At 41.3% G+C, this 72,089-nt stretch overlaps 3 protein-coding genes across 4 annotated transcripts; 1 reads left to right on the top strand and 2 right to left on the bottom strand.

The window, feature by feature from the left end:
- Positions 1-341: 341 nt before the first annotated feature.
- On the bottom strand, positions 342-5,529 carry LOC141569692 (putative protein SSX6). The gene is made up of 6 exons (XM_074323929.1): positions 5,425-5,529; positions 4,822-4,936; positions 4,376-4,474; positions 2,796-2,845; positions 1,121-1,259; positions 342-442 (listed from the first exon to the last, which is right to left on the bottom strand). The coding sequence occupies exons 1-6, from the start codon at positions 5,491-5,493 to the stop codon at positions 342-344; spliced, it is 573 nt and encodes a 190-aa protein (XP_074180030.1). The 5' UTR covers positions 5,494-5,529.
- Positions 5,530-17,243: 11,714 nt separating this feature from the next.
- Positions 17,244-19,676, bottom strand: LOC109439037 (sperm acrosome-associated protein 5). The gene is made up of 4 exons (XM_019719232.2): positions 19,532-19,676; positions 18,941-19,099; positions 17,443-17,521; positions 17,244-17,343 (listed from the first exon to the last, which is right to left on the bottom strand). The coding sequence occupies exons 1-4, from the start codon at positions 19,674-19,676 to the stop codon at positions 17,244-17,246; spliced, it is 483 nt and encodes a 160-aa protein (XP_019574791.2).
- A 10,419-nt stretch (positions 19,677-30,095) lies between these two features.
- On the top strand, positions 30,096-56,665 carry ZNF182 (zinc finger protein 182). Of its 2 annotated transcripts, none has more exons than XM_019719230.2 (5): positions 30,096-30,790; positions 31,751-31,809; positions 38,555-38,681; positions 38,992-39,087; positions 53,533-56,649. In XM_019719230.2, the coding sequence occupies exons 2-5, from the start codon at positions 31,795-31,797 to the stop codon at positions 55,158-55,160; spliced, it is 1,866 nt and encodes a 621-aa protein (XP_019574789.2). In that variant the 5' UTR covers positions 30,096-30,790; positions 31,751-31,794; the 3' UTR covers positions 55,161-56,649. The 2 variants fall into 2 exon arrangements, with proteins under 2 accessions (XP_019574789.2, XP_019574790.2); XM_019719231.2 differs by having other exon boundaries at positions 30,460-30,790; positions 38,995-39,087; positions 53,536-56,665.
- Positions 56,666-72,089: the final 15,424 nt, after the last annotated feature.

Genomic DNA, 72,089 nt, shown 5'->3' with positions numbered 1-72,089 from the left:
CCATCAATCCCAGGCTCCCATCGAGACCATGAGGGCCGTGAACTCTCTGATTCCACCCTACCTCACGATCTTATGAGTCCCCAGGTTAGAGGAGAGTGTGGCCTACACATCGGATGCTGACAGGGGGTGTGGGACACCTGGGCATCCTGTGTGGGGAAAAGCCCTGTATATACAGGGTAAGGAGTGGAAAGCGGGGAAGTATCATCATTTAACCTCATTGCTGCTCCCCTGAGGTCCCAAAAATGAATGGTTTGGGGAGGAAGTGACAGTCCGGGTTCCAGTTCTATGAGGACAGTGTGTTTCCCAAGGCTGTGGCTTGGACTGAAGTGTCACTTACGGATTCAGTCATCTTCCTCGGGGTCACTGATCTCTTCATATATAATTCGGCTCTTTCTTTCCCGCAGCCTGTGTGCCCAGACACTAGACTTCACTTTGCTGGGTCCTGTGGTAGAAAAGATTTGGTGTGTGGGGGATGGGTGTTTTGGGGAGTGCTGGGCTCTGTTTTGTCAGATGAGATGCGTCCTCTAAGCCAAGTGCCCACGGGCCTTCTACGTGGTCTGTTGTCCACATCCGCTGGCTCAGACAGGCTGAGATGTTAGATTCGCACAAGTACACACCAAATGTCACTTGGACTTTTAGCTTCTGGCTCCTCCCACTGCCAGGATGAGACTCCCACACTCCTTCCTTACCAGCACATTCACGCAGACCTTGTATTTTCAGCACATATTTTTAGGGGCATATTGTGTGCCAAACATTGAGCTGAGGGCCGGGGGTAGAACTCTGAGTCAGAGATGGTCCCAGGTTATTACAGAGGGCATTTGCTGAGGACCTTTCATAAACCTGGTTTCGTAGATTTCGTTAAATGGCTCAAAGATTTCGTGAACTATGATTCCTTCCATTTTACGGATTAGAAATCGGGAGCTCAGAGAATTGAGAAGACTTGCCCATGACAAAGGCTTTCTATGGATGACAGCTTAGCCTGTGACTTTGGAAGTCATGTTTTAATGTCTTATCTGGAGCCGAGTGAGCTCCTACGCGCAGTCTGGACCCAGGCTCATCCTGGATCCATCCCCCACTGCAGGCCAGACGGCAGAGTTGTTTCCAGATGTTTCCCTCTTACCTGACATCTTCTCAGTCTCCTGACCAGACACACTCGCTTCTCCTGGGGTACACAGCTTTTTCGGGGCCGGCTCCGAGGCAGGCGTTACTGGTGGTGGCATCGTATCGTTTTCTTCCCTTGCCGGCTCCATGGGCACCTCCTTTTCATGTAAAAATCACATACGAGCAGTGTCAATGGCAGTTGTCTAGTGCTTTAAGCTTACAAACTGTCTTCACGTGCGGTACCTTAATGCACGATCACAGCGACCCTGGGAGATCACGACAGAACCTGTACCTCAGTTGTGAGGAACATGGGAGGCTGGAAGGAAAAGGAACGGCCTAAGGGAAGGGTGTTTGTTGGACTGGAACACTTGTGTTCAGGCTCTTTCCAGACCGAACTCTCGCAAACAGCACAAGCCCCCATGGTAGTGGGAGCGCCGTGTATGACAGCTGTGGGGTGAAATAGCATTCTGAGAATCTGACATCTCAGGGTCTGTGAAAGCAAGGAGGGAGTGTATGAAATGTAAGCCATTGCATATAAGAGAGTAGACTGCTGCTGGGAGAATAAGTGTTAAAGTGTACAGAGGGACAAAACACTGCTGGAAAATGGTGTGCGGAGCACGAATATGGGGAGAAAGAGGAAAGGTTCGTTCACAGACATTAATGCAGACATTAAGAAGGTATGCTTGCTGGGACATAATACCCTACCCTGGCAAGATCATTTAATGAGAAAATAAAGGCGTGGTTCCGCGTCAGTTCTCGTGTTTCAGGCTGTGTCTTGACCGACAATCATTACGTTACCTTTATTCTGCTCCCTCGTTTAGGAAACAGTGAACAATACACAGAAAACAGGCCAAGTGCAAGTACTTTCTGAGCTTTTGAACCCTTTAAAAGTGGCAATGTCAAAAGGAGTACTTTCTCCTCAATGGTCTCTACACTGACAATCCAACTCCCAGATCCGTTCCCTCTCAACAAGTACAATCTGCAATTGTGGAATCACTTATTCAATCCACATTGAGGCAGCTCTCAGGGGACCCTGGCCTGATGTGATGCTTCAGAGATGCCTGAAGGCCAGGGTGGGTGAGCTCACAGTATTGAGGGTCCTAGTGCCCAAGTCATTCCCAGGCCCCTTTAGAGTGGCCCTGTGACAGAGCACAGGGGACGGTACTTCCTCTTGCAGAGGAGCCTGTAAAGGGAAGCATCAGCAGCATCTCCAGGGTAAAGCCCCAGGAAGACGACCTGAACTTAAATAGCATATGAAGCCTTCACGAGCTTGGAAATGGTTTGTTTTGGGGCTTTGGTTCAGATTACTACCACTGCCCCTTAGGTCTCAGGCAAATTATTTAACAGCTCTGTAGTGTGACATCGTTATTATTATTATTATTATTATTAATATTCCCATTATTATTTGTCTACAACAGCAGTAACAATGTCTCAGAGGTGTCATAAGGTTGAAATGAATTAATGCATGTGAATTGTGCCAAGTAATATGTGGCATAACTACGAGGTCACAAGAAGTATCAGCTATCACAATTGTTAATTATCAAGCTACTGATGCCACATGTGGCGTGATAATCGAGACACCAGTAAGGGAGGCAGTGAGGTGCAGGCCAACGTCGATTTTCTCCCACTCTTATCATGTTCACGTCCACGGAGGGCCAAAACCTTGTGGTCCTTCTCATTTGGGAGACACTCGCCTTCTCGTGTTCTGTCCACTTCACATCGGAAGCTGCCTGAGGATTTTCATCTAAAAGAAGGTGATAAAGCAGAATTGTCCTGTGTTGCCAACTATTACGCAACGTACAGAATCTCCAGTATCAGGGAATTCTGCAGCAGACCGGATGGATCCACTATGTGTCAAGGGGTTATTTGGAACCGGGCCTCTGAATTATCTGTAATAACGGCGTATGCGTTTATTTATGGCAGAAATCCCTAACTTCCGTCCGACGGTTTATAAAATGTGAACTAAACCACACCACTGCTTTGTCCTAGTTCGTTACGTATTTGTTACATGTTCCCCTAAAGCATTAAGTGGATTGCTTGGGAATGTGAACTCCATCCACTTTAAGACGTATGGCAACTAGAAATCACCATAGATTAAACTGGGTGAAATTTATAGCCTTGCAGTTATACCTCAATGAAGCTGTTAAGTGTGTGATGAACCAGGAGTGATTTCATCACGGGGTTTGGGAAGGTTTCAGGTATAAGAACACTCATGGAGTGTCAAAAGCTTTGCAGATAGTCAAGCTCTTGAGTCTGGACTCCCGGACAGTAATTTGCGGAGCTTGTGGAATCTGGCCTGTTGAATTCTGGAGTCGTAGTTTTACTGGAGACAGTACAAACGTTCTGCTCCTGCCTTCAAACAACTGTGCTGTCAGAGCGGAAGACCACTGAACACATCCCATCCCCTTTGTAGTGAGTAAACACCCTGTTCACATGGGCAACGATTGCTAGAATCCGTCCTATTTTTCACTCCACTTTGCTTAAGCTCAATGAGAAATGAACAGATAAGATGTGTGTGGGGTTGTGCTTTCCAACCCTGTCCTAAGGTGAACACTTGGAATCAGGATCAATTAAAGGTGAGTAGACTATTCGGGTTTGGTAACACAGGGAAACTGCTCAAAGTCATTACTGAATGCCTTAATCCCCTTGTCTTTAAGATACTTCTTTGACTCTTATGCGCTATTATGAAATTGACTCTGGGAAGAGTTAGTGGATTTACCCTTCGATGACATTTTTCTTCGCTGTCTTGTGTTGCATCAACAGTGTGTAGAAAAAAAATTATAGCTGTTTAATATTAAGAAATCTTTAACAGGCACAGAAAATTGCAGGGAATAATATTGGAAAAACATGTGCCGTGCCACCACATCCAACCAAATCTCAGTATTATCCCAAATCTGGTTGAGATCACTCTGAGATCTTTACCTGACATGTGATAGAACATTGTGAAAAGGTCACAGGTGAAGTTGTCTGTGCATCACTCACCGATCCCTGCCCTCCCCACTTCTTCACTCCTGAATTTCCTGACTTTTCTTCTCTTTCAGATTTTTATACGTTTGCCATTGACTTATTATCCACGAAGTATACATAGTCTTAATTTGCATGTTACATGTTTTACATGAATGGTCTCTAACCATACTGAACCTTCCCCATGCAATTTTGTTCACTCAGCCTTGGTTCTTTCTCAGGAAGACGTTCTGAGAATCCTTCCTGAGCAGCTGGGCCCTGAAGCAGTCAGGCTTCAGGAAACCCTTCCCAGGCCCTTCCGCTCACTCACCCTGATTCCCGGGACTCTGATCTTCATCAGAATCACTCTCAGGAGCATTTGTAGTCTGATTCGTGGGACGCATGAAATGTGGGAGGGTGGTATTGAGACCTAGAAGAAGCAAAATATATGTTCTTTAGGAGAAAAGGTGACAGGAAGAGAGGATGCTGACAGGCAGCAGTGACAGTAAAACTCCTCAGTCGGTGGGATGCGAATAAGGGACAGACAGAAAGAAGTGTGCAGGATTCAGGTCTGAGTATCACCATGGACACTTCCCACCCTCGGCCCAGTACAGGATAGAAAAGCGCAGGAGGCCCAGCAGCTGCCCTGGCGTTTCTCCCCGCACAAAAGGAGAGCAGGGGACACTCGCTGCAGCCTTAGAAGAAGCCCGGCATGCACGCAGAAAGAGCATTGGTCATGTGTTGCCAGGCCTGTCTGGTCCCAGAACTTTCTGTTACCTAGACGAGTCATTGTGTCGTAGTTTCTCTTCATGTACACATAGGTTCTTTTCTGTGAGTGTCCCAGCTTTGCCCATTCTTTCTTAGAAAAGTATTTGGAAATATCATCGAAGGCCTAGCAAGCAAGCAAGCAAGCAAGCAAGTAAACAAACAGACAATTATTTGCAAAATAGGCAGCAGGTCAGGTAAAACGCTTGACATTGAGCACGACCTTCTCCTCCAGGGCAGGACCTGTGTGTTGGATCTGTGAACTGGAGACAGGAATTCCTCCTGGTCGATGGCATGGCTAACTGAGAGAGCAAGGGTAACTAACGTGCCTTAGCCTCTCCCCTGGCATGCAGGGGTGCTTCATTGCCGGTGGAGGGCTTTCCTCTCACCTTCCGGAAGGGACCCAGAGTCAGCACATGTAGTGCAAGTCACAGACCGTGTTGTCTCCAGGGATGGTGTGCGAGTTGTCAGACTGGTGGGAAGTCCCCGAGGCCCTGGAGCTCCCGCCGAAAGCCTGCTCCTTAACCCCACTGCCTGGGACCTCACCTTGGCAGAAAACTCATCAGCCTGCACTGTCCCGTGGACCACTCCGCTCTCCCCCCCACATCACCTCACCTTATATTTCTTGTGTGATTTCTGGGCATCCTCCCTGTGGCTCTTTGCAAAGGAGCTGCGTCTGTCCATGGTGCTGGGAACGGTGCGATGTCTCAGGGACACAGCCCGAGTCTCTCAGTCCCGAGGCCAAGGATCCTGTGTGTCAGAAGGCAGGGGAGAAAGCGCTGAGCAATGGCCACGCTCAGACTGTCAACGGGAATCAAGGTTCTGCTTTTCCCCATCCTTGGCTTATCTTTCCACGAGGAAGGACGTGGGGGATGTCAGATGAGAACTGAGGGGCCGCAAGTCTCAGACCCAAGTATGGATTAGGATGGCAGGTTTACGGGGGCCGTGATCATAGCAGCCTCGCGTCTTTGCAATGTGTTGGTTCCTGTTCTTTGTACACGTTCTGCTGGGCTTTGGCTTATCCGGAAGGACAGACGTGAAAACACTTGTAGGGGATGCAGGCCCGTGAGAATGTGATTTTGTGAAGGGGGATGTTTTGAGTCCAGAAGGCGGGGGGAGCAAAGTCCCAGAGTTCATACGCTCTGCATTTTCCGGCAGGGGTCCTGGGGTTCTATTCTGCCGAACAGAAATGAGGGTCAGTAATATGAGTGGATGTAGAGGCTATTTCTTGGTTATTTGAAAATTATGAGAGTGAAAAAGAGGGGAATCTCTGAGGCTGCATGTCCAGGCCTGAACCTAGCTGAGAATGGTTTGCTGAGTGCAGCAAACCAGTGCTCCCAAGCTGAGGCCATAGGGAGTCTCTCAGTAGAGGATATTTCGGGGTTTCAGATGGCACAAATGTTGCCACTCTATGCCCATGGAGGCAATAAAGGGATCGCGGAGTAGACGTGGCATTTCTGCTGGAGGAATATTAGGGGTGTCCAGCTGATTTGGAATTTCTCAGGCTGAGGTCGAGCAAGTAGGGAGTCTTGGAGCCTGACGATATTTTAGATTTACGTCTGCCGAAAGAGATTACCCGAAGGCTTTCCATCGTCCCTCAAGCCTATGGATCTGAAGAACTATCAGGAGGCACAGCCGAGACTCTACCGCTTGAGTAACAATCGCCAGAGGCTCCCAGCTCTTCCGCCTGCCACCCCACCTTCACCTGTCCCGGGTGACCCTCAGAGAAGAAAAACCTACCTCAGAAGTGAGGCGTCTGTGAGGGGTCGGTCCCGCAGAGATGAATACCGCTATTCAGTTACCCAGGATCCTTCGACCACGCGGAACAGTTAGTGAAGTGGATTTGGCCCACTGCAAGTCAGGATAGCACAGGGGACTTTGAGGCAGGAGTGGGGTGCGTCACCACCCAGGCTCCAGAGCCAGGAACGCCTTCCCAGTGGGTGGAGACAACGATTTGCCCGCTCACTCCAAGCAAAGTTTTCCTCCGCCACAACTGGCCACTCCCATTGTACGAGTTCCCTCAGCACGCATGCTCACAGGTTCCCTTTTCGTTCGCTTGTGTTCCCACCGTGTGCTGTGTGTTTCGTGTTTAGTTTAATAGGTGGAATATGCGCTGGACGCCATCTCCTATGCTTCCGATCTGTCTCCTACTTCCTCAGTTGGAGGTCTTTCCTGGGAAGTCCTAGAACCTCTGTGGTTACTTCAAAATTTTAAGCTGTGTTTTTATTCCTTCACCCCTTAGTCTAAGGCCCTCGTTACTGTGTCTGGGATAAATCCATTCACCCCAGAGGCGTAGTGCAGCTAAGTAGACGGTGGCAATTGCCTCCTCGTGAGCATGACTGTTATGATACAAGTGATAACAAATATCTCAGGTTAATACCTGTGAAAAGTAAAGCCACATAACATGGAAAATGTTGAAATGGCTTGCTTGTGTTGGCCTACAGTGGGAGAGGTGGAGCATATATGGTTGTTTCCTTTGCCACTGTCTTCCAATAACTTTTTCCCCCATTACAGGAGTATAATCTCCTGTCGTGAATTGTGGGATGCGTTCTTTCTCTGCACACCACTGACTGGAAAGGCAGCTGTGATTCTATTTTATTCAAAGACATAATGTTTTTAATAATTAGTACCTGTTTAGTACAATACTGTGCCTAAATCTGCCAGATGCCCGCAAAACGACAATATCCATAACCGGATGCATTGGTTGGCTCACCTTTGCAAAACCTCCCATTTATTCCCTTAACAATGATTTTAATTAATAACATCTGTAGTCATCGATCGACTTTTCAATCTTGCATGTGTGTTTCTCAGGGAGGAGGAATTCTCACACAGGCTGAGTAACTATGCGTCTAGGCCTTGGATGTGGCCACCTCAGAGAAAAGAACAGTCTGTGATGTGTTCTTGACGTATCACAAGTGTCCTTTAGACTTCCACAGGGATTACCGGTTAATTCTGCAGGGTCCACTACCTACCCTATCGGAAGTTACGTCTCTTAATGTACATCAAAAGGATTCTTTCATTGATATTACGTCCATTTGCAATCAGTTATAATGAACTGAGGAAACATTGTTTTACAAAAAATTTCTAGGAGCCCCCGGATGGCTCAGTTGCTTAGAATGGGAGCCCTGAACAAGAGGGTTGCTGGTTCGATTCCCACATGGGCAAGTATATTGAAGGACAACAACTTGCAGGTGATGGGCCCCGGAGAAACACACTGTTCCCCGATATTCCCCATTTAAATTTTTTTTTAATTTGTGAAAATCTTTGTTTATTTATTTATTTTTTAATATTTTATTGGGGAAGGGGAACAGGACTTTATTGGGGAACAGTTTGTACTTCCAGGACTTTTTTCCCAAGTCAAGTTTGTTGTCTTTTCAATCTTAGTTGTGGAGGGTGCCGTTCAGCTTCAAGTTGTTGTCCTTTCAGTCTTAGTTGTGGAGGGCGTATCTCAGCTCCAGGTCCAGTTGCTTTTGCTAGTTGCAGGGGGCACAGCCCACCATCCCTTGCGGGAGTCGAACCGGCAACATTGTGTTTGAGAGGACACCCTCCCACCATTTAAGCCATCTGGGAGCTCAGTGGCAGCTCTGCTCAAGGTGTTCCCCTTGGAAAGCTATGCACTGATGCCAGTACCTAGTCCATCCTTCAAAGCAATTTTGGAACTCTTCTGGAATGGCCATCAGAGCTGTCCTCGTATTACCCTTGATGTCCTGAATGTCATCCAAATGTCTTCCTTTCACTATTTCCTTTATCTTTGGGTAAAGAAAGAAGTCATTGGGGGCCAGATCAGGTGAGTAGGGAGGATGTTCTAATACAGTTATTTGTTTAGTGGCTAAAAACTCCCTCACAGACAGGGCCATGTGAGCTGGTGCATTGTCCTGCTGCAAGAGTAATGAATTGTTGGCGAAAAGTTCAGGTCATCTAACTTTTTCATGCAGCCTTTTCAGCACTTCCAAATAGTAAACTTAGTTCACTGTTTGTCCAGTTGGTACAAATTCATAATGAATAATCCCTATGACATCCAAAAAGGTTAGCAACATCATTTGTTTTTAAATATTTTATTGGGGAAGGGGAACAGGACTTTATTGGGGAACAGTGTGTACTTCCAGGTCTTTTTCCAAGTCAAGTTGTTGTCCTTTCAGTCTTAGTTGTGGAGGGCGCAGCGCAGCTCCAGGTCCACTTGCCGTTGTTAGTAGCAGGGGGCACAGCCCATCCCTTGCGGGAGTCGAACCGGCAACCTTGTGGTTGAGAGCCCATTGACCCATATGGGAATCGATCTGGCAGCCTTTGGCATTTGGAGCACAGAGTTCCAACTGCCTGAGTCCCCGGGCCGGCCGTAGCAACATCATTTTGATTCTTGATTTGGACTGATGGAACTGTTTTGGTCACAGAGAATTGGCTGACTTCCATTGTGCACTTTGATGCTTAGTTTCAAGGTCAGATTGGTACACCCATGTTTCATCACCAGTGATAACAAAGCCCAAAATATCGTCTTGCCTCTACAAAGGGTCTTGGCAAACTTCGACTCTCCTTTGCTTTTGTTTGTTGGTGAGCTCCTTTGGGACCATTTTTGCACATATCTTTCTCATGCCAAGATTTTCAGTTAAGATTTTCCTGTTTGTCTATCGATGTTTACTTGGTCTGCTATGTTTCTCACAGTCAGCCAACAATTTGGGGACACAATTAGAAGAATTTTTGCAATGTTTCCATCAGTTCTGCTCCTTACTGGCTGCCCTGACCTCTCTTCATCAGTGACACATTCTCTTCCCTCAGAAAAACATTTAATCCATTTGTGCACTGCTGTTTTGTACATGGCATTATCCCCATAAACTTGGACTAACTAGCCTCTCCGATTTCACTTCCACTCTTGCCAAGTTTAACAAGAAATTTAATGTTTGTTTGTTGCTCTAATTCAATCTCAGACATTCTCATGATGGCACTCAAAAACACGCAACAAAAATAATGAACACCACTCAGCAAGACACTGCCACATGTGGATGTGAACACAGCTGTGAGACACTGATATACCAAGATTATGAAACCTTACTGAGCTGTTTATACAGTGCTGCCAATCTAAGCGCACGATGGCAAGTTCGCGAACTTAATTGTCAGGTCTCTTAATTGGTTTGTGTGTTGTCTGTGGCTGTTTTCAATCCGCAATGGCAAAGCTGAGTAGTTGCAGCCGAGAAAATAGTCTACACAAGTCTAAAATATTTCCCATCTGGCCCGTTACGGAAAAAGTTTGTCAACTCCTAATCTAGACCACTCATTCATTTCTTCCTCACCGATTGAGTTTTCTTTCTTTTTTTATTAGCTATAACATAAAATGCACAAATATTAAGTATACAACTCAATGAATTTTTATATATGTAGTCCTTATTATTTGAAACAGATGCTAAACATCATTGTATCCACAAATACTCCACTTTATATTTGTAAATGATGAGGACTTAAAGATCAATACTGTTATTCAAGGTGAAATAATATCTTCAGATCATCAGATTCCTTAATATCATCAACTATCTAGTCAGGGTGAAAACTTTAATGACTATCTCAAAGAATTTTTTGTGTCTTCAAATTAAGATCCAGACAAGGTCCATACTTTAGACTTCGTTACCGTATCTCTTGAGCTTCTTAATCATCTATAGTGTTACTATTAATGGTCGCCTGCCTTTCTGTTCTTTTAGAGGTTTCATAACTTTTTTTAATCAGTCTTCAGTGATTGGGCATTTAGGCTATTTTCAGTATTACGGTGTTAAAGACAAAGTTATGAAGAAGCTTCTTGCAGTTAAATCTCTGCACACATTTGTGATTATTACCTTAAGACAAAGTTCTATAATTAAAATTACTGGTCAAAAGAGAAACACAAGATACCAATGAATTAACAAGCAACACATTTCATATCCAGCTATTAAGGAGTGGTTAACTCAGCTTTGTCTCTGAAGACTCTTCTGTACTCCACCCCCTCGCTAATTGCTTCCCACAGAGAAATCGAAAATGATCGAATCCCAGGTAAGTTCTTTATTTCCCACTTGGTTTTTCCACAACAAAATGGGAAAGGGCATTTACTTGAAAATAAGAAGAGAAATTTAGAAAGAGAAGAAGATAAAGATGCAGGTAAAGTTGCTGTGAAGATACACAGGTCATCTGGCCTTACTTCATATAAACTTAGCTAAACATTTTATCTGTGAGCTTCCTGGAAGCCACAGTGAAAAGGGAAAGACATGATCAGTTAGATTATTTGAATTTTTTTAAATTCAAGTTTATTGGGGTGACAATTGTCAGCGAAATTATATAGATTTCAGGTGTACAATTCTGTATTACATCATATATAAATCCCATTGTGTGTTCACCACCCAGAGTAAGTTCTCCTTCCATCACCATATATTTGATCCCCTTTACCCTCGTCTACCAACCCCCCTACCCCTTACTCTCTGGTAAGATTATTTGAATTCTCCATCAAAGGAAATCAGTTCATCAGTCCAGCTTCTCAGCAAGTCAAGATTTCTGGGACTTTAGCCTAAGAAACTTTATTGTTGAGTTTTCTTAAAGGCCAGTGCTTTTCAGCAAAGTGTGGTATCATCAAGAGTTGTTCCAAAGAGGCTGTTTTTAGTTAAAATTTTTCTGACAGGTAAAGGGGGTCAAATATATGTTGATGGAAAGAGAACTGACTCTGGATGGTGAGCACACAAAGTGATACAGGGTCTGACAATTAAGTTCGCGAACTCGCCACCATGTGCTTACATTGGCAGCACTGTACAAACAGCTCGGTAAGGTTTCATAATCTTGGTATATCAGTGTCTCACAGCTGTATTCACATCCACGTGTGGCAGTGTCTTGCTGAGTGGTGTTCGTTGTTGTGTGTTTCTGTGTGCCGTCATGAGAATGCCTGAGCTTGAATTAGAGCAACGAACAAACATTAAATTTCTTGCTAAGCTTGGCAAGAGTGGAAGTGAAATCAGGGACATGTTAGTCCAAGTTTATGGGGATAATGCCATGAACAAAACAGCAGTGCACAAATGGATTAAATATTTTTCTGAGGGAAGAGAATGTGTCACTGATGAAGAGAGGACAGAGTGGCCAGTAAGGAGCAGAACTGATGAAAACATTGCAAAAATTCTTTGAATTGTGTGTCAAAATCATCGGCTGATTGTGAGAAGCATAGCAGACCAAGTAAACATCGATAGAGAAACAGTTAGGAAAACCTTAACTGAAAATCTTGGCCTGAGAAGGGTGTGTGCAAAAATGGTCCCAAAGGAGCTCACCAACAAACAAAAGCGAAGGAGAGTCAAAGTTTGCCAAGACCTTTTGTAGAGGGAAGACGATATTTTGAGCTGTGTTATCAATAGCGATGAAACATGGTTGTACCAATAAGACACTGAAACAAAGCATCAAAGTGCACAGTGGAAGTCAGCCAATTCTCCATGACCAAAAATATTCCATCAGTCCAAATCAAGAATCAAAATGATGTTGCTAACATTTTTGGATATCAGAGGGATTATTCATTATGACTTTGTACCAACTGGATAAACAGTGAATCAAGTTTACCATTTGGAAGTGCTGAAAAGGCTGCATGAAAAAGTTAAACAGTGGAATTGTAACAGCTGTATGTGATGTCAGAGGGGTAGTAGATTGGGGTAGGGGTGTTATCACTTTGTGAGAGATATAAATGATAAATGTCTAACTATTACATTGTTTTGTACATCTGAAACTAATAAAACAAACAAACAAAAATTTGGCTCAAATAAACTCCTATAGAAATTCTCAAAAAAAAAAAAATGTTAGACAAGAACAAACTGAACTTTTCACCAACAAATCATGGCTCTTGCATCACGACAATGCACCAGCTCACATGGCCCTGTCTGTGAGGGAGTTTTTAGCCAGTAAACAAATAATTGTACTGGAACATCCTCCCTACTCACCTGATCTGGCCCCCAGTGACTTCTTTCTTTACCTGAAGATAAAGGAAATATTCAAAGGGAAACATTTGGATGACATTCAGGACATTAAGGGTAATATGAGGACAGCTCTGATGGCCATTCCAGAAAGAGTTCCAAAATTTCTTTAAAGGGTGGACTAGGCACTGGCGTCGGTGAATAGCTTCCCAAGGGGAGTACTTCAAAGGCGACTGTAGTGATACTCAGCAATGAGGTATGTGGCACTTTTTCTAGGATGAGTTCATGAATTTTATTATCCTGCTTCATATAGCCATTTGGTCTCCATGGGTAATGACGGCTCCCATGAGTAATTCACAGCGTATCAAACTGAATAACTTTGCATCTCTAAAGTGTTTCAATATTTTGACCTCAAGTTTCAGGGACTAAAGATTTTTAATCCCTTTTAGACTGAACAAGTTCTTTGTACTTTCATCTCCCATGTGAAATTTATGCTTATTACAATGTACCTCCCTAATTCCTTTGAGGCCCTGAAGCCCACATAGATGTGCCCATGTCTCGTATCGTTTCCCTTTACAGGGGATCGTGTTACTAAACCATATGTGATTGCCTCTTTGGAGAAGAGAGGACTTTGGATCATAGAGAAATCCCAAATTTGAGTAGTACAGGTAAATAAGAAATAAACACATGGGAGATGTAAGAGTAAGATCCCAGTGGGTCACTAAAGGCTGGATATGCTTGAAAGCTCTGAAGTAGCTTCCTAAAGGATATAAACTTTTTTTTGCTAACTCCAAATTGTTAGTTTTTTGAGTTACTGTCTGATGGTAATCTTGGAATGAGATGGTGAGGAATTAGACTACCACCTAGCCTGTCTTTCTGCTTATTCTCTTGGCCTGCTCAGTTATCTTTAGCTCTCCTGAAAGTCTCCTTGTAGTCTATTTAAGTCCCCTCTCTCCAAATCCTGGATCTACTACCTTTTCAAAATCGTTTTTACCTGCTCATGGCTTCCTAACCCTATAATCACCTTCTCCCTTTAATTTTAAGGTATTTTTCTTAAACAATAAAAGTCACTTATATTTATTACTTTTCTGTTCCAATTTCTATTAGAGAAATTTGTGTTTTTTTTTCCCCTCAAGCTCAGAGTGTGGGAGAAACATGCACTTCAGATTTCTTTCTGACTGGTATCTAGACTTAAAAGTCAACCCCACCAGAGGTCTGCTTATGACAAAGGTGTATTCATGGGGCATTATGGCTTCTTCTTCTTTCTAGAAGTCTGGTAAGTTGAGGACCATCTGGAGAGGCATCAGGAAAACCAAAACAGACACCTGAGGCAAGTTATATCCATTAACGAGAAGAATTGGGACTAAGAAGAGAGGTTATGAATGTAATGGATTTATACATCCACTTCCTCAGAATACATGGGTGGTTTCTTCATTTCTCTCTCTCTCTCTCTCTCTCTCTCTCTCTCTCTCTCTCTCTCTCTCTCGATATATATATATATATATAAAATCTCACATGGAAAAAGTTTTAAAGATAATTTAGGCTTATTGAGTCCTAATAGAAGTTTTGCAGCTCAAAAATGTTATGAAGGTAATGAATGTGGGAAATTATTAATTCATCACAGGTATAAGAAAAAGAATAGAATGAAACCCCATGACTATAATGTGGGTGAGAAAAGTCATAATCATAACCCATCCTTTGTTCAGCATGACACAACTCAAGCTGGAGAGAAAAACCTATGAATTTCCTGAGTGTAGAAAAGCTTTCAGCAAGAATTCACTCCTTACTACTCATCAGATCACTCAAGCAGGAGAGGAACCCTATGAATGTGCAGAATGAAGAAAAGCCCTCCACAAGAAGACACACGTCAGTGGAATTTAGAGAACACACACAAAAGACAACCCTTTTCAATGTAATAAATGTGGAAAATCCTTCAGAGAAAAATCAATACTGTATATACATCAAAGAAATCATATAGGTGAAAAATCGTATGAATGCAGTGAGGATGGCACAACCTTCCGAGAAAAGACAAAGCTCATTATACATCAGAGAACTCACACAGGAGAGAAACCCTATGAATGTTCTTAATGTGGGAAAGTGGGAAAATGTTCAATCAAAAGACACACCTCCATGTACACCAGAAAACACACAGAGTTGAGAAATGAATGCAATGAATGTGGCATATCCCTCAGAGAGAAATCAACACTGCATAGACATCAAAGAACTCATACAGGAGAGAAACTTTATGTGTGCTCAGACTGTGGAAGAGCCTTCACCCTTAAGCTGAGTCTCAGTGCTCATCAAAGAATTCATACAGGAGAAAAAAACGGATGGATGTACTGCATGTGGAAGTCTTCTCCTGGAAGCCATATCTCATGTTATTATACATCAGGGAGCTCATACAGGAGAAAGAGCCTATGAATGCAATGAGTGTTATAAAGCTTTTTTCCAGAAACCATATCTCATTATACATCAAAGAACTCATATAGGAGAGAAATCCTATAAATGTTCCTTTAGTGGTTATCTTTAAATCTGTAACTTTATATCCATTGGTAAACTCTTTTCTTGTAGATGGCACTTATTCCCCATCATGAGAGATGTCAAAACAGCTATTCTTAATAGTAGATTTTATTATCTTTTTCTCTAAGAGTTTTGTATTTATACTGGAATATTTCTCTAATCATTTCCATGGACTTATGTTTATTGAAATAAACTGAGTTTCTCTTGATACCTGTGCCCAGATTTACAGTGAGGTTTGGCTTTTAGCTGAAGGCTTCAAAAGATTGCAGACTTGAGGAACCTCTCTGATGTAAAACAGTCATTCAGTATATGCCCATGATAGCAAGTACAGAGGCAAAGTTTTTTACACCAGGACCTTGGCTCTTATAAATATACTATAAATGTTATAATTAGAAAGGAGACATAATCAGAACAATGTAAAAAAAACAACATAAGGCATCAAATCCAGGTTATAGAAGTAGCAACAGGTGATGATATCAGTATTTCTGCCCCAGTCTGTTCTATGGTCAAGATTTTGACTGTGCTTCTAGGTGTGGACCTTCCCCCTTTTTGAGCTTGATCATACAATCTTCCCAGAAATACCTGATAGTATTTTAAGAAATCTGCTTGTTACTTAAACTCAGCAGAATTTATTTCTGCTGCTTTTGATGAATAACTATTACATTCAGAAACTGGTACCCAGAGTGATGGCACCCTTTATGGACCCTCAGAGAAATATGAAATTTGGTTATCTAGGCTTTTTGGGGCTGAAGACAACGGAAATCTAGTTGGCATGAAGGAAGAGGGCTTGGGCATTCCTTGACACGCAGTGGCAGCCAGCTGCTTTAATGACCATGTGTGCTTACCTTGGATGCACATTGAAAAAAGGCTTTGGGTAGTTAAGTATCCACCCCCAACCCAAGACTACAGAGGACATGAGGTACTGCTCCCTCATGGGGGTGGCTGCGTCCAATGGAGCTGGTGGCACAAAGAGAAAGAGTGGCAAGTTCAAATTCCTAAGTTCTTTCTTTCCTTAAGACACAGGTGGAAACCTAGGCATTCTGTAAAAAGAAATTATCTTGTACATCCATTGAATCCCTGACATTAATTCCCAGGGTCATTTTAAATTTAGGACACTGATCGTGAAAGGGAGAGTAGGGGGCTGAGAGTTAGAATGGTAATATGTGGGAGAATGTGAGTACTTTAAACTTTTAATTCCCACAGAGATTCCTTAAGAGACTCTATCTGTCTTAATCAAAGACGTTGTAGTAACCTGAACTGAGAGTGCTACTTTTTAAGGGAAGCCAATTTTCTTTCTCTTTCTTTTGCTTTTTTTCAAAGATTTTATTGGGGAAGGGGAACAGGACTTTATTGGGGAACAGTGTGTACTTCCGGGACTTTTTTCCAAGTCAAGTTGTTGTCCTTTCAATCTTAGTTGTGGAGGGTGCTGTTCAGCTTCACATTGTTGTCCTTTCAATCTTAGTTGCTCAGCTGGAGTTGTTCAGCTCCAGGTCCAGTTGCCGTTGTTAGTTGCAGGGGCGCAGCCCACCATCCCTTGTGGGAGTCGAACCGGCAACCTTGTGGTTGAGAGGACATGCTCCAACCAACTGAGCCATCTGGGAGCTCAGTGGAAGCTCAGCTCAAGGTGCCGTGTTCAATCCCAGCTGCAGGGGGTGGAGCCCATCATCCCCTGTGGGAGTTGAACCGCCAACCCTGTGGTTGAGAGCCCATCGGCCCATGTGGGAATCGAACCAGCAGCCCTTGGCGTTAGGAGCACGGAGCTCCAACCACCCGAGCCACTGGGCCAGCCCTCAACATATGCTCTTAATCACTACACTATCCTCCACATCCCTTACCACCCTTGGTGATCTGGTGCCCCGATTAGAGCTTTGAATATATGGAGGAAGTGCCTGAATGGAGTACCTCCAGGCATTGGAAAAATGAAGAGGGTCAGGCATCAGAGGTCTCTTGCATTGTTTATAGGTATCATCCTTTATTAAATTCCACAAAAAGGAAAACAAAATTTCTCTCTGGGAATTTGAGTCATGGAGTCATTCTTTCTATGTCAGGTTTCGCATGCATCTTACACCCCTTGAGCCATTCAGATAAATCGTGGCCACGACAATGCCGGGTCCAAGAATTCCTGGGAAACAGAGGGAGGGAGGATGAAGTGGACAGGCTGATAGGATGGTAGTGCCACTATCCTGGCTGCCCAGGGTCGAAGCCATCCCCATGAACTTACCAGGCATTCATACCATTCCGTGAGGACACCACCTGTTTGGCACACATGATGTCATCCAGAATGTGGCGGTTGAGAAGGTCTGTGGGGAAGAGAGGGATATAGTGATCTGGTGTATTGGGGACAGGGTGCCAGTGTATGGAAGGAATAGGGGTTCTGGGTTCCTTGGGGACATGAATATTATCAACAACTACATTAGTTGATTCTGGATGACCTTGATTTCCTTCTCAGCTGGTTCCTTCAACTGCCATGTTGGTTGGTTCTGTATAACCTTACTCATGTTGACTGATCCTGGATGACCTTGACTGTTATGTTGGCTGGTTATAAATAACCTCAATCACCATATTGACTGGTCCTGGACAACCTGAAACTCCATGTTGGCTAGTTCTGGATGACTTTAACTGTCATTTTATGTAGTTATGAATGATCTCAACTGCAATGGTGGCTGGTCTGACATCACCTCAACCACCATGTTGGCTGGTTGGGAAGCTATTCAACTGAAAGGTTGGTTAATCCTGGTGATTTTAAACACTTTGTCATCAGGTCCTGGATAATCTCAGCTCCAATTTTGACTGGTTATGATATGAATGATCTCAATCTCCATGTTGGTTAGTCCTGTTCAACCTCAGCCACCATGGTGCCTGGTTCTAGATTATCTCAACTATCATGGTGGCTGGAGCAGGATGGGCTTAACTGTCATTCTGACTAGTTAATGATCTCAACCTCCATGTTGATCTTTCCTGGACAACCTCAATTGTCAATTGCCATTTTGACTGGTTATAAATAATTTCAAACTCCATGTTGACTGTTCCTCAAACTTTCATTTTAGATAATTCTGGACTACTTCAACTTCCATGTTGACTCAAAGTGAACAACCTTAACTTTCATTTTAGCTAGTATTGAAAAACCTTAACATTCATGTTACCCTGTCCTAGACAACCTCAACCTCTACCTTGGCCAGTCCTGGACAACCTCAACCTTCAAGCTGGCCAATCCTAGGTGACCTCTCTGTCACTGTGTCAGGACTTGGACAACCTCAAAGACCATTTTGGCCAACCTTGAACAACTTCTATTGCTATTCAATTTTGTTCTCAACAATACCACACTTGTCTGGAAAGTTCTCTCTTTTCTGCACAGAGGTACGTTGTTTCTGTTCTTACAGCCAGACATCTGCTTCTTTCTTTAGGACCTGAATAACCTCAACCCCAAATTCAGGACAATCTCTTCCCCCATTACACATGGGGCTCCGTTTCCTGTTTCCTGGAGACTTCAGCCTCCATTCCGGGTGAGATTTGGGAGCTCTGAGCCTTCCTGACCTAGACATTTCAGTACAATCTGGGTAAGGATACAAGGTGGTGTTTCTAACAGTCCAGGCAACTCTACTTCTTTCCCTATCGTTTTTTTGCTTGTTACTAGAGATTATGGCTTAAACAACCTTGCCCTCTGTGGATTGGGAAGTGGGGCCAGGCAGGGCTTCAGGGTATCCCCATTGCTGCCTCACCACGACACTCCATGTGACAGAGGTTCTGGGTGGGTGTAACACCATTGTCACACCACCAGGCGGAGTTCAGCTGGAAAAGGCCATATTCACTGCTGCCATCAGGATTGTGGTCCACGAAGGAGGTGTCAAAGCCACTCTCATAGTGTGCCACGCACAGCCCTGTGGTGGGGGGGGGGGGGAGGAAGCGGTAGAAGGTAAGCATGGGTCCTGGAAATAAAGGAGGGGAGGAGGGTGGGGACAGTGATGGTTATCATCTCAGTTGTGGGGGTGATGATCTTGGTTTGGTGGTGGTGTTGATGTTGGTGATTTTGGTGAGATGTCAGTGATGGCAGTGGTGATGGTATTCATGGTGATAATAGCAGTGATGACATTGATGGTAGTGATGGTGTTGATGGTAGAGATGAGGGCAATGGTTGTGAAGGCAATGATGGTGATGACATTAGGTTAGTGAAATGACTCATCATAGTCAGGGGATGACCAAGAGGATTATGCCCTGGCCTGGGGAGGTGATAAATGACAAGGAGGGGCCTGGGTCTGAGTGTGGTGGGTGGCTCGGAGTGTGAGCAGGACATGGGGCAATGGGAGTCTCACAGTCTCCAATGCTGTAGCCCAGGAAGCCATTGAGGCCCGCCTCCTCCAGCTTCATTGCCAGGTTGCAGCGTCCATAGATCTTGGTATCCACAGTGGCAACCATCAGCAGGGTCAGGATCACCATCACCGTGCCCCAGGCTTGCATCATGACATCTACCACAAGCACTCCTAGACTGTCTCCTTGCTCCAGCCTCACCATGCACTGTTCTGAACTAGGGTATTCTGGAACTCTGGGCTCTATGAGCAAACATCTAAGTGATAGATTCCAGAACACAGAAGCCAGAGGGCTGGGTACCTCAGCATATTCCCCAGTGCCAGCTCTGTTACACACACATAAGGGAAAAAGAAAGATAGTGACATATACACAGGGATGGAAGGAGATAAAAACAGGGAGAAACCAAGATGTCAGAAAGAGATGCAGAGAGGGGCTGTGGACACACAGAGGACAGACAGGACTCACACTTGGCCCGCATTCTCCTACATTCTTTAATACTATCCCATTATACTCCTGTTAATCATGCTCTGGCACTTAGTTACCTCAATTTCCACTCCCTCTACCCCTCATCACCTCCATTGCCCCCACTCTGCTGAGTAGTCAGCTCTGCTGACTAGTGCCTACTACCACCTCAGATTCCTCATGCTTTGCAAAATATGACCACCACGCCCTCACCCTCTGCCACCCCCTGCCCCTTACCTCCATTTACTCATCCTCAGCACCTCCTTCACCTCTCTTAATTTACTGTGCCCTGTTCCACCCTGATTTACTGGAATCTGCCTCATATTACCCCCATTCAATCACACTCTGCCCCTCGTTACATATTGTATATTATATATTACATATATATACACACTCTACTGCTTTTTCTCCTCCGTTCTCATTCTACCTTTTATTCACTTACACTGCCTCTCATCCATTCATATTCATTCACACTGGGCCTCATATTACTGCAATTCCCTAGCCCTCTACTTACCGTTACCCAAAGTCTCTCACATCATATTCCTTCTTCACCTCTATTCCCTCTCACTCAGACTCATTTGCTACTTTCACCTCTACTTCCTGACACTGCATCAGATGACTCCCATGCCCTCTCACATAGCCCACCCTTCAGCTTTGTTCATTGACTCTGGACTTCATTCTCTCCCTTATCCTCTCTTTCTGCTCCTTCACCTCTATTCTCTAATGCAGCCCGCGTATTACCTCCATTTCCTGGACCGGTGCCCCACATTACTCCCAAACACTAGCTCAAGTTACCCAGGTATACTCACTCCATGCTTGGTCATCTCCATTCTTTCTCAAATTTCTCTTAATTGCCTCCATTTACTCTCTCTTTGTCTCTCATTGTCTCATTCATTTAAATTCACTCCTAATGTGACCCCCATTTCCACTTATCACTCCCATTCTGCTCCTGATTCACATCTAATTGCTCCCATTCTGCCCCACAGTACCCCCATTCAGTCACACTCTACCTCAAATTCAATATTTTTTGCTCACATTGGGCCCCATTTCCCGCACCTGACTCACCTTGGGCCATGTGACTGGACCTTCATCCCCTCTCCCTTTGCCTCACAATACCAGTTACTCACCTTCCTCTGCTCTTTCCTTCCATCCCCTCTCACCCTGCCCAGCATTACCTCCAATCGTGCACACACTTCAGCTCATTCACCTGGGCTGATTCACACTGGGACCCCTGCACATCCCTGGAACACGGCCTTGCATTATCACTGTCTAATCCTAGCCTGCCCTCACTCACCTCTCATCACTCTCCTCCCTCATAGCATTCCCACTCAAACCCGACCCGATTCATGTATTCACATTCTACCATGTATTCATCTCCCTTCCCTCTTATTCTGTCCCTTGTGCACCCCATTCTTCCCTCTATGCCCCACATTACCTCCATTCCTTCCTACTTTACCCCAAAACCTACCTCTTTACTGATACTGTGCCTCATAAACCATCATTCACTCACACTGTAATCCTTAGTACTCATATCAACTCTAATGTGTTATCAATTTCATTCACCGCCTTTCATTACCCCATTCACTCACAGTCTGCTCCCACTTTCACTCTGTCACTTAGACTGTGTCTCATTTTCCTATCATTTTCTCAGTCTCATCCATAATTTCCAATTAAAGCAAAACCTAAGGCATAGTTACTCCCTCATTCTGCCCCATGCTACTTACATTCACTCCACTCTACTACTCATTCACTTCCATTCCATAGCCCTTTGTCTCTCCAAATTCATCCCCAACTTGTCCTTCATTCACCATTATTCACCTCCCCATTTACTGACACTCACATCAGCCACGACAGAACAGTCTGATGTATCGTTCAGGATTTGGTTTAGCTGCACATATCAACCATACCACAAAAACCCATGGCTTCAAGAGGATGGAAGGGGACTCCTCTCTTGGAGGCAGGTAATTCAGGGTGAGCATGGCAGCTCCAAGGTTACTAGACAACTGGCTCCGTCTGTGCTGTTGCTCTGCCAAACTCACGTGCTACCTCATGATCCAAAATGACTGCTCATAATTGGCAACACTTTCGTAGTTCTGATAAAAATGTATCTTAAGAGCAATTGTTATGATGACTTACCAGCGAGGTTGGGGATGTCTGGGTGGGAGTATCACACGTGCAGACTCTGGTGGGACCAGCTACCTGTCAGCTTTCCACACCACTTTACCTAGCTATCTGCTGCTTAAGCCACTGTATGAGGAGGTCTCACCTGTAGGGACCAATGGTAGAGGATGCCCAAGACAGACAGTGGGGATCTGTGGGGACAGAGTCAGGAGTGCGGTTTCCAGGCTCTCGGCCACACATAGAAAGGTGCTGGCTCAGGTAGTAAATGGCCATCAACTGTGATTGGACGGCCACCGGCTGTGGCTAGTTGGCTGTCAGCTGTAACCAGTGAGCCGTTAGCCACTAATATAACTGCCGTGGCTACGCTAGCAGAAAATGGGGGCTAGCAAGAAGATGGTAGCTGGCAAGCATGAATTGCCATTAGGATGGTGGGTTGCAGACAGTGTGGATCCAGCCTCCAGTGAGACTATAGTGCCGCCAGCAAGAATATAGTGGTGTGACTCCCCTATCTATGGCTCCGTGGGTGTTCCTTTTTTGGCCTCACCATGTCCTGCATTCTTGTGTGGGGAGCAGGAGCAGAGACCCCGCCGGATGCCTTGCATGACAAATGGCGCAGCGAGCAGGGTACGGTGCCGGCCAAAGCTCTCCGAAGGGTGGTGGAGCAGTTTGTGTGTGTGAACACTCATTCTCAGGAAGACCAGGAGGAGCAGCTGCCGGAGAGCTGGACCCCCGTGGAGGGGTGGGAAGACGTGGACGGTTCCCCGACCAGCAGAGGCCAGAGAAAGCGAAGGTCGTTGCAGCCCTGTGGGCCGGGAAGTTCCTGCTCACGCAGCCCAGATGCGGGACTTGTCCCAGGAGGAAACGCTTGCTGAGTCCTCCATGGGAGATGAGGGTGAGGTCAAAGTCATCTCTCACCCCCAGGACAGCCCTGGTGAATGACTATGGACTATGGGGAATTGCCTTCTATCCCTAATTTAATGGACAGCTTGACTGTTTGCTTAGGAACATCCAACCATGTAGTGGAACTGGCAGATGTTTGCTTTTGTGTCTTAACTGGCTGCCATCGAGAATATGTAAGCACCTTGACTGTGAGTCACTGTTGTTCCAGCAGGGTACCCTGAGAGGCCCAGAGAGAGTGGCAGTGCCCTGAGAGCCCTGGCTGAGCCCAGGAAGTCTGGCTGTGCCCAGAGAAAGTGTCAGTTCCCTGAGAGTGGCAGTGCCCTGAGAGTCCAGGAAGTCTGGCTGTGCCCAGAGAGTGTGGCAGTGCCCTGAGAGCCCTGGCTGAGCCCAGGAAGTCTGGCTGTGCCCAGAGAAAGTGTCAGTTCCCTGAGAGTGGCAGTGCCCTGAGAGTCCAGGAAGTCTGGCTGTGCCCAGAGAGTGTGGCAGTGCCCTGAGAAACCCTGGCTGTGCCCGGGGAGACTGGTGGCACCCTAAGAAACCCAGGAAGTCTGGCTGTGCCCAGAAGGACTGGTGGTGCCCTGAGAAACCCTGGCTGTGCCCAGAGAGCCTGGCTGTGTCCAGGATATTGCATTCACCTCCAGGCTCCTCGCACAGGGCCCCTCGCGGAAGATGCTTGTCGTGTAGATTGTGAGGCGAGAGCCTGTAGGGGTGGAGTGTGGGGACAGAGCCAGGAGTGCAGTTTCCAGGCTCTCTCCCTCATGTGGAAAGGTGCTGGCTCAGGTAGTAAATGGCCATCAACTGTGATTGGATGGCCATCAGCTGTGACTAGTTGGCCATTGGCTGTAACCAGTGAGCCATTGGACACTAACACAACTGCTGTGGCTACGCTAGCAGAAAATGGGGGCTAGCAAGAAGATGGTGGCTGGCAAGTGCGGACTCAGCACGGCGGAGTGCAGGTTGCAGATTGCAGAGAAGTGGACGGCAGGTTTCAGATAGTGTGGCTCCTGCTTCCTGTGTCTCCAACCCAGCCGCCAGCGAGAATATAGTGGTATGACTCCCCCACCTGTGGCTCCGTGGGTGTTCCTTTTTGGCCTAGCCACATCCTGCGTTCTTATGTGGGGAGCGGGAGCTGAGACCCGCAGGCTGCCCTGCATGACAGGATCCTAGCTCTGTAGCGGAAAAGCTGGCCTCACATAGCTATGAATGTGCACTGTGAACCCTGGGATGGTTTCTGAGGGCCTGTATCAGTGGCTCAGGAACATTTCTGGAGCTGGCAATCACTGCACTCCAACACCCACCAACCCTAAAGGATTTCCCCCTCCACATAGGTGTGTGTGTGTGTGTGTGTGTGTGTGTGTGTGTGTACAAAGTGGTGAGGAAATGATGTTTGCAGGCGGGAAGGAGCCAGACTGGGATGGGTCCTAAAGGTCCAGCTGCTCCTATTTTCCCCTTCTTAATGCATTCAGAGGGCTGATACGTTTTGTACCCAGGAGGCACTGATCCTTCAGGAACCAAGAGATCTGAGTTAATCTCCTGCTTTCTCTCTTTGCTTTGTCTGCTCCATATATATTTCAGACCCTCAGATACCTTCTGGAAGTTCTACAGGATATTAAATAAAGAAGAGTAGTATTAGGTGGAGGTTAAGGATCTGACCTTGGGAACCTGTGTGACCTCGGGCAAATTACATAGTCTCTCTAGGACTCAGTTCCCTCATCTGAGAAGTGGGGGGCCATAGGACTGTTCACAGATAGTGGGGACTATCTGAGGCAGGTCATGTTATTTGCTTCACACAGTGCCTGGCACACAGGAGAGACTGAGCTAAGTCTGAGCCCCCGTTATCACCAGCTGGGCCCGTTGGCAGGAGCCTTGGTTTTCCTGTTGTGGCCCTTGCCCTCTGCAGTTTGGTCTCCACAAAGAAGCCTGCAGGTCATCTTTTTATTTTTTTTCTCCTTCTTAAAAAAGTTTTATACATACACAGTCTAATTTTATTTAAATCATCATCGTCATCATTTATATAGCACTTGCTACATGCCACGCATTGTTCTAAACCCTTTACAATTATCAACTCATTTGTCACCACAACCCTAATGAAGTAGGCACTATCATGACCCTCGTTTTATATAGATGAGGAAACTAAGCACAGAGAAGTTGAGTCCTGCCATCCGTTACAAAGCTGGTGGTGGTGGGGGGGTTCGAAATCAGGCTGTCTCCATCATGTTCATTTGTTTGGTTTGTTGTTGTTTGTTTTTGGTTCTGTTTTCTTCCCTGCAGTATTCTCAATGTCTAGAACACTACCTGCTTGTCATACAGGGCATCTGGTGGGGTCTCTGCTCCCGCTCATAAGAACGCAGGATATGGTGAGGCCAAAAAGGAACACCCTCAGAGCCATAGGTAGGGGAGTCAGACCACTATATTCTCTCTGGCGGCACTATACTCTCACTGGAGGCTGGATCCACACTGTCCGCAAACTGCCATCCACGCTTGCCAGCCCAGCCGCCATCTTCTTGCTAGCCCCCGTTCTTCTCTTTCTCCCTCCTTCCTCCTCCTCGTAGCCACAGCAGTTATATTAGTGGCCAATGGCTCACTGGTTACAGCTGATGGCCAACTAGCCACAGCTGATGGCCATGCAATCACAGTTGATGGCCATTTACTACTTCAGCCAGCACCTTTCTATGTGAGGCCGAGAGTCTGGAAACTGCTTTTTGGGGTTCTGTCCCCACACTGCTGTACAGGAGGTGCTTCAGCAAATTCCTGTGGAGCTTATGTTCTAGTGGTGCAAGACAGGCAATAAACAAGAGTCAAATATATGTGCACTTTCAACATTAATATATAATGCTAGATCACTTCAGACTGGTCTTTTAAAAATCAGACCCCTCTTATGGCTTCCAATTACATCCAGAATGAAACATGAGCTCTGTTCCTGGCAGAGGAGGCCCTGCAGCAGCTGGCCCCCAATCACCTACCCCTTGCCCATGTCTTCTACATTCCCAACACAGGGACACTGTTCCTGTTCCTCCAACATGCCAAGTTAGGTCCTACTTTAGGACCTTTGCAACATCCCTGCTGTGGGGACAGAATCCCAGAGAGCAGTTTCCAGGCTCTCGGCCTCACATAGACAGGTGCTGGCTCAGGTAGTAAATGGCCAACTGTGATTGCATGGCCATCAGCTGTGGCTAGTTGGCTGTCAGCTGTAACCGGTGAGCCATTGGCCACTAATATAACTGCTGTGGCTACGCTAGCAGAGAGAGAGAGGAGGAAGAACGGGGGCTAGCAAGAAGATGGCGGCTGGGCTGGCAAGTGTGGATGGCGGTTTGCGGACAGTGTGGATCCAGCCTCCAGTGAGAGTATAGTGCCGCCAGAGAGAATATAGTGGTATGACTCCCCTACCTATGGCTCCGTGGGTGTTCCTTTTTGGCCTCACCATATCCTGCGTTCTTGTGTGGAGAGCAGGAGCAGAGACCCCGCAGGCCTCCCTGCACGACAAATGGCGCAGCGAGCAGGGTCTCCCGCACGACACTCGGGTAGTAGATGGCCATCAGCTGTGACTGGTTGGCCATCAGCTATAACCAGTTAGCCATTGGCCACTGATATAACTGCCATGGCTGAGCTAGCAAGAGTGGATTGCTGTTAGTAAGGGGTTGGTTGGTTGGCAGAGAAGTGGACAGCAGGTTGCAGACCCTGTAGCTCCTGCTTCCTGTGTTTCCAACCCAGCCGCCAGTGAGACTATAGTGGTATGACTCACCTATCTATGGCTCCGTGGGTGTTCCTTTTTGGCCTCACCATATCCTGCGTTCTTGTGCAGGGAGCGGGACCAGAGACCCAGCATGACACCCCACGTGACACATGGCGCAGCAAGCAGGGTACGGTGTCAGCCAGAATCCCCAAAAGGGTAATAGAGCAGTTTATATGTGTGAAAGCTCAGCTTTGGGAGGCCCATAAGGTGTGGTGCCGGGAATGCGAGGCGCAGTCTCCTGGGAGACTTGAGCCTCCAGATGGCACACCACCCTCTTGACCATAGAAGGCGTCGCCTTCCTTTTGTTAATCTGCTGCTGCTGTAGGCTCTGGGGGTTGTGGACATCTTGCACTGAGGCCACCACCCACTTGGACACCTGGCATGGCGAGCAGGATTCCGACCAGGTAGGAATGGCGTCTGACTCTGGGCAGGAGGACGTGTGGCCCCCACACAGTGTGTGCTACCCGGTAGCCACTGTTCTCAGGAGTTGGATCCACAAGGAGCGGTGGGCGGACATGCATGGCCCTCCGGCCACCATGGAGAGGGCCCTGCAGGTTCTAGCTGAGCAGTTGCCAGAGGAGGGGAAGGGTACAGCTGGCCATGTGGGCTGAATGTTTCTCACCTCCTTGTGTCGTAACATGGAGGACGCACTTAATGAAATAGTTCAGGTGCCAGACCAGCAGCCCAGGGGGGAGGCGCTGGAAGCTTGGGACCGTCGGTGGGAGGAGGTTCTCAAGGCGATGCATCATAACTTGGAGGAAGCGCTTGCTGGAATGTCCCAGGTGCAGGACCAGGTGTCCTGGTGGGGGGCCCTGGAAGCTTGGGTCCGCCTGTTAGAAGAGGGGCCCCACAGTGGAGACTCTGAGGCAGAGGCGGAGGAAGCGAGTGGAGACAATGTAGCTCCCAACCCCAACGCCCAGCCCATTATGAAGCAAAATGTAAAACATGAGCAACCTTTGGGGGGGGGGGCGTTGCTGCCGGCAACCCCGCTGTGACTGAGTTCACAACCTACACCCCTTGTACTCCCACTGAGTTGCAGGAGCTGGGGAGGCGGTACCGACAGCGCCCTGGAGAGCCAGTCTCGGCTTGGCTACTATGTTTATGGGATGAGGGGGCAGACAACATACTTTGCTCCCCAGGAGAGATGGAAAAGCTAGCCTCTGTGACAGGGCATCCATCCTTGTGACAAAGGTTACAGAACTGCCATAGGTTGGCCCACGATCAGGGCAACCATTCTCTAATGGAGTGGCTCACTGCTGCAGTACGCACAGTATGGGGACAGGCTGGCGAGCTGCCAGACACTGTGAGTCAATGGTAGTCATATATAGAACTTACTCAAATCATCCGTGAAATGGGTATGAGACATACTATGTTCAACCCTAATATGCGGGGGCCAGATGATGAATGTTTTACAACCAGCATGAGAGATCTGGTTTTGGATACTGCACCTGCAAGTGCTTTTGGATCCTTGGTTGCCATTCTTACATCCTATGTGGGGCTGCGGATCCCTTAAGTTACAATTGCCATGGCCACCCGAGGGGATGTTGAAAGCCAGCGGCAAAGGAAGTTAAGACAGGAGGTCAGAGAAGTCAAGGCCTGGAAGCCCAAATCAAAAGTAAGGGGGCGAAGTCACAGGCCTCAGAGAGTAACACGCATGCAGATGTGGCGTGATCTCGTGGCAGCAGGGGTTGATCGGGAAAAATTCACTCTTGTTGGAAGTTTGGAAACAGTTGCATCCGGAACAACAGTTCCGGTGAAGCCTAAAGAAGTCTAGGAAAGCTTGACCCGTGTCCCTTGAGGACTTCATGCGGCTGCTTGAGGCCGACTCCTGTCAGCTTGATTGAGCGGAGGCAGGGAGAGGGGGCCAAGGTACCCGGTCAGAGGGGACGAGCGGGGACCGGAGGCCCCATGTGAAACTGTCCATACATTTGTCCCCTTTTAATGTGCAGAGGGTTTTGGCCTTAGTTGACACTGGTGCAGACTGCAGTCGTATTTATGAGAAACCTTGGCTGTGCCCAGAAGGTGGACATCGAGGGACACTCACTGGGACATTACTTGAACTGGACTGGAACTTTTTTTCGTGAGCTGGGTTCCTGACACAGGGCCCCTCACGGAAGACACTTGTCACATAGATTGTGAGGCAAGACCCTGAGGGGTGGAGTGTGGGGACAAAGTCCCAGAGAGCAGTTTCCAGGCTCTCGGCCTCATGTGGAAAGGTGCTTGCTCAGGTAGTAAATGGCCATCAGCTGTGACTGGTTGGCCATCAGCTGTAACCAGTTAGCCATTGGCCACTGATATAACTGCCATGCCTGAGCTAGGAAGAGAGGATTGCTGTTAGCAAGGGGGTTGGTTGGTTGAGAGAGAGGCGGACGGCAGGTTGCAGATAGTGTGGCTCCTGCTTCCTATGTCTCCAACCCAGCCGCCACCGAGACTATAGTGGTATTGTGGGGACAGAGCCAGGAGTGCAGTTTACAGGCTCTCGGCCTCACATGGAAAGGTGCTGGCTCACATGGAAAGGTGCTGGCTCGGGTAGTAAAGGGCCACCAACTGTGATTGGATGGCCATCAGCTGTGGCTAGTTGGCCGTCAGCTGTAACCAGTGAGCCATTGGCCTCTAATGTAACTGCAGCAAATGGGGGCTGGCAAGAAAATGGGGGCTGAGCTAGCAAGAGCAGATTACAGTTAGCATGGTGGAGTGCAGCTAGCAAGTGGGGTTGGTTGGCAGAAAAGCGGACGGCGGGTTGCGAATGGTGTAGAGCCTGCTTCCTGTGTCTCCAACCCAGCCGCCAGCGAGAACACAGCGGTATGACTCCCCTATCTGTGGCTCCGTGGGTGTTCCTTTCTGGCCTCACCATGTTCTGTGTTCTTATGTGGGGAGCGGGAGCTGAGACTCTGCATGACACCTTGCATGACACTGTGTGTCTCCTAGGTCACCGTTTATGTATTCTTCAGCTTCCCGTTTGTCTGCATAGGGTTCTTCAAACTGTCAATTCCTAGCTCTAGCCACTGGATGGAGCCAGCGACCTTCCCCTACTTCCTAGACTTTGTGCAAGCCACGCAATTCTGCCTTGCATCCTGTCTTCCCGTTCAATTACACCTGCAACCCCGGTGCTGCCCTTTAAGTTTAAGACACCGATATCCTGCCTGTTAGAACTTTCCTTAATTGGGTACTACCTTCCCCGCCATAAGGAAATTGGTCTTGGAAGTTTTAGTAATATGACGTCCTCAGAACAAAGTAAACACCTGCTCAACGCTTAGGCCCTCCAGCGGAAGAGATGCGGTGGGCGCGGCCAACCCCTCTGAGCAGTGACATCAGCGGCGCGGCCATCTTCCCTCCGCGCCTGCGCCTCACCCCTGTCTCACTCGCTTCGGGGCGACAGGAGGGGGCGGCAAGTTGGCTATTGGCGGACCCGGGCTCCAAGCCCAGACTGAGCGTGCGCACACCCGGCCCCTGCAAACCTGTGGGCTGCCGAGCCCGAGTTAGTCCTGAAGCGGAAGTGCTTCTCGGGGCTAATTTTTGTAACGGTCTTCTCTGCAGCAAGCAGAAAATCTGTTAGAAACAGGGAGAGATAAAGAGAAAGAGAGAGAGATAGAGATAGATGAGAGAGAAAGAGAGAGAGAGGTTGGGGGCGGCGAATGCTAGGGCTGATGCACTGAGTGATGGGGAATTCTGAGGGACGAGTGAAGGGGGTTTGTGGGGGTCATTGATGTGGGGGGGTTGTGGGGAGAGTGATAGGGGAATGAGAGATCGGTGAGTGAGGGTTTTTGGGAAATGTAACCGGTAATCTCAGTGGTGGGCAAAGTTATGGGGCTAGTCAGGGTTGAATGGGGCTTATTAAACGTTGACTTTTACACATTTTCCGGCACTGTGATCTTCGCTAAGGGTTCATAGCACCCTCAGGCCCCTCCTTAGGCGCTCCCCATCTCTCCCTCTGCCTCTCTCCCCTTGCCCAAGCCCCAAGGTAGGGGCCTTGTGTGAATGCTCCAGCTGAAGTGAATCTGCACCTGAAAGCTTCCTTCCGGCTCCTGGGCAAGACGGCCCCAGTGAGGTGAGAAGATAGAGGAGGCACCTGAGAGGACTCACCTGCCTAAGGGCCTCCCGCAGAGTCGAGGGCTTGGGAGGGGCGGGTGGGGCCTGATGTTGCGGTGTCTGCAGGGATGGGTTAACGTCATGGGGGTAATGTTTTTAAAAGTTAAGTTTTCTTGGCATTTAACGGATAAGTAACACATTTGAATTCTAGATTAATTAGAAAATAGAGGGAAATAAATTAAAAGGAACTAATTTTATCCCCCTACATTTAAATGTCCATTCTTCGACATTTTTTAGTGTGTATAAGGGGTATGCATTTTTAAACATTTAACATACAGTTTTAAAATGGGTTCCTGCAGTTTTATAACCTTTTTTTTCATTTAGAAGTTTACTGTGATTCAGCTTAAAAATTTATTCTATAACATTTTAAAAACTTAATTTAGATACATGTACAGAAAATTACACAGATAGGTGAGCACGATGTAGTATATACAGTTATCGAATTATGATGTTGCACACCTGAAACTTATATAATAAACCAATGTTGCCTCAGTAAAAATAGAGTACACAGATACATGTCTAGTTCTGTACAACATTTTTAATAGCTACATAGCATTTCATTTCTTGTATTTCCTTGTTAATTCTGTGTTATGGGTCATATAGGTTTGGCATTGTTAAAGTCAATGCTGAAATGAAGATACAGAGAAATTATGATGCATGTTTCATCAATAAAAATACCTAGAAATACAATATTTGGGTCAATGCATAAGAATATCTAGAAAAAATATTTTATATTAAATGTTTACATGAGGAAAAGAGTCAAGAATACACAGGTGGTTGTTAAAACATCAGGGTTGCACAAACTTCCACAGAGAAGCCTCATGCCTAGCTGGTGTGAGGGGATTTCTAGGCAGATAATTCTGGGCACTCGAAGACTGATGGGGTCTCTCATATGCTCTACACTTTTCCACTCTTCCAGCTCAGCCTTCACACATTTCTGCCTTTTCCCAAGAAGAGCAGGAAATGGGCAAACTCCAGGTAAGACTGTTGTCTGTTCCTTCCTGTTTTACCGTGGATGTGATGAGCTATGTAGGAATCTCTGACATAAAATAGGAAATTATTTGTAAATCAGTATTAGGATCAGGGAAAATGAGAGATAGCAGCAAGGCCACATTAGAATATAGACATGGAAAGATTTAAGGTGTAACAGATACTAATGATGAGTTGCAAATTTCTCTTTGAGCCTCTGTCCACCAGAAGGAAATGTAACCAGTAACCTGGCTCACCTTACACCTCAGGAGAGAGCACACTAATTCCTCAGGAAAGAAATTTTTTCCTGCAGTTGACTTTCAAGGAATGTCTTTGTTGGGTCCTCCTGTGGATGGTGGGACTGTCTTCAACCACAGCCTGGTGATAAATGCAGTCCCTGGTTTCCTGCAGATATTTCTTAATAGCATTTCTCAGTTAGCTGAAGACCTAATGTCTAAATGTAATTTTGTAATGAAATATCTTAGGGAACTGTTTGTCTTTCAAATGATTTTTCTGACAGTAATTTTCTCAGTTGGAATTTTGATTCTCATTTGGCCAAAAGACAAAGTTCTGCAGACACCCACAACCCACCCCCCTTTTTCCTTTCATTTAAAACTTTTTATTTTTTTAAATTACTGCACAGTAAAATTGATTTTGTTGTTTTCCAGTTCAATAAATGTTAACACATGTATAGATTGGTGTAACTAATCTATGGGATAGAGAATAGTTGCGTCACCCAAAAAAACTGCTACCCCTTTATGGTTATATATTCCCCCACCTGTAACCTCAGTCAATCGCAGATCTGTGTCACTATAGTTTTATCTTTTTAAGAATGTCATATAAATGGACTCATATGATATGTAACCTTTTTAAAAAAATTAAAATTTCTTTTGAGACAATTGATACGCAATTGTAAAAATAATACAGAGAGATCCTGTGTATCTTTTACTTAGTTTCCCCCAATATGAACATCTTGCAAAACTATAGTGCAATGTCACAACCAGGATATTGACATTGATATGGTCAAGACACAGTTCCATCACTGCAAGGATCCCTTATGTAGCCCTTTTATAGCCACAGCCACCTCCTTCCCCCCCCCATTCTTTGACTACTAGCAATTACTGATCTGTTCTCCATTTCTAGAATTTTGTCATTTCAAGAAAGTAATATAAATTGAATCATATAGTATGTGACCTTTTGAGATTGGATTTTTTTCACTCAGCATAATTCCCTGGAGAGTCAGTCAAGTTGTGTGTGTCAGTAGTTTTTTCCTTTTTATTGCTGAGTGGTATTCTATGGTATAGATGTACCACAGCTTATTTATCCATTCTGTTGAAAGACATTTGAGTTATTTCCAGTTTGGGGCAATTATGAGTAGAACTAATTTAAACATTCATAACAGGTTTTTGTTTGAACATATGTTCTCATTTCTCTAGAGTAAATATTGGATTGCTGGGTCATATGATAAGCGTGTGTTTAACTTTTTAAGAATCTGCCAAATTGTTTTCTAGGATGATGGAATCATTTTTCATTTCTACCACAATGTATAAGAATTCCAGCTGCTTCACATTTTTGCCATTACTTGCTGTCTATATTTTTAGTTTTAGTCATTCTAGTAATATAGTGGTATCTTATCATGGTAGCTCATCATATCAAAACACCACAGACGGAGTAGTTTAAACAACAGAAATTTATTTTTATGTAGTTTAAACAACAGTAATTTGTTTTCTTAATCCCAGATCAAGATGCCATCAGAATTAGTTTCTGGTCAGATCTCTCTTCCTGGTTTGTAAACAGTGGCCTTCTTGAGATGTCCTCACATGGCCTTTCCTCTCTGTCCTTGTGCAAAGAAAGAAGGAGCTCTGGTGATTTTTCCTCTTCTTATAATAAGGACACCAGTCCTATCAGACTAGGACCCCACTCTTATGACCTCATTTAACCTTAATTACCTCCTTAAAGTCCTTTCTTCAAATAAATTCACATTGGGGGTTAGAGTTTCAACATATGAATTTTGTGGAAGGGGAAACAATTCAATTCATAACAGCATGTTTTATTAGACCTATACATGTTTCATTTTTTTAAGTTATTGTAAATGGTTTTGTTTTAAAATTTTTGGTTTCCATTATTCATTGCCAGTATATAGAAATATTGATTTTGTTTCTTGAACTTTGCTATGGTCTGAATGTTTGTGTTCCCCCAAAATTCACATGTTGGAATCCTAATATCCAAGGTCATGGTGTTAAAAGTTGGGTCTTCCTCTTCTCCTTTATTTATTTACTTATTTATATCAGTAATACAATTTTTTATAGGTTTTTTATTTTATTCAATGGATTATAATCCATTATCGTCATTGTTTATTTTGATGCTCAGTTATCCCCGAGTTGACCAGTGGGAGCCCTTTTAAGCTGGCTTTTGTTTCCCTCTGACACATCTCTATAATTCTCGGAGCACTTCCTTACTGTCTAATGCAGTAAGATACTCCAGTCCTCATCTTTTACTTTCCCTGACCCAGGCCTAGAATCAGCCATTTCTCCATGGAGCACTGGTTCTTCTTAGTGGATAATGATATATAGTAACCAAAATCTGTGTGCTCATCACTACTGGGGTGTCATTACTTTTAGGCCCTTTCAGTGAACAGAGCTTGGTGTTTGTGTGTGTGTCTATTTACATAGATAATAGATATATATATAGATATAGATATATGATGCCAAAAATGTATGCAAATTTTAAGAAAGGAAAACTGTATTAAAATTGTAATACACAATATCTACATAATAAAACATGAATACAAGTCATGTTTGACTTCTGCAATTACAAGAGGTGCTCAAAGTGGTTACCATCAGCGTCCAGACACCTGATTATGGCGAACTACTGCTTGAGCAACGTTGACTAAAGTGTCCACTTGTATACATTTTTTTGGCATTGTGTGTGTGTGTATGTGTGTGTGCCTTAGGTTTGATAATTCCCTGGAAGGACTCACAGAACTCACTGAAAGCTGTTATAGTTATGTGTATGTCTTGTTACAGGGAGAGGACACAGATTGGAATCCACTAAGGAAAAAAAGTGCATAGGGTGGGATCCAAGAATGTACTAAACAGAGAGTTTCCATTGTTCTCTCCCGGTGGAGTTGGGATTCGTGACTTTTCTGGCATTGATCTGTAATAATTTTTTTCTCTAATTTTTCTATAATGATATATTATACATTTTTACATTTACATTGTGTGGTAAATAAAGTAAGTTTAAAATTATTTTCAACAAAAGTGTGAAGGCCATTCAATGGAAAATGGGAGTTCCCATTTCAATAAATGGTGCTGGAACAACTGGATATCCATATGCAACAAAAGAACTTAAATCCATACCTCCAAATATATAAAAATTAACTCAAAATGGATCACTGATCTAAATGTAAAATCTAAACCTATAAAATTTCTGGAAGAAAATATACAAGAAAATCTTTTTAACCTTAGGTTAGCCAAATGATTTCTTAGATGTGAAACCAAAATTCAAAAGACACTGTTAAGAGAATTAAAAGCTATATAGTGGGAGAAAACATTTACAAATCACATATCTGGCAAAGAAGTAGTATTGAGAATATATAAAGAACTCTCAAAGCTAAAAGAAAAAAAATGGGGGGAAGCAAAAGAGAGATACTTCACCAAAGAAGATATACAAATGACAAATAAGCACATACAAAGATGCTTAACATCGTTAGTCATGAGGAAACTGCAAAATTAAAACCACAATGAGATACCATTGCACACCTATTAGAATGGAAAAAAACCCCTGAAAATACCAGGTGCTGGTGAGGATGTGGATCAACTGGAACTATCATATATCATAGGTAGGAATGCCACTTTGGAAAACAGTTTTCCAGTTTCTTATGAAGTATAGACTCCCATATGACCCAGCAATCCCACTCACAGGTATATTTACCCAAACAGATGGAAACTTATGTAAACCCCAAAACTTGTACATGAATATTTATACAGCAGCTACATTTGTAATAAACCAAATAGGAAACTACCCAAATGTTTTTCATCCAGTGAATGGATATACAAACTGGAATCCATACAATATACTACTACTCAGCAATAAAAATGAAAAAAAACTAATGATACATGTAAAATATGGATGAACCTCAAATGTATTATGCTAAGTGAAAGAAGTCAGACTCAAAAGCTACATACTATCTGACTCCATTTGTATAACATTATGGGAAAGGCAAAACTATAGAGAACAAAACTATACCAGTGATTACAAGGGGCCAGTGTGCAGCAAGGGTTGACTACAAAGGGGAAATCCTGGGAGGCAACAGAAGTGTTCTACGTCTTCATTGTGGTGGCAGTTACATACTGTATGAGTTTGTCAAAACTTGCAGAACCATATACTAAAGTGGGTCCATTTTACTGTATACACATTATACCGTATTTTTTTAAATTTTGATTAAAAAATTAAGGAGCTTCCAAGTATTCTAGAATAATTACATCTATTAAATCCAAATCTGGAAAACTTTTCCAAAGTGGCATCCCTACCTATGATATATGATAGTTCCAGTTGATCCACAGCCTCATCAGCACTTAGTATTTTCAGGTTTTTTTTTTTCCATTCTAATAGGTGTGTAGTGGTATCTCATTGTGGTTTTAATTTTGCAGTTTCCTCATGACTAACGATGTTAAGCATTTTTGTATGTGCTTATTTGTCATTTGTATATCTTCTTGGTGAAGTATCTCTTTTGCTCCCCCCCCCCATTTTTTTCCTTTTAGCTTTGAGAGTTCTTTATATATTCTCAATACTACTTCTTTGCCAGATATGTGATTTGTAAATATTTTCTCCCACTGTATAGCTTTTAATTCTCTTAACAGTGTCTTTTGAATTTTGGTGTCACATCTAAGAAATCATTTGGCTAACCTAAGGTTAAAAAGATTTTCTTGTATATTTTCTTCCAGAAATTTTATAGAAACATTTAGATCAGTGATCCATTTTGAGTTAATTTTTATATATTTGGAGGTATGGATTTAAGTTCTTTTGTTGCATATGGATATCCAGTTGTTCCAGCACCATTTATTGAAATGGGAACTCCCATTTTCGATCCAATGGCCTTCTCACTTTCGTTGAAAATAATTTTAAACTTATTTGCCACACAATGTAAATGTAAAAATGTATAATATATCATTATAGAAAAAGTAGAAAAAATAATTTTTAAGTATAAAGATATAAAATAATTTAATTATAACATATGAAGTGCAGTTTATAAGTCTACAACTTGATGAATTGTCACAAAGTGAATACACTGTGTAACCACCCTATAGCTGAAGATTAGAACATAATCAGGACCTCTGAATCCCCACTCAAGCCCTCTCCCAGTTAATACCACCCATCCCCACAGGTAATTACTCTCCTGGCTTCTAACATCATGGATTGGTCTTGCCTGTTCTCTTACTGTATATAAACAGAATTATGCAGTATGTACTCTTTTGTGTCTGGATTCTTTTGTACAGCTGTGAGATTCATCTGTGTTGGAATGCAGTTGTAATTTATTCATTTTCATTACCACAGCATTCTACTGAATAACTGGGCCACAATTATCCATTGTGCTGTTGAGGGACATTTGGATTTCTCCCACAATTTAGTATTAGAAATAGTGCTGCTGTGAACATCCCTATACTTGTTTTCTAGAGTACATGTGCATGATTTTTTCTAAGGTGTGTACCTAGGAGTAGAATCATTGGGTCATCGTGTATGTAAGTCAACTTCAGTAAATAATGCCAATCTGTTTCCCCAAGCAATTATGCCAGTTTTCATTCCTTCTAACAGTGTGTGAGTTCCCTTATCAACACAAACTTATGGTATTTTAGTTTGCTTGATTATAACCTTGAGTGGTATCTCAGTGTGGCTCATTTTCTTTAACTGAGTGCTAATGGGATTGAGTACATTTCATTGGTTACCTGAGTGTTAATGAAGTTGAGTACATTTTCTCATGTTCATAGGTCATTTGGTTTTTCTTTTTAGTAAAGTACCTATTCCCATCTCTTGTCTATTTTTTCTGTGTTGTGTGTATGTTTTCTATTGATTTGTAGAGGTTATTTTATATGTTCCAGGTAAGATCCCTTTATCACTTATGAATGTTGAGGGTAACTTCCCCATCTACAGCTTGCTTTTTTACTGTTGTACTTTTAATCTTGTAATGTTTATAAGTATTTTCCACTAAGAGTGGTGCTTCTCATGTCTTGTTTTAGAATTCTCCCTGTACCCCAAGACGGTGAAACCATTTTCCTGTATTATTTTCTGGATACTTGATTGTATTACCTGTCACATTAGATTTACAATTTACCTGTAGCTGATTTTTGTGTATGGTGAATGTTAGGAGTTACATGTTATTTTCCCCCCATATAGCTATCTAGTAAACTGTCCACATTTATTTGAAAAGATCATCCTGTCCCCACTGCTTTGCAGTGCCAACTTTGTCATAACTCAGGTGCCCATACATATTTGAATTCTTTTTAGTTCTACTGGACTATTCGTCTAGCTTTGTGCTAATACAACATTGTCTTATATATTCTGTTATTTAATGGAATAGTTTTTCTACCATGATTTGTGATTTTTCCCACAAAGTAGGTCATTCAATTGATATAAAGTAGGCATCCTGTATTAAGTCATCATCATGAACTGGGAGCCCAATCAGAAGTTTCCCCTACATTCCATCCTCATTACCCAGTGGTCAGCATTTTAGAATAAAAGGAATGTGCAATTACAGGGACTTGTGACATTTGAGGATGTGGCTGTGGATTTCACCCAGGAGGAGTGGCAGTACCTGAACCCTCCACAGAGGAACCTGTACAGAGATGTGATGCTGGAGACCTATAGCAACCTGGTCTCTGTGGGTAAGAATGATTTCCTCAGGTAATTTCACTGTTTATGGTTATGTCCAATAGAGAGCTTTTCCTTTCTCAATTTCGGACACTTGAAACGTCTCTGAACTGTTTGAAGAGTTTGACACTGAATTCCAGGGATCAAAGTTCCTTTCCTCCCCCCCTTTGCTCTCCTGACAAGGTGATTATCAACTCAAAACCCAGGTGAAATGGTTTGACAACCATTGTGTCAAGTGATAGGTCCCTTGTGTTGCCCCAAACTCCACCTTCCTCTTTCAGAGGCTCTGAAGACCAAGGAGGCATTGCTGTCATTTCTCATTAGCAGGGCAGCAGGCTACCAAACCAGACCTCATTCTCAAATTGGAGGTAGAAGAGTTGTGTCTGGCAGAAGGAAAAATCCCAATTTGGAGCTTTCCAGGTAAGTGGAATGGACACAGGCTATGAGAACTGGAGGTCCCAGCTTGTCAGTCAGGGGTGAGGACCTCTGAAAGGGCTTTCAGGAATATCTGGGAGAAGATTGTGGCCCTTTGATGAAGGACAGGGACGTGAACACCCCAGACATAAGACTGATCCCCCCTCCCCTGTCCCACACCCACCAGACCACTCTCCTTAAGATGGTGCTCACCCACAAGTTTTTGCACAGCTCCTTTTACCCATAGTTAAGTGTTTTATATATACCAATCCCCTACCCCCAAGCCCTGCCACTCCTACCATTCTTATTTCTTACTGCCTTATCTGAAGCCGGGCCCACATTAGTCATGATCCTAGGCTAATGCTCTTATTCCAGGTTGAATTACCTGATTCCATTCAGCTTAGATATACTTATCAGATTTGCTCTCCTAAAACATCTTGATTATCTCTTTTTTAAAAGAGCTTTATTGAGATGTAATCCACATACCATAAAATTCACTCTTTTGAAGTATATAAATTCAGTGATTATTAGTATATTCAGAGTTGTGCAACCATCACCACTATCTAACTTTAGAACATTTCACATCACCCCAAAAAGAAACCCCTATCTCTTATTAGTCACTCTCTGTTCCCTCCTCCCCCCAGCTCCTGGCAACCACTAATCTTTCTGTCTATGGATTTGCCTATTCTGGACATTTCATATAAATGGAACCATATAAAATGTGGCAAAATTTTCCCCCCTCCTTCCGCCCTCCCATACTCCCCCCCCCCCCGCACTCTGGTTCAGGCCGTTGTTTCTCAGTCTAGTTGTGTAGGACACAGCTCCCTGGCCCATGCTGGTGTTATGAGCCTTGTGCTCCCCCCCTCCCAGGTAGTCGGTCTCCAGTCATCGTTCCACCGCTCACAGCAGCTCATGGCATTCTCGCTGGCTCCTGGCCACCCACGATGGCTGCTGGCCACCAGCCGCTTCTGGCAGCAAACGGTAGCCCACAGCAGCACATGGCAGCTCATAGCAGCTCACGTCCAGGGAGAGCTGTTATTCACAATCTTAGCTGTAGAGGGCACAGCTCACTGGCCCGTGTGGGAATCGAACCGGCGACCTCGCGCTAGGAGCATGATGCTCCATCCATGATGGCCGGCCCAAAATGTGGCATTTTATATCTTTCTTATTCTTTCTTTTTTTAAAAAAATTTATTTACTTATTTATTTATTTTAATTTATTTTTTAAATGTGTTGGGGTGACATTTGTTAGTAAAATTACATAGATTTCAGGTGCAAAATTCTGTATTACATCATCTATAAATCCCATTGTGTGTTCACCACCCAGCGTCAGTTCTCCTTCCATCACCATATATTTGATACCCCTTACCCTCATCTCCCACCCCCCACCCCCCTTACCCTCTGGTAATGGTTTCTTTTTTTGTTGGCATATTTTCAAGGGTAGTCCATATTGCAGCATGTATCAGTACTTCATTCCTTTTTATGGTGGAATACTAGTCCATTGTACGGATATACCACATATTGTTTATTCATTTGTTGATTGACATTTAGAGGTTGTTACCACTTTAATGCTTCTATGAACATTCATGTAGAAGTTTTTGTGGTGATGTATGTTTCATTTCTTTACATACATAGGAGTGGAATTGTTGAACAGTGTGATAACTGTGTGTTTAATATTTTGTGGAGCTGCCAAACTGTGTGAATATCCTGTTCCTCAAAAATTTTCCTCTAGTTGTTTTAACATTTCCTGATGATTCTGCCCGAATCAGTCATTACTGAGATGGTTGAAAAGATGATGAATTTTCTATTATTCCATCTACATTTGTAAGTTGGCACTCTTCTGTAAAGAATATCCCTTATCCCATCTCCGTTAATTTGATTATCAGTATGGACTTGTGGATTCCTATTTTTCAATGTATTATAATCCATTATTTTCTACTGTCATTATTCATTTTGATGTTCAGATTGTTCCTGATTTGTCTAGTAAGAGTCCCTTCAGGCTGGCTCCTCTGTCATTTGCCATGTCTCCATTATTCCTTGAGCACTTTCCAGCACAGAAATATATTCCAGGTTCGCATTGTACTTTTCCAGTTTCAGACCAGGAATGAGCAACTTCTCCAAGGATCTCTGATAACTTTTAGTGGGGAATGGTATGTAGAAATCAGGATCTAGGTCTGGGTGTGTTCATAGCTACTCAAACTTTTGTCTTATAATTTACAGATCTATCTGTTTTTTCCCCTTATACTTATTTTTTAAATAGCTGGGTCATTTTTCTTTTAGTTTCTCACATTCTGGATTTTGCTATTAAGTACCCCATGGTGGCATTTAACATAGTCCTCTCTCCTGTTTATCTTGCAAATTGGTAGTTAGATCTTTTTTTTAAACATTTTTTTGTTAGTTTCAGGTGCACAAAACAATGTAATAGACATTTATCATTTATATCCTTCACGCAATGACAAACCCCCTACCCCCATCCACTACCCCTCTGACATCACATACAGCCATTACATTTCCACTGTCTCTATTCCTAATGCTGTACTCCGCTTCTTGTAAGTATATACATATATAAAATTGTAGTTGACATGCATTATTGTTCAGCTTCAGCTTCAGGTGTACAGTGCAGTGATCAGGCATCTATATCTTCCCTGAGGAGGTCTCCCTAATGAGACAAGTGTCCATCGGATACCCTACAAAATCTTTACAACATTATTGATCACATTCCCCAAATTGATTTTTGTATCCCTGTGGCAATCTTGTGGTTACCAACTTTGATTTCTAATCCCCCTTATCCCTCTCTCCCAGGCCGACCTGACACCTCCTCTCACTGTCCCAGCCCCCACCAGGACCTCCATCTCCACCCCATCCACTCTACATCAGAGTCTGAGAATATTATTCGGATGTAAAACATATGTATCTTGGAATTGCTAAGAGTATTCCTTTATATGGAAATGCCACAGTCTTGTTTTTAATTTTTATTTTTTAATTAATATTATTTTTCAATTATTTAAAATTTTGTTTTTTAATGACATCCAATATTATTTTATATTAGTTTTATGTGAGCAGCATAGTGAGTGGTTAGATGTTGTTTACCCATTCGTGTGTTGATGGGCTTCAGGGATGCTTCATTATTTGGTTACTGCAAATAAAACTGCTCTGAATATTCATATACAAGTTTTTGTACACATGCTTTCCTTTCTCTTGGGAAAACTCCTAGGACTAGAATGTCTGGATCATATATATGGTAGGTGCATGTGTAATAGTTTAAGAAACTGCCTGCTATGTTCTGAATGTATGTTTCCCCCCAGAATTAATGTTTTGAAATCTTAATGCCCAATGTGATGGTATTAGGACGTGGGGCTTTTGGGAGGTGATAAGCATGATGGTGAAGCCCTCGTGAATGGCATTAATGCCCTTATAAAGAGGCTCAAGAGAGCTAGCTAGCCCCTTCCACCATGTGAGAACATAGTGAGAAGTCTCCTGGTACCAACCAGGAAGAGGGTCCTCACCAAACTGTGACCATCTGGCTCTTTTGTCTTGCACTTTCCAGCCTTCAGAACTGTAAGAAATACATTTTGTGTTGTTTATCAGCCACCCATTCTGTATTATTTTGTTATAGCAGCCTGAATGGACTAAGACAGATCACCAAACACTTTTCCAAGGTGGTTGTACCATTTTACATTCCCACCAGCAGTTGTATTCAAGTTCTAGTTCCCCCACATCCTTGCCAGCACTTGATAAAATCAACATTTTAAACTTTGGCCATTCTGAAGGGGTGTAATGGTATAGTGTGACTGTGTGTGTGTTTTGAAATGTCTTTAATTTAAAGATTTTTTTTGAATTATCACACTGTAAAATTTTTTCCCCCTTTTTTACCTAAAGTTATGTGACGTTTTAAAGTGTAAAAATTAGGGTAACACTACAATCAGAATATGGAACTGTTCCATCACACCACTACCTTGGCCCCAAATCTTGGCAACCACTGATCTATTTTCCATCAGTATAATTTTGTCATTTTGAGAATGATATATAAGTGCAATTACAGTGTACCTTGTGGTCTATCCAAGTTGTTGCATGCATCAACAGTTCATTCAATTTACACACACAGCTGTACCATGGTTTGTTTTATCCATTCACCTGCTGAAAGGCATTTGGGTTGTTTCCAGTTTTTGTGAAATATTCATAGACCTGCCATAAACATTTGCATACAGGTTTTTTAGTGAACATGAGTTTTTAAGTTTCCAGGTTAGATACTCAGCAGTCAGATTGGTGCATCATATGGTAAGCGTTGGTTTAAATTTGGAAGAAACTGCCAAACCCTGTTTCAGGGTGGCTCCAACATTTAGCATTCACACCAGGAATATTTATGAGTTCCAGGAGCTCCACATCATCGCCAGCATTTGGTGATGTGTATGTGTAACTTTAGTCATTTGAGTAGGTGAGTGTTGGTATCTCATATTAGATTACTTGGCATTTTCGTAAAAGCTAATGATGTTGAACACTGGTCAGGTGCTTATGTACCATCCTTATACCTTCTTTTTTTATTAGTTTCAGGTGCACAAGACAAAGTAATACTTAGATGTTTATCATTTATATCCCTCACACTGTGTGAAACCCCTCCCCACATCCACTACCCCTCTGACATCACACACAGCCATTGCATTTCCACTGTCTCTATTCCTAATGCTGCACTCCGCTTCTTGTAAATATATATATATATATATATATATATATATATATATATATATATGTGTATATATATACATATATATACACATATACATATACATATATATATACATATACATATATATACACGTGTGTGTGTGTATATATATATATATATATATATATATATATATATATATATGTTGCAGTTGACATGCATTATTGTTCAGCTTCAGCTTCAGGTGTACAGTGCAGAGATCAGGCATCTACATCATCCCTGAGATGGTCTCCCTAATGAGACAAGTGTCCATTGGATACCCTACAAAATCTTTACAACATTATTGATTACATTCCCCAAATCGACTTTCTTATCCCCATGGCACTCTTGTGGTTACCAACTGTGCTTTCTAATCCCCTCACCTTCCCTCTTATCCTCACCCCTCCTCCCATCTAGCAACCCTCAGTTTTTCCTCTATGTCTGTGAGACTGTTTCTGATTAATTCATTCGTTTATTCTTTTCTTTAGATTCCACATGTAAGTGAGATCATATGGTATTTGTCTTTCTCTGTTTGACTTATTTCACTTAACATAATGTTCTCTAGTTCCATCCATGTTGTTGCAAATGGTAAGATTTATTTCTTCTTTATGGCTGCATAATACTCCATTGTATAAATGTACCAGTTTCTTAATCCAGTCGTTCACAGATGGGCATTTCAGTTGTTTCCATGTCTTGGCTATTATGTATAGTGCTGCAATAAACATAGGGGTGCATAAATTTTTTTTGAATTAGAGTTTTGGATTTCTCCAGATAGATACCTAGGAGTGGAATTGCTGGATCATAAGGTAGTTCCATTTTCAGATTTTTGAGATACCTCCATACTGTTTTCCATAGTGGCTGCACCAATCTGCAATCCCACCAACAGTGCACAAGGATTCCCTTTTCTCCACATCCACACCAGCACTTGTTGTTTGTTGATTTATTGATGATAGCCATTTTGATTGGGGTGAGGTGGTATCTCATTGTGGTTTTTATTTGCATTTCTCTAATGATTAGTGAGTTTGAGCATTTTTTCATATGTCTGTTTGCCATCTGTATGTCCTTTTTAGAAAAATGTCTCTTCATGTCCTCTGCCCATTTTTTAATTGGGTTGTTTGTTTTTTTGGAGTTGAGTTGAGTGAGTTTTTTATAAATTTGTGATATTAACCCCTTATCAGATATATCATTGGCAAATATCTTTTCCCATTCAGTAGGATCCCTTTTTGTTTTATTGATGATTTCCTTTGCGGTGAAAAGATTTTTAGTTTGATGTAATCCCACATGTATATTTTTTCTCTAACTTCCCTCGCGCGAGGGAATATATCAGTAAAAATCTTACTCTGGGTAATGTCTGTGAAGTTTCTTCCTATATTTTCTTCTAGGAATTTTATGGTTTCAGATCTTACATGTAAGTCTTTAAGCCATTTTGAATTTATTTTTGTATATGGTGTAAGGAGGTGGTCCAGCTTCATTTTTTTGCATGTGTCTGTCCAGGTTTCCCAGCACCATTTATTGGATAGACTGTCTTTACCCCACCGTACATTCTTGCTTCCATTGTCATAGATTAAATGGCCATATAGGCATGGATTTATTTCTGGACTCTCTATTCTGTTCCATTGATCTATGTGTCTGCTTTTATGCCAGTACCATGCTGTTTTGATTACTGTAGCCTTGTAGTATAATTTGATGTCAGGTATTGTTATACCTCCCACTTTGTTCTTATTTCTCAAGATTGCTGAGGCTATCCGGGGTCTTTTATGGTCCCATATAAATTTTAGGATTATATGTTCTATTTCTGTGAAAAACGTCATTGGTAGTTTGATAGGAATTGCGTTGAATATGTATATTGCCTTAGGCAGTATGGACATTTTAACTATATTAATTCTTCCTATCCATGAACATGGTATGTGTTTCCATCTATTTGTATCTTCTTTCATTTCTTTCTTCAGTGTCTTATAATTTTCTGAGTACAGATCTTTTACTTCTTTGGTTAAATTTATTCCCAGGTATTTTATAGTCTTTGAAGCAATTGTAAATGGGATTTTTTTAAAATTTCTCCTTCTGATGTTTTATTATTGGTATATACAAATGCAACTGATTTCTGAATATTAATTTTGTATCCTGCTACTTTACTAAATTCATCTATCAGCTCTAATAGTTTCTTGGTGGAGTCTTTAGGGTTCTCTATATATAGTATCCTGTCATCTGCATATAATGACAATTTTACATCCTCCTTACCGATTTGGATGTCTTTTATTTCTTTTTCTTGTCTGATTGCTGTGGCAAGAACTTCCAGCACTATGTTGAATAGAAGTGGAGAAAGTGAGCAACCTTACCTTGTTCTGATCTTACTGGGAATGGTTTTAGCTTTTCCCCATTGAGTATGATGTTAGCTGTGGGTTTATCATATATGGCCTTTATTATGTTGAGATATGATCCCTCTATTCCCACTTTCTTAAGGGTTTCAATCATAAATGGCTACTGGATTTTATCAAATGCTTTTTCTGCGTCTATTGATATGATCATGTGATTTTTATTTTTCGTTTTGTTAATGTGGTGTATCACATTAATTGATTTGCGAATGTTGAACCACCCTTGCATACCAGGGATGAATCCCACTTGATCATAGTGTATGATCTTTTTAATGTATTGCTGAATTCTGTTCGCTAATATTTTGTTGAGGATTTTTGCATCTGTGTTCATTAGAGATATCGGCCTGTAGTTTTCTTTTATTGTGGTGTCTTTGTCTGATTTTGGGATCAGGGTGATAGTGGCTTCGTAAAAAGTGTTTGGGAGCCTTCCTCCTTCTGGATTTTTTGGAAGAGCTTGAGGAGAATAGGTGATAATTCTTTTTTGAATGTTTTGTAAAATTCACCTGTAAAGCCATCTGGTCCAGGGCTTTTGTTTGTTGGGAGATTGTTGATTACTGATTCAATTTCCTGGTGGTAATCAGTCTATTCAGGTTTTCTGTTTCTTCTTGAGTTAGCCTTGGAAGGTTGTATGCCTCTAGAAAATTGTCCATTTCTTCCAGATTGTCAAATTTGTTGGCATATAGTTGCTCATAGTAATTTCTTAAAATTTTTTGTATTTCTGTGTCTGTTGTCACTTCTCTTTCATTTCTGATTTTATTAATTTGGGTCCTCTCTCTTTTTTAATGAGTCTGGCTAAAGGTTTGTCAATTTTGTTTATCTTCTCTAAGAACCAACTCTTGGATTCATTGATCTTTTGTATTGTTTTTCTGGTTTCTATTTCATTTATTTCCTCTGATCTTTATTATCTCCTTCCTTGTACTCCCTTTGGGCTTATTTTGCTGTTCTTTTTCCAGATCCCTTAAGTGTGAAGATAAACTGTTGATTAGTGATTTTTCTTGTTTCTTTAGGTAGGCCTGCAATGCTATGAATTTCCCTCTTAGGACTGCTTTCACTGCATCCCATAGATTTTGGGTCATCATGTTTTCATTTTCGTTTGTCTCGAGATATCTTTTGATTTCTTCCTTGATCTCCTGGTTGACCCATTCATTATTTAGTAACATGTTATTCAGCCTCCATGAATTGGTGTGTCTTCCAGTTTTTTTCCTGTAGTTCATTTCTAATTTCATAGCACTGTGGTCAGAGAAGACAATTGGTATGATTTCAATTTTCTTAAATTTATCAAGACTTGTTTTGTGGCCTAACATATGGTCTATCTTGGAAAATGTTCCATGTGCGCTTGAGAAGAACGTGTATTCTGCAGCTTTGGGGTGAAATGCTCTGAAAATATCGATTAAATCCAAGTGGTCCAATGTGTCATTTAAGGCTGTTGTTTCCATATTGATTTTCTGTCTGGAAGACCTGTCCCTTGTTGTCAGAGGTGTGTTGAAGTCCCCTACTATGATAGTGTTACTGTTGATCTCTGTCTTTATGTCAGTCAATATCTGTTTTATATATTTAGGTGCTCCTATGTTGGGTGCATAGATGTTTACTAGGGTTATGTCCTCTTGTCGGATCGATCCCTTTATTATTATATAGTGCCCATCTTTGTCTTTTAATATGTTCTTCATTTTAAAGTCTATTTTGTCAGATATAAGTATTGCAACTCCAGCTTTTTTCTCATTTCCATTTGCATGAAATATCTTACTCCAACCCTTCACTTTCAGCCTGTGTGTGTCTTTTGATCTGAGGTGAGTCTCTTGTATACAGCATATACAAAGGTCTTGCTTTCTTATCCACTCAGCCACCCTATGTCTCTTGATTGGAGCATTTAATCCATTTACATTTAAAGTGATTATTGATAGGTACATAGTTATTGCCATTTTTAAATTTGTAGTTAGATTGTTTTCATCTTTCTTCTATTTACAGAAGTCCTTTTAGTATTTCTTGCAATGCTGGCTTGGTGGTAATAAATTCCTTTAGCTTATTCTTTTCTGGGAAGCTCTTTATCTCTCCATCAACTTTAAATGATAGCCTTGCTGGATAAAGCAATCTAGGTTGTAGGCCTTTGTTTTCCATCACTTTGAGTATCTCCTGCCACTCCCTCCTGGCCTTCAATGTTTCTGTAGAAAAGTCATTTGATAGTCTTATGGGAGTTCCTTGTATGTAACCCTCTGTCTTTCTCTTGCTGCTTTTAGGATTCTCTCTTTGTCTTTAACCTTTGCCATTTTAACTATAATGTGTCTTGGTGTGGACCTGTTTGGGTTTATCCTGGTTGGAACTCTCTGCACTTCCTGGGCTTGTATGTTGGTTTCCTTCATCAGGTTAGGGAAGTTTTGGACATTATTACTTCAAATATGTTCTCAATCCCTTGCTTCCTCTCTTCACCTTCTGGTATTCCTATGATGCATGTTGTTGTGCTTGATGTTATCCCAGAGGTCTCTTAAACCATCTTCATTGTTTTTATTCTTTTTCTTTCTGTTGTTCTGTTTGGGTGATCTCTGCTAACTTGTCTTCTAAGTCGCTGATTCGATCCTCTGCTTCATCTAACCTGCTGTTAATTCCTTCAAGTGAGTTCTTTATTTCAGTAATTGTGTTCTTTAGTTCTAACTGGTTGTTCATTATGATTTCTCTATCCTTCTTTATGTCGTCTCTAAGCTCCTTAAACATTCTTATCATCAGTGTTCTGAACTCTGTCTCTGATAGGTTGGTTACCTCTGTTTCATTTGGTTCCATTTCTGGAGGTTTCTTCTGTTCTTTTATTTGGGACATGTTTCTTTGTTTCCCCATTCTGGCTGACTCTCTGTGTTTGCTTCGATGTATTAGGTAGATCCCCTAGAGTTCTTAGTTCTTGCTGGGTTATCTTATGTAGTATGTGTCCTTTATATTTGACTTGCACCACTTCCTTCTTCTCCTGTGCATGTGCTCCAAAGTTGACTCTTGTGTTGTGTATATTGTCCTCTTAAAGTTGATCTTTAATTGCTTTTGGCTTGTGAGTAGGTGGGATTGACTCCTAGGCTGACTAGGTGTGAGACTTGGCTCTTCCTACAGTGGATGTTCTGCTGTGTGAGGGTTGACCACTTAAATGAGGCCTGGCCCCTTTGGGCTCTTGTGCCTGTAGAGAATTCCCTCTGGGTGTGTCACTTGTAGGTCAAACCCGTAATACTCTGGTTTGGTATGGAGTTGCCTTTGGGTGTGTTGAATCTTGTGCCTCTTGTGCTGGGCCCTTCAAATAATCCTTGTATAAGTCTCTTAGTTGTTCTGTGTGAAGAGTCCTTTGATGGGTTACAGATATTCAATTTGTGGTAAGTTCTGGATGAGAACTCAAGAAGACCACCTTACTGCCGCCATTCCTATGACATCTCTGGTTTAGATCTTGAAGCTTGATCAGATTCAGGGTGTTATTTTCTTTTAGCATGATTATTTCCTAACTGGTGTAATATACTTCCATCAGGAAGCATGTAATACATGGTTGTCTTTTTTCTGTTAGGAGTCATAGGTGATTATTGCTTAGATCCATTAATTCATTAATGGTTGCAAAATGGTGATACTCAAAATCTACCATTCCTTCTTTGTTGATTAGCTGGAATACTACTATAAAGAGGGATTGCCCTATTTGGTTACATGAGTTACATATTATACAGAATAGGTATGTGGTATACATGAGTTACATGCTTTTCCTAGTTTTCAAAATAACGAGTTGGTTTTGTAGTACCATTCGAAGATGACTAATATGTCTTTTTTGAGTATCATTTATGGTCTTGGGAATTTAAACATGTTTATGTTTTAATCCACTGCCTTATCCTTATTATGAATCAAAGTGCTCCATCTCTGGCCAATGGAAACGCCTTCAAGTTGGCTTCTGAGTCTTTGGTAGGTTCTTTGCTTTCTAGTGATACATGATGTTCCGGGATCACTTTACATATTTCTGACCTAGAATCAGCCTCTTCTCCAAAGAGGCCTGGTTCTTCTTAGTGGTAAATAATGTTTTGAGACCACAATATGGATGTTAGGGAATAGTTTCTAGGCCTTTTCATTGACAGAGCTAGGAACTTTATTAAAAAAAAAAGACTTTTAAGAGAAAACACATATATTCAAATTGATATTTCCTAATCAAATTCTGGACTTAAAGGTTTTTAATTTATTAATCTTACATCTGTTGGTAGTGTTACCCTAAAAATAAAAGACCAAAGTGAAAGGCAACAAGCATTTATTTGAGATTAAAAAAAAAAAAAAAAAGAATAGCTATTTGGGAATCACTGATTCAGCAGAAACCCAAATAGTGTTCTGATTAGGAGACAAAAGCAAGGAGTATTTATGAGAAGGGAAAGGGAAACAATTACATCAATAGAGGGAAGGCATTTCTATAGGTGCAGATAAACCAACATAGTGACGCTAATTCTAAACAATGTTTTTAATTTTCAGTCGGTAGTTTGGTAGTTATCAGTCTGGAAGTCATAATGTCTGCTTTCTTATCTTTCCAAACAGTTGCTTGAGACAGTGTTGCTTTAGGCCTAGTCCAGACGTTCTTTGTGCCCTGTTTTTAACATTCCAAAGGTTTGAGGAATAACATGCGCAAAGCAGTTCCTCTGGGAGGGCAGCTCTGACTCCATTTTAAAGTTGCTGTGTTTATATTATTTTTACAGTATTTATGTTTGGTACTATACTGAGACTGCTGAATGCGTATAGTGTGTTGAGTTGAATCAATTGAAGTAATCATGTTGGTGTCATTGAGAATCAAGATTTTTCAGCATGGTTGTTAGGAAATATAGATGAGGGGATATTTATTATTAGGGAATCCTTTATATTCAATTTTGCTCTATGATTATATAAAATTTGCAAATGTTAACAAAAATTCAACCGAGTAACTTTGAAGGTATAATTGGCTGTATTAAATAATTCATGAATCGGACAGCATTCTATCTATCAAGTAGAAGGGAGCTCCAAGGAGTTGTACAAAAATGGAAGGTTTTTATAGGCAAAAGGAGAGTGGGACAAGGAGGTCTAAAATAATGGATTATTTTTGGCATGGTCACTTTCCCGTAGGCAAAGGCGATTACCTCACTAGTGCTGATCAGGAAATTCTAGAGTGGTTTTAAAATTCCACTCCTGGGAGAGGCTGAAACTGCAATTATTAAGCCTTGGTGAGGCATACCACAAATGACTCCATTTTGGGTCTGTTGTTTCTTTTTTACACAAGTATTTACTTGGTTCCAAAGTCACATTTAGAAAACAAGGCATATTCCAAGAAGTCCAGCTTCTTTCCCTCTCCATCCCACACTCTTCTTTCCTTCTCCCTATAGGTAACCATTTATTAAAATTAAGTTTATCCTTCCATTGTGTTTTTACAACATGAACATACAACATATACATATACATATACATATACATATACATATATATATACATATATATATATATATATATATATATTTTTACTTCTTTAGAAAAATGGTAGCCTATCATGCACAGTTTTATTCACCTTTTTCCACTTTATATTCAAGAACATATTGACTATATTGAGATATTTCTTTATGGTAATGTAGTGGTTTTTAATAATCATAATAGTAGTACAAATTATGGTGGTAGTGGTGGTAGTAGTAGTAGTATAGTCATTGTTCTAGTAAACATTGGAAAGCACTTCCTATGTGCCATGAATACTCTGTTATAAGTAATTTAATCATATCAACAAATGGGGGGGGGGCAATGTTATAATTCCTATTTTCCAGATGGGAAAGTAAGATACAAATAGATTAGATAACTTGCCTGAGGTCACAGAGCAAGTGAAAGGCTAAGCCAGGATTTGATCCTGGGCTAGAGAGCCCATGACCCTAGCCACATATGTTATAGTGCTTCTTACCACCTAAGGAGGTCCAGATTCAGTAGATCCTTGGTGAGCCTGGATCCCATCAAATGTATTTTATAAATGCTTTTTCTGTGATTCTGATGTTCACTCATGGTTAAGAACTAGTGCTTTGCTAGCTAAAGAAAGAAGTCACAGGAAGAGAAACTACAGCTGCATGAACCATTTTAAAATTCAGTATTATCATAAATTTTATCTTTATTAAATCTATGTGGTAATATGAGTATTGTACTCTTCTTTCAACTTTTCTGTATGTTTGAAATTTTTCATATAAAATTTCAGGAAAAGGTGAGAAGAAAAGCAAACTACAAATAATGAAAAAAATTAAGTATGTGCAAAAAGTATTTGCCATATTTTATTGACTTCAAGATACCACTGATTTTAAGATACACCATTTAGAAAGAAAAATTGCCACCAATTAATTTATGACATGTCATTGATTGTAAGGTGTATCTGGAATCAGAAATGTTAATGTGGAATAATATGCATATTGAGATTTATGAAATATGGTATATTAAAGGCAAGGCTTTGCAATTTTATCTGAGCGGTACAGATGAACAACTACTTTAGAAGGTAATAAAAATTAAAGTTATAGAGTAAGTTTTGAAAAGACTGAATGTCTTGAAAGTTATCTAGATTCTGAATATAGCAAAATATGGAGGACTAGGATCTGTGGGTGACGGAACATGAGGAAGATTTTGGAGTTATTTGATACAGATATTGGAGGAAAGAGTGTAGACAGGAGAAGAAGGTGCAGTTAAAGAATTGTGAATGCAAGCTTAGATAGATACAAAGGAGAATCAGGATTGGCCAAAGATCTTTAGGTTTTTCTTTGTTTTTATAAGGCTAATTATTCTGAATCTCTCATTTACTAAGAATGTGGACTGAGGCTTGTTGTAAATATAGTGTTTCCCCGAAAATAAGACCTAGCCGAACCATCAGCTCTAATGCATCTTTTGGAGCAAAAATTAATATAAGACTCGGTCTTATTTTAATATAATATAAGACTAGGTCTTTAATATAATATAATGTAATGTAATGTAATATAAATACCGGGTCTTTAAAATAATATAATTCCGGGTCTTATATGAATTTTTGTTCCCAAAGACGCATTAGAGCTGATTGCCTGGCTAGGTCTTATTTTCAGGGAAACACGGTAGTATAAGTCAGGTACAGTTAAGAGTTCATATGAGAAATGAAGGTTAAGGATGATAAAGTCACCAGAGTTGATGGAAATCAGAGATGATGTAAAAGTAGAGGTAAAAAAGACTGAGGTGTCAGGGTAAGATTATTCTTGGTAACAAAAGGCTAGCAGGTGGGAGTTTAGTAAAAGACCAGAATTTGATGGCCAAGTTTCTCTCTCCAGGAACTCTGATAAAATGAGGTAATAGTATCAGCTTTCATATGGCAGGGCATTTCTGAAGAAGATCCATTCCATAATGTCAAAGTATAAAAATGGTTTACTGTACTTCTTTCTAGAAGAAGCCTGCCAAGTTGATGAACAGATTGAGAGACAGCACCATTATGAAAGAAATAAATGCTTGTTGATGCAAGTTAGATTCCCTGACAAGAAAACAGTCACTACTAAGAGTGGCCATGACCATAATGAATTTGGAAACACACTTCATCTGAGTACAAACGTTGTTGCTTCGATGCAAAAACCCCATAGACACATGTCATTTGGAAATAATATGGTAGATAATTTAGATTTATTTAGTAGAAGCTCTGTGGAAAAGAAACATGATAATACGAAATTATTATTCCATACTGAGTATGAGAAAACAACTCCTGGAGTGAAAACCTATGGATATAAAGAGTGTGGGAAGGCCCTTAGGCGAAAGAAAGGTCTTAGTCTGCATCAGAGAATTAAAAATGGGGAGAAACCATTTGAATGTACTGCATGTAGGAAAACCTTCAGCAAGAAATCACACCTCATTGTACACTGGAGAACTCATACGGGAGAGAAACCCTTTGAATGTACTGAATGTGGAAAAGCCTTTAGCCAAAAATCTCAGCTCATTATACACCTGAGAACTCATACAGGAGAGCGACCCTTTGAGTGTCCAGAATGTGGGAAAGCCTTCAGAGAAAAGTCAACTGTCATCATACATTACAGGACTCATACAGGAGAGAAACCTTATGAATGTAATGAATGTGGCAAAGCTTTCACTCAGAAGTCAAACCTAATCGTCCATCAGAAAACCCACACAGGAGAGAAAACTTATGAATGCACTAAATGTGGGGAATCTTTCATACAGAAGCTTGATCTAATTATACATCATAGTACTCATACAGGAAAGAAACCCCATGAATGTAATGAATGTAAGAAAACTTTCAGTGATAAGTCAACTCTCATTATACATCAAAGAACTCACACGGGAGAGAAACCTCATAAATGTACTGAATGTGGGAAGTCATTCAATGAGAAGTCAACCCTCATTGTGCATCAGAGAACTCATACAGGAGAGAAACCCTATGAATGTGATGTGTGTGGGAAAACTTTCACCCAAAAGTCAAACCTTGGTGTACATCAGAGAACTCATTCAGGAGAGAAACCCTTTGAATGTAATGAATGTGAGAAAGCATTCTCTCAGAAGTCCTATCTCATGCTACACCAGAGAGGTCATACAGGAGAGAAGCCCTATGAATGCAATGAATGTGAAAAGGCATTTTCCCAGAAATCATATCTTATTATACATCAAAGAACTCACACAGAAGAAAAGCCCTATAAATGTAATGAATGTGGCAAAGCCTTCAGAGAAAAGTCAAAGCTCATTATACATCAGAGAATTCACACAGGAGAGAAACCATATGAATGTCCTGCATGTTGGAAAGCTTTTAGCCAGAAGTCACAGCTCATAATACATCAGCGGACACACACAGGAGAGAAACCCTATGCATGCACTGAGTGTGGCAAAGCCTTTAGAGAAAAATCAACATTCACTGTACACCAGAGAACTCATACTGGAGAAAAACCCTATAAGTGTACAGAATGTGGGAAAGCCTTTACCCAAAAATCAAACCTTATTGTACATCAGAGAACACATACAGGAAAGAAAGCCCATGGGAAAGGCCACACCCGGAAGTCAAAGCTCATTGCACATTAGCGAGTAAATCAATAGTGTTTATGTTCCCTGAGGGAAAGTTTTGTTAATTAACATTTTAAAAGTATGTTCTGACTTCTGATTTAAATATGAGGAATAAAGTCAGCCTTTTTTTTTTTTTTTCTTGTCATCTCAGTCTTCACCCAAAAGGTACAGGAGAAGAAGAAGAAGCAGAAGTATTTCTATATCTGACAAAATTAGGAGGTAGCTGAAACCCTGATGAGAGGGCTGCCACAGGCAGAGGAAATCAAGCAGCCATTGTGGGAGCTCTCTGACGAGAGAGAATGCTCGGGGCTCTAGGTGTGAGACAGCACTGGTAAGAACTCTTAGCTGAGGTTGAGGATACACCCTAAGTGCAACACATATACAAACAACAGCAGTAAAAGGGCATGGGTAGGTGGGAGGTAGGATGTTTCCTAGACCCATTTGGGGTCTGAGGAGTAACAGGCAGGGACCTTCACAAGGAATTGCTCAGACAAACCGTATTTAGCATAAAGTAGTCTGTACTAATTGGAGGAGCAGTTGGTGGGGGCTGGGGCAAGAGGAGTGTTCCTTACAAAGAACCCTCCAGCTGCCACTATTTATTGACTTCAGAAAAGTCAAATCTAAAGGAACTACTAAATTGGGGGGGGGGGATTCCCAGTTGTTAAGAAAACTTCTGATCTTTCTAGAATTGGCCCTGGTTTCTATTCCCACACGAACCTCTAGCAGATATCAAGTCCAGGAAAAACTCTTATTCAAAGAGGAATGATTCCAAAGTAATCAAAACCAAAAATGCACGTGGCTTTGCCAGCAATTCCACTTCTAGGAATGTATATACTCACACATGTACAAAATGATGAACACACAGTGGTATTCACTTGATGCATTGTTTGTGAAAACAAAAGGTTGAAAGTTGTCCAAATGACACCAGGGGTCTGGTTTCTAAAATCCTGGTATGTTGATACAGCAAACTCCTAGGTAGAAAAAATGCATAAAATATATAAGGAGAACTTGGACACCATTTATGTAGTGATGTGGGATGATCACCAACATACATTATTAGGTGAAGAAAAGCAAGGTGCAGGATAATGAGTACAATGTGCTACCATTTGTATATAAAAAGAACAAGTGTTAAGTACATAATTGAGTGTATATGTATAAACTATTTCTGGAAAGAAACACAAGCTGGGAACCATGATTACCTCTGGGAAAGAAAAGGGGAAGTGGGTGGCTGGGGGAATGGAATTGAAAGGGAGACAACTGTATAGCCTTTCATAAATTTTGAAAATTGTATTATGTGGATGTACTAGCTTTTCAATAAATAAAAGTTTAAAGAGCATAATTTGTTCTATTACTGTTATAATCAAGTCACGTTCTAGATACAGGATTTCATAACATTTAATAAAGATATGTTTAATGTGGAGTTTTAATTTTTTAGAGTTTATAAATTGAATAATCAGTCAGAACAATAGATATCCAGTTCCAAAGGCACATAGGCATTACTTTCCTGAGGGTGTCAAATAGTGATTCTCAGGTCAGCTGGGACCACATAATGTAAACCTAAAGTAACTGAGAATGGTACACATTTCTTATTTAGCATACACAGTCACATCTGTGAAAACATCCAGTACTAAAGCCTGCCAGTGGTTTTCCATTAACAAAATGATTTAAATTACTTCATTAGTGTGTGTGTGTGTTCTTTTAACAAAAGATATAAAGCATGAATCCACAGAGAAGTTGAGTAACTCATTCCTCATGTCACACTACTGCTGGTGACATTTTCCAAGGTGAGAGACAAATTGAGAGCCATGGTCTGAATGGAGACAGCCAAAGACTGTAAAAGCACATTTGCTCCGAAACAAGAAATCCCATTGAGTGAATGACTGTCTTTGGGGCCCTCATGCTTCTGTAGTGGAACTGGACAACCCAACCAATGTAAAACCTGGGCATGCGTCAGTGTTTGGATTGAAAAAAAACAAACAGGTGTGTGGGTCAGACCTGAGACCCTGCCTGTGCCCTCCCAAGCTTTTTTCCCTCTAAATTATTCTGTAAGAAAAGGTGCCATGGGCTCACTTGTTTATGAGCTATGTTAAGTTAAACACATCATATTTAGTGCCTTTCCAAGGAGAATAAAGCATGGGGAGAAAATGTGAGGCTGACTTCCTTGCTCCTGGTGCAGTCTGCTGAGAGGATGTACAAGAGCACTAGAAGTGAATCGCTTTCATTTTCCTGCTGATAAAGAATATTCCTGGGGTTTCAGGGCCATGAAAGGTCATCCTGAAGTGGGGTGGGGGTTGGGGTCAGATCTTGCCATTCAGGTTAATCTTGGACTCCTGCTTCCTGGGACACAGATGGCAACCTGATGGGCCATGTGTGGGTGAGTAGGTGAAGGGAGTGATGGAGGAAGTGATGGGTGAATAGCAGGATGTGTATAAATGGACTGGGATTGGGGGAAGAGAGGGGTGAGGGTAATGAAGGGCCAAGGGGGGGTAATGAGGGGCAGAGTGGAGGTGAATAGGGAAGAGTAAGGAGAAATGGGGGAAATATCCAGTGGAGTAAATTACTAGAGAAGATGTAAATAAATATAAGTAATGCTGGGAGTGTGGAAGTAAGTAGTTTAACTGAGTGATAGGCAGAGAGTGGATGTTGGAAATGTGGACAGAGTGGAGTAAACTGGGAATATCAGGTACAGTGGGAATGTTAGTGGTGGATGGGGCTGAGTAAAGAGCAGTCAGGCAAATGGCAAAATGTGGCAGAGCATTAATGAGTGCAAAGAGGAAGAGTATGGGCTGTCAATGTGGGAAGTGGGGAGTGAAGGGCACTCTGTGGTAACGGGGATCCATGGAGTTGGTCTGTACGGTCTCAGAGATGCAGAATCTCATGTTGGTGATGAGCTGGTGAACACTAAGTGAGTGGAGGAGACGGGAGATGGTCACTGGGGTTTATGCACAAAGAGGAGCTGCCCCCAAGAACTCACAGTGACACAGGATGGGAACAGCCTACACTCGGGAGACAGTGTTTAATGTCCCTCTGTGTTCCATTTTCTTCTTGTTTATTTTTAAATTGTTTATTTCAGTCTTGATGTGGCTTATTTATATCCTTAGTTATGAAACTGCTGTTCAGCTAGGCTTCAGATGGTTCTTCAGGTTGATTGTTCCACAATTCAGTTGTAACTTCAAGGTAATCACTGGAGGAGGCAAGCCCAGTGTTTATCTACTCCACCATCTTGGATCCTCCTCCATTTTCTTGTTATTTATATACACTTGGAGAGGTCCCACTACAAGTGTATCCCTGATACCTCCCCTAAATAAGCTCTGTTTTGCCTATAGGCCTGCCCTGAGTCCTGTCCCCATTATTTATGCCAGTGATTTAATTTGTCTTATTGCTTTAATTAAAACCTCTAAAATGGGATTCATTATGATCCATCTTCAGCCTGTTCCCTAGGACCCTCAAGACTAACCTGGGATCCCTAACATCAGCCCTGTGACCCTTGACTGGTGCTATAACCGCACAGGTCAGTACAGAGCCCCCAGTATTTTAAGATAATAGTATGAAATAATCAGTTATTGCTATAGGAAAACTCTCCAAACTATGAATTATGATCCTGTCTCACCTCTGGGAACTTGTTAATATGAGGAATTCCCTTGATACAGTGATGGACTCCAGCATACTACGGGACAAGTTATCCCAGAGGTCTCAGAATACAAAGGCTTACCAAAATAAAATGCTCAAGTCATATGGCTTATTAAGTCAATTTAAAAAGAAAATATATTTTTAAAATACATCATCAAGTAAGAGATGGGGTAAGATAACACACTTAGGATATGGTACAAACGGAGAAGGACCACATTTCGTGAATCCTTTGATATGTAATGTTCATACACCTCCCCCTCTTCCTTTCCCATCAGCCTCATTGGTTATGAGTACCAGAGTTGAGATTTGAACAAGGTTCCCAATCAGATCGAAGGTGCCCAGGGCCAAAGACATATGCCATTCACCTCAGCTATAGCTCACCAGTTAGCCTCCTGCACAGTCATGGGCTTTGTCTGTATTCAGTGGAACGATACTGAGTGTCACCAATTGGTGGCTGATTTAAGTAAAATGTAACTGTTGGCTCAGGTGGTAAGACATCTTATGACTTGGTCTTTGAATTCCTTCTATCTTTAAGTAACACTCTTATTTGTTCTATCATATATTCCACTTATTCTGTTTATCTTTAGTGCATCCCACAAATTACTAACCTATTTGCTAACTATATTTAACACATCATATAAATTTTGCCTATGTCTCAAAAGCTGCTTCCTTACCTTATTATCTATACTTCACATATGAGTTTTGTTCATATCTCAAGCTCCTAGTTTACTTACTATCTATGCTTAATACTTCCTATGAGTTGCCTCCATCACATTTGTTTCCATGTCCTCTGGAGGACAAGCAATAGGAAAAATCAAAGGAAGTTCTTTGAAAAGATTAACAAACATCAAAAACCCTAAATTGATCAAGAAACAAAAAGGTAAAGCCCAAATTTTCAAATCAAGAATGATGTAATGGACTTCACCACAGATTCTATAAACCTTAAAAGGACAATAAGGGAATTATGGAAAAAAAAACAACTTTATGCTGACGTCAGAAACATGATGGTGTGAGGAGCTTCCCTTGAAGCAACAAGTTGAACAGCTACAATTCAACAAAGGATTCCCTGTGCAACAGACAAACACATCTGAGATATCCACACATCGAAACACCTGAAGGTGGGTGAATTGGGGCAAACGGGAGGAGGGAAGGGAGAAGTGCAGAGACGGGGGCTGTGGATGCAGCTCTCAACTCACTGTGGCCCATAAAAGGGGAGGATTGAGATCGCAGATGAACTTTCTGTGTCACAAGCATTCCTGCCTGAGTGATCAGCATGTAACATGGCTGAACCCAGTGACTGGGGTAGAGACCTCGGTGGGAAACGCTGAATACAGAAGTTCGAGAGCTGTGGTCTGACAGCCCTCACTGGCAGGCAGAAAACAAAGCCTAGCCACCCACCCTCCCAGAGCTGGCCTCCCCTGAACCCACCCAGTGCTAACAGCAGGTCCCAGAAGAAACTGTAGCAGTGTCGGATTAAAGACCAGAATATCTACAGCCCAGAGAACTGGAGAAAATTCCTGAGCAGCAGATGCATACTGTGGCTAATTCCAGTGGCAAGGGAGAAGATATAGGGGCGAGGCAGCTGTGGTCTGGGAGTCGCCATTACTCAGAGGAGAACAAAGACACAAACACAGCACAGCCTTTCCCAACCCACCCCACCCCATCTCCACTTTTTACAGCTGATCGCAGCGGGGATACCCAGGGCTGCTGAGGTGCAAAGCTCTGCATCTGGCTACAGGGGCAGCACTGGGATTTCAGTGGCTTGGAACCCCACTGCCCAGCACATCCTCCCATGGGGTGGTGCCCTGAGACCAAGGTGACCTGGACACAGAGGAGATGCCCACATCCACAGGAAATTCTCCACCATGAGAAGCCAGAACAGGGCAAGAATAAGAAAATGTTGCAGTGCTAACTACTAGAAAACAAAAGAAAGACTTGTAACAACCTGCTGCAGAATGCATTCCTGTAGAAGAGAATTATCATGAATAACCATGAATTACTATGAATAACCAAGGTAACAAGGCAGCTCAGAAAGAAAATGAAAAAATCTCCAGAAAATAAACTTAGACATGGAAACATGTGCCTTAATGACAGAGAATTCAAGACTGTAGTTCTGAAAAAACTCAACAAGATGCAAGAAAACTCAGGCAGTTCAATGAATTCAGAAACAAAATCAATGAACAAAATGAATAATTTTCCAAAGAGATTGAAATTTTAAAATAGGACCTAATAGAAATTCTGCAGCTTAAGAACTCAATAAACGAGATAAAGAATGAAATAGCAAGCTTAGGAAATTGAGCGGACCAGATGGAGAAAAGAATTAGTCATAGTGAAAGAGAAATCTGGAAATGACACAGATGGAAGAGAGAGACTTGAGAGTTAAAATAAATGAAAGAACTCTACAACAACTATCTGACTCCATCAAAAATATCAATATAGGAATAATGGGTATACCAGAAGAAGAAGACAGGGAAAAGGGCACAGAGAGCCTATTCAAACAAATAGTTGGTGAGAATGTCCCAAACTTATTGAAAGAACTGGATTCTCATCCAAGAAGCAAACAGAACACCCAATTACCTCATTCCTAAAACACCATCTCCAAGGCACATTATATTGAAACTATCAAAAATTAAAGGCAAAGAAAGTATTGTCAAGGCAGCCAGGGAAAATACAGTAACCAACAATAGAAAGTCCATAAGATTATCTTCAGATATTTTCCAGCAGACACTCTATAAGCTAGGAGGGAGTGGGACCAAATATTTAAACTGCTGAAAGAGAGAAATTACCAGCCAAGAATAATATATCCATTAAAGTTATGCTTCCGGTATGAAGGAGTAATAAAGACCATTCCAGACATGCAGAAGCTGAGGGAAATTTCCACCACAAGGACTGCATGACAGGAAATACTGACAGAGGTTATTCTACCTGAAACAAAAAAGACAAGAGGATACAAAACTATGAAAAAATGACTAACAGACAAAGAGAAGCATGAAATGGAAACCCCTCCACAAAATAGGGCACTATACGCTGAAACATAATATAAAAGGTAAAGGAGATAAAAACATAAAAAAAGAAAAAGAAGATATCTCTGTTTATGCTGTGAGTTCAGAAATGAACTCACAGCATAAGCAGAGATAATGTGTGACAACAAAAACATAAAAGGAGAGGAGGTAAAGGTCTGAATTTGCAAAGAGGAATGAAGATAAGGTGCATGCTGAAGAAAAAGAAGTACCGTATATATGAAACTTTCTTTTACATAAACTTAATAGTAATAACTAAAAAAAAAAAAAAAAAAAAAAAAAAAAAAAAATCCAGAACTGAGACACATAAAAAAGAGGCAGAAATCCTAGAATACCACCAAACTAAAATAACAGAAACATAAAGGCAAAGAAGCAATGGAGACACCAAGCCACCAGAAAACAAAAGATAAAATGGCTATAGGAAATCCTCATATATCAATAATCACCCTAAATGTAAATGGACTGAATTCACCAATAAAAAGGCACAGAATAGCAGATTGCATCAAGAAAAAAACACAATATGCTGCTCTCAAGAGATACAGATCAGCTGCAAGGACAAATACAGACTCAAAGTGAAAGGGTGGAAATCGATACTCCAAGCAAATGGTATCCAGAGAAAATCAGGCGTAGTCATACTTATATCTGATGAAAGAGACTTCAGGATAAAAAAGGTAACAAGAGACAACATTTCATAATGATAAAGGGGACAGTACAAGAAGAAGACATAACACTTATCAATATATATGCTCCAAATCAGGAAGCACCAAAAAATATATAAATCAACTACTAACAGAACTAAAGGGAGAAACTGAGAAAAACACAATTATAGTAGAGGAATAAATACCCCATTGACAGCTATGGATAGATCATTGAAACAGAAAACCAATAAGGAAATATGAGACTTAAATGACACATTAGATCAAATGGACAAAATTGACATTTAAAGAGCACTTCATCCTAGAACATCAGACTATACATTCTTTTCTATTGTATATGGAACATTCTCAAGGATAGACCATATATTGGAACATAAAACTAGCCTCAGCAAATTTAAGAAAATTGAAATCACCCCAAGCATATTCTCTGATCACGAGGCTTTGAAATAGGATATCAACTGCAAAAAGAAAGAAGGAAAAACAACAAATATGTGGTGATTAAGCATAATACTTTTAAAGAACAACTGGGTCAAAGAAGAAATTAGAGGAGAGATCAAAAGATACATAGAAACAAATGAGAATGAAAATACATCCTACCAAAATTTTTGGGATGCAGCGAAAGCAATTTTAAGAGGGAAATTTCTATCATTACAGGCCTATCTCAAGAAACAAGAAAACTCCCAGAAAAATAACCTCACATTACACCTTAAAGAACTAGAAAAAGAAGAAGAAATGAAAACCAAAGTCAGCAGAAGGAAGGAAATAATAAAACTCAGAGCAGAACTAAATGAAATAGAGAGCAAAGAGACAATAGAAAAAATTAATGTGACAAAGAGCTGGTCCTTTGAAAAGATTAATAAAATTGACAAAGCCTTGGATAGACTCACTAAGATAAAAAGAGAAAAGACACACATAAACAAAATCAGAAATGGAAAAGGGGAAGTTATCACGGACACCACAGAAATACAAAGGATCATCCAAGAATACTATGAAGAATTATATGCCTCCAAATTCAATAACCTATAAGAAATGAACATGTTCTTAGAAACATATAGCCTTCCAAGGCTGAACCATGAAGAACTGGAAAATCTAAACAGACTGATCACCAGTAAGGAAATTGGATCAGTCATCCGAAGCCTTCCCAAAAGCAAAAGTCCAGGACCAGATGGCTTCACTAGTGAATTCTACCAAACCTTCAAAGAGGATCTAATACCAATCCTGCTCAAACTCTTCCAAAAAATTGAAGAGACAGTACTCCCTAACTCATTTTATAAGGACAACATTACCCTGATACCAAAACCTGATAAGGATAACACAAAAAAAGAACTTCGAAGACCAATATCTCTGATGAATACAAATGCAAAAATCCTGAACAAAACTTTAGCAAATTGAATGTAACCATGCATTAAAAAGATTATACATCACAACCAAGTGGAGTTCATCCCAGGGGCACAAGGATGGTTCGACATACACAAATCAATCAACGTGATACATCACATAAACAAAATAAAGGAGAAAAATCATATAATTATATCAATAGATGCAGAAAAAGTGTTTGACAAGATACAACATCCATTTATGATTAAAACACTTAATAAAATGTGTATAGAAAGAAAATAATTTTACATAATAAAGGCAATATATGACAAACCCTCAGCTAATATCATAATTAACGGTGAAAAACTGAAGCCTGTTGCTGTATGTTGAGGAACATGACAGGGCTGTCCCTATCACCGCTGCTTTTCAGGACAGTATTGGAAGTCCTACCCAAGCAATCAGGCAAGAGAAAGAAATAAAAGGCATGCAAATTGGGAATGAAGTGAAACTGTCACTATTTGCAGATGACATGATTCTATATATAACAAACTCTAAAGACTCCACCAAAGTACTATTAGAAACAATAAACAAATACAGTAAAGTTGCAGGATACAAAATCAATGTACAAAAATCCATTGTATTCCTACGTACTAACAATGAAACCTCAGGAAAAGAAATAAAAAAACAACAAAAAACAAAAACAGTTCCTTTCGCAATTGCAACAAAAAGAATAAAATAACTAGGAATGAATTTAACCAAGGATGTGAAAGACCTATAGACTGAAAAGTGTAAGACATTTTAAAAAGAAATTGAAGACACAAAGAAATGGAAAGACATTCTGTGTTCATGGATTGGAAGAATCAACATAGTTAAAATAGCCATATTACCCAGAGAAATATACAGATTTAATGCAATCCCAATGGTATTTTTTAAATAAATAGAACAAAAAATCATCAGATTTGTATGGAACCACAAAAAAGTCCGAATAGCCAAAGCAATGCTAAGAGAAAAGAACAATGCTAGAGGTAATATCCTGACTTCAGCTTGTACTACAGGGCGACAATAATTAAAACAATATGGCATTGGTAGAAAAACAGACACACAGACCAATGGAATAGAATTGAAAATCCAGAAATAAACCCACATACATATGGACAGATAATTTTGACAAAGAAGCCAAAAACATGCAATGGAGAAAAGATTCAATAAATGGTGCTGGGAGAATTGGAAAGCCACATGCAAAAGAATGAAACTAGACTGCATCTGTCACCATGTACCAAAATTAACTCAAAATGGATCAAAGACCTATGCATAAGACCTGAAACAATAAACTGCATAGAAGAAAACACAGGTACTAAACTAATGGACCTTGGGTTCAAAGAGAATTTTATGAATTTGACTCCAAAGGCAAGGGAAATAAAAGCTAAAATAAATGAATGGGACTATATCAAACTAAAAAGCTTCTGCAGAGCAAAAGAAACCATCGACAAAATAAAGAGGCCACCAACTGAATGGGAGAAGATTTTTGAAAACAACGCCTCCAATAAGGGGCTAATATCCAAAATATATAAGGAACTCATACAACTCAAGAACAAAAAGACAAACAATCCAATTCAAAAATGGGCAGAGGACCTAAAGAGACATTTCTCCAAAGAAGACATAAAAATGGCCAATAGACATATGAAAAAATGTTCCACAGAGAAATCAGAGAAATGCAAATAACCATTAGAGAAATGCAAATAAAAACCACAATGAGGTATCACCTCACACTAATTAGAATGGCTATCATCAACAAGACAAATAATGAGAAGTATTGGAGAGGCTGTGGAGAAAAAGGAACCCTCATACACTGTTGGTGGGAATGCAGACTGGTGCAACCGTTATGGAAGCCAGTGTGGAGGTTCCTCAAAAAATTAAGAATAGAATTACCATATGACCTAGCAATCCCTCTCCTGGGTATCTACCCAAAAAATCTGAAAACATTTATCCATAAAGACAATGCACTCCAATGTTCATTGCAGCTTTATTTACGGTGGCCAAGACATGGAAATAGTTGATTGGATAAAGAAGATCTGGTACATTTACCCAATGGAATACTATTCTGCTGTAAGAAAAGGTGAAATAGTGCCATTTGCGATGACATGGATGGATCTTGAGATTATTATGTTAAACAAAATAAGTCAGACAGAAAAAGTCAAGAACCATATGATTTCACTAATATGTGGTATATAAAACTGAAAACAAAGGAACAAGACAAACAAATGAGAAACAAAAACTCATAGACACAGACAATAGTTTAGTGGTTACCAGAGACTAAGGGTGGAGGGGGGTGGGAGATGAGGGTAAACGGGATCAAATATATGGTGATGGAAGGAGAACTGACTCTGGGTGGTGAACACACAATGTGAAATATAGATAATGTATTACAGAATTGTACACCTGAAATCTATGTAACTTTACTAACAATTGCCACCCAATAAACTTGAATTTTTAGAAAAAGAAAGCACTCCTTTAAAAATGTGGGTGAGTGTGTGCGTGTGTGTGTGTGTGTGTGTGTGTGTGTGTGTGTGTGTGTGTGTGGGAGAGAGAGAGAGAGAGAGAGAGAGGAAATGCTCTCTGGTCTCTTCTTATAAGGACACCAATCCCATCATGGATACTCTACCCTCCTGACCTCATCCAAACCCAACCACTTCCCAAAGTCCCCACCTCCTAACACCATCCCATAAGTGGTTAGTTTCTTTTATTTTCCTTGTCTATTATTATTATTATTATTATTATATTTGATAATAGGTATTTTTTTATTAAAGTTTATTGGGGTGACAATGGTTAGTAAAGTTACATAGGTTTCAGGTGTACAATTCTGTATTACATCATCTATATGTCACATTGTGTGTTCACCACCCAGTGTCAGTTCTCCTTCCATCACCATATATATTTGATCCCCTTTACCCGCATAGAGTTTCAACATATTAAATTTGGGGGGACATATTCAGTCCACAATAGCAATTAATCTGGTTGGGGTCAGGCTGCTGGTTCTGACCAGCCTTTTGTGAGTTGCTGCTCCGTCAGTTCTATTTTCAATAGTAGTTGGATGTGTCCCACTGTTGTGCTGGTCTATCTCATGGGTATGCTAATTAGAAATAGATCAATATATGTGCAAAAACTCAGTTTTTAAATTTACTTGCTTCACTTTAAAAAGTGTTGGTGTGTTTCATTTGTTTCTTGCTGTTACTTATGGTAACTCAGGGGGAACAGAAACTTTGAATGCCTTTAACAACTTCCAGCAATCCTTCCAACAACTCTGGTAATTTTCACCCCTTTGAATGGTGTTGGCACATTTAGTCACCCTCACCCACCATCACAGACACTGCAGAAGCTCCTAGCAAAGGTATCTCCATGCCAGTATCTTGGACACTTTTGTTAAAACACTTCCTGATCTGTCATCACAGCTGTGACTTGTGGTGAAGCACCTGGCCATGGACGCAGCTTTTGGAGCCCCATTCCTCCCTCAGAGTTCACAGGATGCTGTCCCTTGAGGCAATGGAGACCATGAGTGTAATGGAGGCTGGGGCTGAAATGGGGTTCGGGGGCATGCCTGGGCCCTGGCTCCTGTTGCTTCTTCATAGGGTCAAAGTAAATTTCACACCTACCCTTACATCAAATTTAAGTATCCAACCACAGCTCCCTCACACCACTCTCAACCCCAAACTCCTGCTGTCAACAAAGACCAAGTGGAGAACCTAGAATTCCACATCACCCAGCTCATTGTCAGGGGAGTCCTACTAAAATGGAAGATTTCAATAAGATCCAGAGTCTTATAACATAATACACTGTATGTCCAAGATAAATTTAAAAATCATGTCCTAGCAAGACCCAGGAAAGTCTTAACTTGAATGAGAGAAGAGAATCAGCAGATGCCGACATCAGTATGACATACATGTTGCAATTATCTGACGAGGATTTTAAAGCAGCCATCATAAAAATGCTTCAGTAGGCAATTACAATACACCCAAAACAAATGATTCAGACGGTGTGGAATGGGCCTGAGATTCTGCATTTCTAAGAATTAATATCCTAGGCGATGCTAATGCTGGTCTGTGGGCCACACTAGATGTAGCAAATCTGGTTGCAGGAGGCCTGGTTCTCATAGTACAGAAAGGTGAAAATCACTGATTTTGATTGCCAGCTAGGACACTGCTTTTATTTATTTATTTTTTGACTTTTTTTTAAATTTTATTAGTTTCAGGTGCACAAGACAAAGCAAAACTTAGATGTTTATCATTTATATCCCTCTCACTGTGTGAACCTCCCCCCGCCATCCACTACCCCTCTGACATCGCACAGAGCCATTGCATTTCCACTGTCTCTATTCCTAATGCTGTACTCCGCTTCCTGTAACAATATACATAAATATATATATATATATATATATATATATATATATATATATATATATATATATATATATATATATATATACATACACACACACACATATAAAATTATAGTTGCCATTCAGTATTGTTCAGCTTCAGGTGTACTGTGCAGAGATCAGGCATCTACATCATCCCTGAGGTGGTCTCCCAAATGGGACACATGTAGGACACTGCTTTTAGATAACTGGGCTCCAAGAGACTCACTTGAAATATGGAGACCAAGAGGACTTGAGCTAGAGTTTAAGGGCAATCTAAAACGTACGTATCTTTCAGAGCCTAGACCTTCTTTTAGCTGTAGTATGAAAAACTGTCCTTCATATTGATGACAAGTGGATAAAGGCTCCTTAGCCACCTCTCAAAGAGAATCTTAGAAATTTTTATAGATGTATGGAGCAAAAATAAGCACCTGGACAATTCTAGAAGTGACCAGTGAAGTCTTATGATTACTTCTTTCCTATGGATTTATTCAAAATCAGTAGTGAAGACATAATTGAAGGAAATATTAATTGGCCTGACTCATTGTGCTTGCTGCAAATTCCAGCGTCCCATGGACCACGAGGAGAGAATCCTTAGAGTACAACCTGAAATACCACGTTGTCTGTGAGTCCTAAGATTGTAAGTCCTGTGGGAACCTAACCAACTGCCCTGGGCAGAGGACTTCTGGACATGAGTGCAGCTAATACTCTTCCAGTAGAATTTAATTTATATGCAGTGAGGGTTAGGGCTGAAATGGGATAGTCATATAATCTAGCCCCACCCCCACCTCTTGCAAGATAAAAATTTGAAGCCTGAGTGGATAAAAAGAACTTAAGTTAGTCATGGGATGGAACTCCAATGAGAAGGGCCATCTCACTGTACAACTCTAGGGAAACTATTCACATTATTCTCTAGGTGAATGGCACTCCCTGGAGTTCTGCAGTATGCAACCTGCAGAGCTGTATATGTTGGCCCTACCAGTGAGTAGAAAAAGAGAGCCATGAACTAAGTACATTTTATATTTTAATATGTGCCCAGATTCTTTTAAACTATCTTCAGTATCTGTAACTATCTGCCGGTACATAACTCATATCTCATAACATTTCAAATCATTATGCTGCACTTAAGACTGAGATTAGTCTCTTACTATTGAGGGGACCTGTCTACATGAAAGAGCAAGGAGTATACAGTTGATGCTTGAGCAACACAGGTTTTTAACTGTTTGGGTCCACTTATACATAGATTTTTTCCCCAATAAATATATAGTTGGCCCTCCATATCTCCAGGTTTAATATTTGCAGATTCAATGAACCATGAATCGAAAACAGTATTTTCCATCTGCAGTTTGGAATCCATGGATGTGGAGGGCCAACTGTACACATTGTTCTACACTATCTTATATAAGGGACTTGATTGAGCATCTGCAGATTTTTGGTATTTGTGGGATGTCCTGGAACCAATCCCCTGCAGATACCGAGGGACGGTTACATGGATTTTCAACTGTGCAGGGAATCAGCACGCCTAATCCTCGTGTTGTTGAAGGGTAAACAGTAAGCCCTAGAAAGTAACTTCCAAGACCTCAGGTATCAGCAAAGCAGCAGCCCGGGGTTAGGACATGGCCTCATTCTGAAATTGCAGTCTATATGCTCTTATTTTTCATGCATTGAAAATTTATGGAAAATTAAAAAAAAACTTTTTAATATTTCCCCCCAATTTTTGTTTCCACTTTCTGGACCTTCAGAAATTAAATATATGGATAACTACTCTAATTTTCTTTTCTTTTGCATTATCTCTTTCTTTGAATTTTTGCCCTAAGTTCTCAGAGAACTTATTTCAGTCATTCTACTGAATAATTTTATATTTGCTTTTGCATATATATTTAATTCCCAAAATTCTTTTTTAAACATTTTTATTAAAATATAGCTAATGTACAATATTAGATTAGTTTCATGTGTACACCATAGCTATTCAACATTTATATACCTAAAGCAGTGATCATCATAAGTCTATCAACCATATCACACTATCACAATATTATTGACTAAATTTCCTATGCTGTATATAACATCCTCAAGATTTATGTTTTATACCTGGAAACTTGAACCTCTTATTCCCCTTCATATTCCCACCTTTTTAATTATTCAATTATAGTTGATATTCAATATTATTTTATATTAATTTCAGGTGTACAACATAGTGCTTAGACATTTATGTAATTTAAGAAGTGACCCCCCTGACTAGTCTAGTACCCACCTGGCATTATACATAGTTATTACCATATTATTGACAATATTCCCTATGCTTTCCTTTATATGCCCATGACTAATTTGTAAATACCAATTTGTATTTCTTAATCCCTTCACCTTTTTCACCCTGCCTCCACCACACTCCCATCTATCACCCTAATAAATCTACTACCCATCTAAAACCATTCATACTTATTACAATATTATTGACTATATTCCTTATGCTATACCCTACATCCCCATGACTACTGTGTAACAACCAATTTGTACTTCTGAATCCTTTCCCCCTTATCACCCACCCTCTCCCATCTGGCAACCATCAAAATGTTCTCGGTATCTATCAGTTAGTTTGTTTCATTTGTTTGCTTATTTTGTTTTTTAGATCCACTTATAAGTGAAATTATACATTTGTCTTTCTCTGTCTGACTTACACTCAGCACAATACCCCCCAATACTCAGCACAACGGGTCCATTTTTGTTGTTGCAGATGGCAAGATTTCATTCTTCTTTTATGGTTGAGTAGTATTCCGTTGTACATAAGTACCACCTCTTCTTTGTCCATTCATCCATTTAGGGACACCCAGCTTGTCTTCATGTCTTGGCCATTGTAAATGCTGCTGCAATGATCATATAGATGCACATGTCCCCTCAAAGTAGCATTTTGGGTTTTTTCAGATAAATACCCAGAAGTGAGATTACTGGGTCCTTCTTTGTCTCTCATTATATCCTTTGTTTTAAAGTCTATTTTGTCTGATATAAGTATGCTACCCCAGCTTTTTTTTTTTTTCATTTTCATGAAATAACTTTTTCTATCCCTTTACTTTCAGTCTGTGCCTTTTGATCTCAAGTGAGTCTCTTGTAGGCAGCATATGTAAGGGTCTTGTTTTCTTATCTGTTCAGCCACCCTATCTTTTGATTGGAGAATTTAATCCACTTACATTTAAATTGTTGATAGATACGTAGTTATTGACATTTTATTATTCATATTTTTTACCTTTTATTTTTCATCTCAAAGAAGTCCCTCTAATATTCCTTGTAATACTGGTTTGGTGGTGATGAATTCCTTTAGCTTCTTCTGGAAAGCTCTGTATCTGTCCTTCAATTCTAAATGATAGCTTTGCTGGGTAGAGTAATCTTGGTTGTAGGTCCTTGCTTTTCATCACTTTGAATGTTTTGTGCCAATCCCTTCTGGCTGCAAAGTTTGTTTTGAGAAATCAGCTGAAGAGTCTTATGGGGACTCCCTTGTATGTAACTAACTGCTTTTCTCTTGCTGCTTTTAGGAGTCTTTTTCTTTAAATTTTGACATTTTAATTATGATGTGTCTTGGTGTGGGAGTCTTTGGGTTCATCTTGTTTGGGACTCTCTGCACTTCCTAGGCTTAAGTATCCATTTCCTTCACCAGGTTAGGGAAATTTTCTGTCATTATTTCTTCAAATAGCTTTTCAAGTCCTGCTCTCTCTCTTCTCCTTCTGGTACCTCAATGATGCAAATGTTAGTACACATATTGTCCCAAAAGCCCCTTAAACTGTCCTCATTTTCTTGGATTCTTTTTTCTTTTTGCTGTTCTGATTGGGTGTTTTCTGTTACCTTATCTTCTAAAGTGCTGATTCGATCCTGTTTCATCTAATCTACTGTTGATTCCCTCTAATGTATTTGTCACTTCAGT

Source organism: Rhinolophus sinicus, chromosome X (genome assembly GCF_036562045.2).
Source record: "Rhinolophus sinicus isolate RSC01 chromosome X, ASM3656204v1, whole genome shotgun sequence".
NCBI classification, from domain to species: Eukaryota; Metazoa; Chordata; class Mammalia; order Chiroptera; family Rhinolophidae; genus Rhinolophus; species Rhinolophus sinicus.
This window is presented reverse-complemented; position numbering and strand designations above follow the sequence as displayed.

Excerpts from the sequence above, each read along its gene's own strand:
- LOC109439037 (XM_019719232.2), bottom strand. The coding sequence starts at position 19,676 with ATGCAAGCCTGGGGCACGGTGATGGTGATCCTGACCCTGCTGATGGTT. Across the intron at positions 19,100-19,531 it reads GGGCTACAGCATTGGAGACT|GGCTGTGCGTGGCACACTAT; the intron begins GTGAGACTCCCA and ends CCCCCACCACAG. Across the intron at positions 17,522-18,940 it reads CTGTCACATGGAGTGTCGTG|ACCTTCTCAACCGCCACATT; the intron begins GTGAGGCAGCAA and ends TCTTCCCCACAG.
- ZNF182 (XM_019719230.2), top strand. Across the intron at positions 38,682-38,991 it reads TAGCAACCTGGTCTCTGTGG|CAGGGCAGCAGGCTACCAAA; the intron begins GTAAGAATGATT and ends ATTTCTCATTAG. Across the intron at positions 39,088-53,532 it reads CCCAATTTGGAGCTTTCCAG|AAGAAGCCTGCCAAGTTGAT; the intron begins GTAAGTGGAATG and ends ACTTCTTTCTAG.
- LOC141569692 (XM_074323929.1), bottom strand. The coding sequence starts at position 5,493 with ATGGACAGACGCAGCTCCTTTGCAAAGAGCCACAGGGAGGATGCCCAG. Across the intron at positions 4,475-4,821 it reads CGACACAATGACTCGTCTAG|GTCTCAATACCACCCTCCCA; the intron begins GTAACAGAAAGT and ends TGCTTCTTCTAG. Across the intron at positions 1,260-2,795 it reads AGTGGACAGAACACGAGAAG|GAGGTGCCCATGGAGCCGGC; the intron begins GCGAGTGTCTCC and ends TTACATGAAAAG.